The sequence below is a fragment of the Emydura macquarii genome, unplaced genomic scaffold (genome assembly GCF_026122565.2).
Source record: "Emydura macquarii macquarii isolate MOO-44397 ecotype Brisbane River unplaced genomic scaffold, CSIRO-AGI_Emac_v2 contig_499, whole genome shotgun sequence".
Lineage (NCBI taxonomy): Eukaryota > Metazoa > Chordata > Testudines > Chelidae > Emydura > Emydura macquarii.
Genome location: NW_027130636.1, coordinates 15,503,576 through 15,570,335, shown reverse-complemented (window position 1 = coordinate 15,570,335; position 66,760 = coordinate 15,503,576). Strand labels below are relative to the sequence as shown.

Genomic DNA, 66,760 nt, shown 5'->3' with positions numbered 1-66,760 from the left:
GGGTTTCTGCATCTTGCAGCATTGAGGATCCTATTACTTAAATGTGATATTTTGCTTTTATGTTTTTTATTCTGCCATTTAAAGACCCTCAATTAATCTATAAATTTATACTCCATAATCATTTTATATTAAACCAGGAAGCTTCTTATTAGAAGGGCTTAAATAGTTGCTCAGTTGAAGATGTTTTCAATATACTAATTCAATTTCTATCTTCGAGTGATTGCTCATATCCATTCCAATATAGGTGTGTGCGCGCCCAGTGCACAGATTCCCGGAACTTTTTTCCCTAGCAAGCCCTGCAGGGCCAGCTCAGGCGCCCCCTGGAGTGCCGCGCTCATGTCGCGGTATAAAGGGCGCTGCCGGCCCCGTGGGGCCCCAGTTCCTTCTTTCCGCCTGTGACGGTTGCTGGAACTATTGCCTCTTGCTGTGTGCAAGTAGCACTCGTACCCTAGCTGTTACTGACTGTTCTTTAGAGTTTAGTGTTAAGTAGTTGTGATAGTGTTAATAGTTAAGTGATAGAGAGAAGTACCCCTGATGGGGTTCCTTTATTGGAGCCATGCCGAGCTCTTCAGGCTTTAAAAACTGCGACCTTTGTGCTAAAGCCTTCCCGGTCAGCGACCCACACGACTGTTGCCTCCGGTGCCTCGGGGAGCAACATAGACGAGACAAGTGCCGGATCTATAAGTCCTTTAAGCCTCGGACTCAAAAAGAAAGAGATGCGAGGTTGAAGGCGATTTTGATGGAGTCAGCGCTCCAACCAGCGTCCGAGCCTTCTCGGTCACCGTCGGCACCGAGTGTGTCATCGGTGCGGAGCGCCCTCCCACCGGCACCGTCCTCGGCACCGACACAGGTACCGAAGGTGCCAAAGAAGACGGCACGGTCCCTGACCGCACCTAAGGACTCCTCCCTGCTACCACAGCACAGAGCGAGTAAGGAGACACCCTAGCCACGGGCCATGGAGATCACTCCGGCCCCGGTGTCTCCACGCGGGTTGCCTCCCCCGACTCCTGCGGGTGGGGGAGTGCACCTGCAAGGGCCGTCAACGCCGGAGGCGTTTACTGCGGCACGAGCCCTCATTGCCATGCCTACCCCTCCATCCCCCCCTCGGCCGAGGGACAAGGGACCTGCGTCTTGGGGCAAACCCACGCTGGGTGGTCCCGGTGGTTGGAGACGTTCTCAATCTAGGTCTCCATCCAGACAGTCACGGAGGGTGGATACCGTCGGCTCCCCTCCGAGCTCCGACTCTAGGTCGTCGAGCGACTCGGCACCGCAGCACCGTCAGCGGTCCCGAGTCCATCGCCAGAGTCGCCGTCGGTCCAGCTCCGACCCCGGCAAGGGCTGAAGTTCGGGCTCGCGAACTCTGGTACGGAGCCCATCCCAGCACTGATCCTGGTCTCTGTCCGCTACATCAGGGAACAGCAGCCCACGACCAGCGGCACCGGGAACCCGGGATCCTCCTTCCGTGCCGGCCCTGGTCATTACGTCGACGCCGATGGGCCCGGCGCCGCTGACTGGGAGGGCAGAGTCTCCTCAGCATCGCCACCGTCGGCACTGCTCCTGCTCTCGAGGGGGTAAGTGGCACCGCAAATCGTCTCGCCGTAGGGGCAGATCCTCTACGTCATCGTCTTCCCTGGTCTCGTCCTACTGCCGGCACCGCAGACGTCGGCACCGGTCAACCTCATCGTCGTCCAGCCGTTCTCCACATCGGAGGGGCAAGCCACGCATGGGAGGCTCGGGAGACAAACAGGCCATGGGACAGCAGCCGCCCCCTTGCAGGCCCCGGGTTGGAGCCAAGGGCCATGGCAGTGGCCATATTGGGGACCGTGGAATGCTCCTATGGCCCAAGGGTCAGTGTCCATACAATCTGCGGTGGCCCCTCCAGTGCCCCCACTCCCTAAAACACAAGGGCAGGTCTCAAAGGAGGATTCTGAGCCAGAGGAGGGACCCTCCACTGGACCCATACCTCCATCCTCCTCCTCATCACCGGATGATGTGGCGGCCAGGGATCACAGGGTTCCCCTGTTCGATTTCCGCACCCACCAGGACCTCTTGAAAAGGGCAGCTGAGAACTTGGGCATGGAGTTCAAACTCATGTCCGAGGAGGAGGACCCCCTCTTTGGGCCCTCAAGCTCTGTGGGGCCATCAAGGGCGACCCTGCCAGTTCATGACAGGGTCATGAAGATTGCCAGGAACCTCTGGCAGACCCCTTCCTCCCTACCTTCCACTTCCAAAGGGGTAGAGAGAAAATACTATGTCCCCAAGGAACCTTTTGAGTTTTTATACAACCACTCTGTGCCAGGCTCTTTGGTGGTCGATGCGGCCAATCAAAGAGACCGCCAGGGGAACCAGGGGAATACTCCCAAAGACAAGGAGGGCTGGAAGCTGGACTTATTTGGGAGGAAAATCTACTCCACTGCAGCATTGCAGTTTAGAGTAGCGAACCACCAGGCCCTCTTGGGCAAATATAACTTAAACCTCTGGGCCTCTACGCAAAGATTTGCAGCCACGTTACCTCCTGACCAAGCGTCGAATTTTGCCATGGTACTGCAGGAGGGGGAGGCGGTGGCAACCGCGGGCCTGCAGTCTGCCAGCGACGCGGCGGACACTGCTAGCAGGGCGATGGCCTCCGCTGTCGTCATGCGCCACTGTTCTTGGCTTCAGGCGTCCGGCCTGTCCAAGGAGGTTCAACAGGCCATACAAGGCCTGCCTTTCGATGGCTTAGGGCTCTTTTCAGAAAAGACAGATGAAAAACTGCATGCCCTTAAGGACTCTCGGGCTACCCTGAAGTCCCTCGGGCTGTACACCACCCAGGCCTCAAGACGGCAGTCCAGGCCGCAAGCCCAGAGGCAACCGCCACCCCCACCTAGGCAGGCTCCCCGACCCGCCCAGCAGAGGAGAGGTTGCGAGCGCTATCGTGGGCCCAACAGAGGAGGCCGGCACGGGTCCTCTGCTGGGGGCCAGCAAGGGCCTTCTAAAGGAGGTAATGTTAATAAATGTTTTTGACCCTGTGCAGGAGGGTAGTACTCTTCCTTCTCCCCGGGATCTCAACCGACCGTTTGCAGATAGGCTCCGTCCCTTCTTTACGGAATGGGAAGCCATTACTATGGACCGGTGGGTCCTAGAGGTGATCGCCAAGAGTTATACCCTCCAACTCATAGGCTTCCCCCCCCGACGCTCCCCCTAGGATCTCTCCCAGTGGGGACCCCGCCCACATTCAACTCCTGGTGCGGGAGATTGAGTCACTCCTGGCGCTGGGGGCAGTAGAAGAAGTCCCGGTGGCCGAAGAAGGTCGGGGATTTTATTCTAGATATTTTTTGATCCCCAAGGCGAAAGGGGGCCTTAGACCCATCCTGGACCTACGTCGTCTGAATAAGTATATCAGACGTGTTAAATTCCGCATGGTTTCCCTCACCACGATTATTCTGGTCCTAGACCCTGGGGATTGGTACTCTGCCCTGGATTTGAAGGATGCGTACTTCCACATCTCCATATTACCTGCCCATAGGAGGTTCTTACGGTTTATGGTAGCCGAGCGACACTACCAGTTTCGGTCCTTACCCTTTGGGCTCTCCTCAGCACCCAGAGTCTTTACTAAATGCATGGCTGTGGTGGTGGCCCACCTGCATCGCAGTGGGGTTCAGATCTTCCCCTAATTAGATGATTGGCTAATCAGAGGGAAGTCGAGACCTCATGTGAGAAATAGTCTACACCTCACCCGCGAGATATGCACCAGACTTGGGTTGCTTATTAATGAACACAAATCCACGCTTACTCCAGTACAATGTATAGATTTTACTGGAGCTACATTGGATGCGGTACAGGCCAGAGCCTTCCTCCCTCAGACTCGGTTCGAGGCAATGGCGGCCATTATATCCAATCTCCACAGGTCCCCCACGACGACAGCCAGGCAATGTCTGCAGCTGTTGGGACATATGGCAGCCTCCACGTATGTAGTGAGGCTGGCCTGCCTTAGGCTTAGGCCTCTTCAGGAGTGGTTAGCCTCGGTGTATGTGCCAAACAGACATTCTCTAACTAGAGTGGTCATGGTTCCCCCACAGGAGCTGTCATCCCTCAATTGGTGGAGGGACCCAAGAGAAGTGATGATGGGCGTCCCGTTCAGAGACTTAATCCCATCTGTGACGCTCATCACAGACACATCCGATATGGGATGGGGAGCCCACATCTGTTGCAACTGGGGCACCCAAGGGCTTTGGTCACCAGAAGAGAGGGCTCTGCACATCAATGTACGCGAGCTCAGAGCGATCCGGTTGGCCTGCAAGGCTTTCCTTCAGTTCCTGAAGGGCAGGGTGGTCCAGGTCCTCACGGACAATACCGGAGCTATGTTCTACGTGAACAGACGGGGGGAGGGAGGGGGCACGCTCCTCGGCTCTCTGCCAGGAAGCTATTTGGCTGTGGGATTTCGCGGTGAGGCACGATTTTCACTTATCTGCCTCTCACCTCCCTGGGGTCTGGAACGATGAGGCGGACCACCTCAGCAGGTCATTCTCACCCCGCCACGACTGGTCGTTACACCAGGACATAGTGACTTTAATCTTCCAGAGGTGGGGTGTTCCCCATCTAGACCTGTTCGCATCAGCCTGGAACAGGAAATGCCCAAGGTTTTGCTCACTCAGGGGTCGCGAGCCGGGCTCGCTGTCCGATGCATTCCTGATAGACTGGACAGGGGACCTAATGTACACATTCCCCCCATTCCGCTCCTGCCCCAAATCCTTCTCAAGATCAAGAGGGACAGGGCGAACATCATCCTGATCGCCCCAGCGTGGCCGAGACAGCATTGGTACAGCATGCTGCTCGACCTTTCCATCACCGAGCCGATTCCGCTACCCAGACGATGCGACTTGATCTCCCAGGACCAGGGGCGATTGTTGCACCCGGACCTGGACTCCCTCCACCTTACTGCCTGGAGACTCTGTGGCTGATGGAGGGAGAGAGGGCCTGCTCCTTACAAGTTCAGCAGGTTCTCCTGGGTAGCAGGAAACCATCCATGCAAGTTACGTACAGAGCTAAGTGGAGAAGGTTCTCGGGGTGGGCAGAATCGAGAGGTTTACATCCGAGTGTCTCACCCATACAGGCTATCTTAGAGTACCTGCTGCAGCTTAAGCTGCAAGGCCTGGCCCTGGCTTCCCTCAAGGTACACCTGGCAGCCATTTCGGCTTTCCACCAGCCGATGGATGGGCAGTCCCTATTCTCTCACCCCATGTCAGTTAGGTTCCTTAAGGGGGTGGAGAGGACCTTCTCTCAGGTCTGGGACCCGGTGCCGCCCTGGGACCTCAACTTGGTCCTTAACATGCTGATGAGACACCCCTTTGAGCCCATGGCCACATGCTCCCTTCTCCTTTTGTCTTGGAAGGTAGCCTTCCTGGTGGCCATTACCTCGTCCAGGAGGGTCTCCGAACTAAGGGCATTGACCTCGGAGCCCTCCTACACAGTTTTTTATAAGGATAAGGTCCGGCTGAGACCTCACCCGGCATTTATGCCTAAGGTGGTCTCCCAGTTCCACTGTAATCAGGATATTTTCCTTCCTGTGTTCTTTCCAAAACCCCACGGTTCGGAGGAGGAGAGGAGAGGACATTCGCTGGATGTCAGGTGAACCTTGGCCTTCTATATCGAGCGGACCAAGCCCTTCCGGAAGTCGACACAGCTATTCGTGGCTGTGGCGGACAGGATGAAAGGCTCACCTGTCTCCACCCAGCAAATCTCCAACTGGATTACGACCTGCATCAGAACCTGTTACGAGCAGGCAGGGGTGCCCCTTCCAGGTGTGGTGAGAGCACACTCAACTAGGGCCCAGGCCTCCTCCGCGGCCTTCCTGGAACGGGTGCCCCTGCAGGACATCTGCAGGGCAGCGACCTGGTCATCGATCCATACGTTCATGTCGCACTACGCCATCGCGGAGCAGGCAAGGGAAGATGCGGGATTCGGCAGAGCCGTGCTGTCAAGAGCAGGTCACCGATAACTCCTACCCACCTCCAAGGTATGGCTAAGTAATCACCTATATTGGAATGCATATGAGCAATCACTCAAAGATAGAAAACAAGGTTACTTACCAGTAACTGTTGTTCTTCGAGATGTGTTGCTCATATCCATTCCAAACCCACCCCCCGTCCCCACTGTCGGAGTCGGCAGAAAGAAGGGACTGGGACCCACGGGGCTGGCAGCGCCCTTTATACCGCTACATGAGCGCGGCACTCCAGGGGGCGCCTGAGCTGGTCCTGCGGGGCTTGCTAGGGAAAAAAGTTCTGGGAATCTGTGCACTGGGCGCGCACACACCTATATTGGAATGGATATGAGCAACACATCTCGAAGAACAACAGTTACTGGTAAGTAACCTTGTTTTTTGCTACGATCATAAGACTAGAGGTATGAACTTGAACCTTGTATTAAAAAGCAGTAATTAGTCACCAAATATTGTGCTAATATTCTTTAACAACTTAAGCCATTCAGCAACCTTTTAAATGAGGGGAACAACGTCCCAAAGAATCAGACAATGTAGGTTTTATGAGTGGCAAATCCAAAATTATATAGAAGAGATGTTTCCCTTTGCATCACAGAGAGGCTCAAAAGAAAATAAAACTTCCTTAACTAAGCAGTAGGAATCTAAACTAGTCCAGTTAATGGCAAGAAAGTCAATTTAATTCAATCCATTTGGCTGCATTGAATCACTTTAACATGAATTTTCCTTATTTAGGGGCTGATTCTTTTCTCTTCACGTGCATTGGCTTTACGCTGGTGGCACTCCACTGACTTAGTGGAGTTACCCCTGATTTGCTCTGTTGTAAAGAAAATCAGAGTCAGACACATGGGAAGAAGCATGATCTTGTGAAAGGGGCAAATCTCCCCCCATTATTTTCTGCATGGAAAATAAAAATGATGCCTTATCTTCTACTGAAGAGCTATAGGAGTAGACCTGGAACAGCTGAGCAGAGGTTGTCTTCTCTGAGCCATTCTGCCTGTGCAATACGGAATGGCTTGGTGGGGTTTGAGTGAAATTTCAGGAAGGAGAAGAATGCACATTACCCAGTGCCTATGTATGCCATCAGGTGACAGGATTGGGGACCTGACCACACACCCAAGCCAGCTGTCCAGGCTCCCTGCGAGCACTGCTAAGCTTATTAGCTGTTCACATTGGTCCTGGTCTGAAGTCCACTGAAATCAGTAGCTTAGGTGGCCTTTGGATCAGGCCCATTAGCTCCTCAAACCAATGATGAGTCAAGATGGTTCCTGGCTCTTACTGGTGCACTGCCGGGGAAGAGAAAGAGGTTCTTTGCACCTTCCCTCCTGTCAGCACTGATGCATAGATAAGGAAGACTTTGCCATTTGCCACATCCGAGTTACTTGTCAAAGTAGTTTCAGTGTTCCGGGTGTTTAGTCTTAAGGAGAGTTTCTCTGAGTGGCTATGATTGAGTGTCCCAAACTCAGAAGCACTTTCACACAGAACTGAAACTATTTCAAACAGTTTCCACTGGGTGTGATTAGCAAAGCAGACATTTTGTGCTGCTGGCATACATTACCTTTAGCTGCGTTATTTCTGATGCTTTGGCTTAAGCTGCTATAAGCCTTTGGAGATGATACAACACTCAGTCTCTTAGGGCTCTTTGCAAGACAGTAAAAAAAAGACTTTTCCCCACCGGTTCAGTTGGAGGCTTGAATTACAGGCTAACATCCCAAAAGAGATAGGGGAGTCTCTTGCTTTTTGGGGTGAAAGGGTGAGGGAGGGGACAGCTGAGGGGAGGCATTTGTCAGATAAACTTTCGCCAAAGTACACACACTCTTGAACTGGTTGAGGTTCATGATCATTTTGAGACTTGACTCTATGTTGAAAGGTGTTCAGTATTTCTGAAAACTCAGTTCAGCTCCAGGATAATGCCAGCTGGCAGGTAGGGGAGAATGTTACAATGCCTAAAATGCGTGGAAACTTTATAAAAAGAGAACCCATGCAAACAGATATGATCAGTTCTTGGAAACAGCAAAAGTGAAGACAATGAGAAAAAAGCCCTTTTCAGAAACACAATTTCTTCTGGTTTCAGATTGAATCATGGGTGAAATCACATCCACGTCCCAGACTTGCAGCATATCTCCATCCACATATCTCTCTCCACACAATAGACCCTAGATCTTCCGCTTCCCCATGCCTGCATCTCCACTTTCATCTACTGGGATGAATTCCAAGGTCAAGTTACAGTGACTGGATATGGACTCTAGCTTTATGGGTGTGGGTTAGACTAGAATCTCTTCATTCATTATCAGTGCACAGTCTATGGTACTAAAATACCCTAAGGATGGCTATCTTGCCCTACTGTAGGATCTTCAGGAGGCCCCTGTCTAGCCTGCTTTCCAAGGTGCAGTCTTCAAAGGATCCAGCAAAAGTGTACACACTCTTCCCTAAAATGTTCCAGGAAACAGCTTTCAGGGTGGCAGGTCCTCTACCCATCTCACTCCTATTGTTATATGGGAATGGGAAAAAGCAAATGCTGCCACTGTAAAATGCAGTATTTTTAAGAATCCTCAAAAAAATCATTTGCCAGCTTTTGCAACTCAAGAAGTGGCCTCAGACTTGCTGAGTGTAGAGCTTTGAGAATGTAATGAGCCTTGCAGAATTATCTGCAGAATAAGTCTTTAATAAGCTGGCTTGCTGACGCTGAAAGCCCTGAATCAGTTTGTCTGCCATGCACAGGAGTTTTCTGCTTTCCTACACAACCACTCTTGACAAAACTCTACCTTCCAGAAACCTACAGAAATTAGGATTAGCTTTGGTACTTCAGGTCATACATCACAGTCTAAATCATCTTCATCTCTAATTTCTGTGACTTCCATCCACACTGAGTATGCTTATTAGCTGGATCTTTATGCCAAAGTAATCAGCATTAAATAGTTAAGAAGGTTGACATATAAATTATCTATATGAGGCTTCAGAGCCAACAACTCACTGGGTTAAATGAGTGAGGTTCACATCACACTACTTCAGGCTCTGAAAAACAGCAAGGCATTAGGTGACATTCCTAAGTTTTTCTTCACACTCATGAAGAATTACATATATTTTTTAAATTAAATTGTTGCATTGAAAAACTGTTGGGCAATTAGCAGGCTACAAGAAATACCTTGAAGAGTTCCAGAGGGGTAGCCAACAGAGGAAATGGGCTGAAGCCCACGAAAACTTATGCCTGCTGAAATTAAATTTGTTAGTCTTTAAAGTGCTACAGAACTCTCATTGTTTTTACCTTGAAAAGTGCAGATTGTATACCACAAGTGAATGCATCAGTATGTATCATGTATGTGTCACTATATATCATGTATTATGTTGTTCTGAAGAATACACAGATGCTAAAGAGAAGGGTTGAATATATACAAATTCCATAGATATGTCATGAAAAAATGCTGATCTGCACAGAGTTAGAGCTCTTCTTTGTCACATAGATGTTAGTTGGCAACTAACTCTGCTGATCATTTTAATAAAGGGCGAGACCTGGTTATTGAAGTTGCATTTGATCTTGTGCATGCATTTCAAATGAAACTTCAGCTCTGGGAGGAAAGGCTTGCTAGGGGCAGTTTGTATTAGGCTGAGCAAAAAAAACCTAGATATGGGCATGTCCCATGTTTCAAATAGGAAGAGAGATTCACTTTCAAGTCTCTGAAGAGGTGTGATGAATTTCCTTCTTTCAGGAAGATGTCTGTGCCGTCAGCAGTCTGTCTCCTTTGGCTTTGGAGAGAACCCAGCTAGTAAGGGCTGTTAGGCATTGTAGTGAAAGACAAAATTTAGTGGACTGGATATTGATTTCTTCCATAAGTAGCTATTAAGGCACTCTCAACTGTGCTGGAAAGTCTTGCCTGTCAAAGCCTTTCGTTACAGAAATGATGCATTTATTTATGTATGGAAGCATTCTCACAGATGAACATTGTTCAAAGCAAGATGCAGTCTTGTATGACAGATAAGCATCTGCCTTACACTCTGAAGCTAGGTGTGTCTGCTATTGCCATCACACTAGACCTGGGTGAAAATACACCTTGTAAGCAGTGGCACACATCATTCCAAGGTCAAGTTACAGTGACTGGATATGGACTCTAGCTTTATGGGTGTGGGTTAGACTAGAATCTCTTCATTCGTTATCAGTGTGCAGTCTATGGTACTAAAATAACTCTAATTGCACATGCAAGTTGACAGCTATACCCACAGTATGAAATACTGCCACGTGATGGAGCACTGCCTTCAAATCACCTTAACTTATGTATTGATTCTCCAGGTTGAAACATTTGGTGTCCTTCTGACATGGCTCTGGGAATCCAGCCCTTTTAAATAACAATTTCTGTCCCAGAGGATTCCTACAAAGAGTTGTGAATTCAGTCTACCAACATAATAGCTTTCCTCATGCAATAACTATACATTTCCCTGTATTAAAGACTTTGTCTGAGACAGTGTCTGCTATATTTCGTACACCCCCTCCACCCACTTACATTAAAAGAACACTATTAAAGCTATAAAGTCAAGCACTCAAAAGTTAGGAAGCACCAGAATTAAGGTTGACTGTGCAGATGAACATTCCCTCCCATCCCCCTTGTGTGTATGCATTATGATAGGCTTTAATCACATACTGTCCTCCCATTCCAGGCTCCTTGTCTTCCTCCTGACAGCTCATCCAATCTCAGTCTGACCCTACTTTGACTCCATCTCAGCTCCTTCCCTCTCCTCAGCTCTCAGTCACAATCTTCCCTCACTTCCAGGCCCCTTATCCCAATCAAATCCCCCTACCCCCTGTCCAGCACTCCCTTCAACTCAGACTGAATCCTCCTCCTTCACACTGCTTGGGCACCTGCAAGAAGAGCATTGAGAACACAAGAGGGACAGTCTCCCTGCCCTCAGTTTTGGTCCTTGGCACAACAACGATCCCAGGGTGCCTAGAACGGAAATTGCAGCCTTTTGAGCATGCTCAGTGCAAATAGAATCTGCAGAGAATTTAGCTGCAAAGTTTTAACGAGTCTCTACCAAGCATGTGCAAATTGAGATTTTTCAAAGGCTCTACTTGGATAATTTTGTTTTTTCACAGGAACAGCAGATGCACGATACCAATGGGAATGCTTACATCAATAGTGGCTGGTTAAGGCCAACCATACTGGATGTTGTTTGGGGCTAAGCACATTCATTTTCATAGTAACCCCAAGCTTTAGGGATGGGCTAGGGAGAAAGAAGCTAAATCTAGTTATCAAACTAAGGTCCTTCTGATAAGTGCAATGCTGCTGCTATACTTAGATCCTTGGGCACATAGACAATGCTTCCATCTAATAGTTTTCTAAAAGGGCTGTCTTTTTTATTATTTGTATGTAGTAATGCCTAGAGGTCCCAATCATGGATCAGGACTCTACACATAACAAAAAGACTTGTGCTGCCCCAAAGGTTGTAGAGTCTGAGAATCAGACAGAGGCAGGAGGTGGATGCCATAAGCAGATGGGAGGAGAACCAGGTCAGAATGAAACTACTTTGATTACAATTATCTTTAGAATTGTGAGTGCTCCCAGTGAAGATAGTCTTTGGGTCTCACTGGGTAGAGGCAGTGCTACCCACTTTGTCTGTAACAATACAAACTACATAAATGTTATGTATTGGCTTTAAGCATATGATCATGTTTCTTTCAAGTGGCTGGTCCCAGTAAGGACAAAGTCTGCTGCTTGTTCATCTCTAGTGGAGTTGCTCCTTTAGTTCAAGTGATATTGAGTCTTTTCCTTTTTGTTCTGGAGCTTCTGGGTTTGGTCCTTACTAGTGACCATGGTGCCTGCATCTTTGTGGCTGTGGTTTGTCATATAAAACACTCAAGTTCTGTTAAGTACGTTCAAGAAAAAGACCAATTTACAGCACAATTTGGTTTTGTTGGAATAGCAAAGCATCCATATGACCTGTCTAGCCCTTAGAAAAGCAATAGAACAGGCTTGGCAAACCAAACAGCAATAAAAGCTGTTTAGTGATTCCAGTAGCAATGTGAATGTCATTTTTCTAATGATGTCTAGCTTTTAAAATGTACATTCTATCTACAAAACATATTCCTATGTGCCACAGTGACTCCCACCAATAATTTTACTTTCTCTCTCTCTCTCTCTCTCTCTCTCTCTCTCTCTCTCACACACACACACACACACACACACACACACACACACACACACACAGAGAAAACTTATATCATCTATATCTGTGTGTGTGCGCAGGCAGGGATAGTATAAGCTTTCAAGTCATCTCTCTGCCTTTCAGAATAAAAATTTAGTTCCTCCTGGATTTTTAATGAAGCTGTATTGTAAGATTTGTACATTTTCCTCATGCCTTTTCTTTTTTCAAATCTACTTTGTATGAAATTAATACACTTCACTAAAAGCATACAGAACACACCAAATACATTACTGTAGGTTAAATCAAGGGTATTTTTTGTGAGGCTATTAAATCTCATCCAGATGCCAAGACTTTCAAGACTGTATTATTTAGCTATTCACTTTTACTAGAGCGAGGCTTGACTTTGATTGAAAGTGAATAAAACCTTGTGCAATTCAACAGTCTCAGAATCTCTGGATCTGTTCTCAAAGCAGCTCAAAACTAGTTCAAGTTTGAAACACTCTATCTTTTAATTTCAGTGCCTTTTACTTGTTCAATGGTGATTCAATGAAAAACACAGAGCTATGTTTTTCCAGCTGGAACACATGGGTGCATTATATACAAAAGTCAGATTCTGGGTCTGTTAAGGGCATTTTTCATTGACAGTCAGCTTAGCTTGACCGGAGATGGATTCCCTGAACATAGGGGATATGGTTGCCCTAAGAAATTTACAATCTGAGATCTGATTGGCATCTTCTTTAGCCCAGCTGGTAAGGGCTTGTTCTCTTAGCCTTCAACATTATGGGTTCCAGTCTCACTGATAAATATGGTGCCTGTATTCATGGATCCATGGTTTGTTACAGGATTAAATGTTGCCCTTACAGGCAGTTGGAGCTTTGTCAGCTCTGTGCATGGTAGGAAATTCTGGATCAAACAAACTCTAGAAAAAAACTTGTCAAAACCATCAGGTATGTGGTTCCAAATCATGGAAAAATTCTGCATGCTTGGTAGACATCTAGTACATCACAAAGCTTATACCCATTACTTGGTCTAGTTACAGCATATTGGTTAGCATGAGATCAAAAGGCCAGATGTCTTCAGTTGCAGCCAGAGGAAGGTGTTTGCAGAGCTGGTCAACATCCTCTGCCCATTTGAGCTAGCCAATTGCAATATCAGCAATGATACTATAATTAAGTGCTTGTGCTTCCACTTATCCAGCACCTGATCCTCTTGCTGGAAAAATAGAAACATAAATTTGAAACCAAAAGATATAATGTTGCAAGGAAACATCCCTTTTGAGTCCTCTGTTAATTCCAGAATCAGGGGTATTTCTGTGTCAGCAAAATTGCTGGAAATACATCAGCAGATAGACTAAATACCATGAGTCTGCTTCTCCACTGCCTTGGACCTGGTGTAGCCACTCACACCTGTGAGAAGTGTGGGCAAAGTTTCTTCAGCTGGCTTAGAAAAGCCTAAGTCCTGTGGTGGTGAAATAATATGGACAAAGTCATACTTCCCAGTTTACAAAAAATGGGACAGATTCATTCCTCAGGGGCAGGGATCACTTTGCTGAATCAGGGCCTTAGCAGTAATGGGATAGTAAATGATGCTGTTAAGGTATATTGGAGGTAGATCATAGATCCCTTGAGTAGGAAATGGAATTTTGCAAACTCCTACTAATCTGTTGATTTGATGTTGGTGTATATTTTGCAAACGTTAGGAGGGAGCATTAAGGTGAGGTGGGAAGTGTAAGCTCCTTCTCTTCTAACAGCCCAGAACTAGTTGGCCAAGGCACCTGCAGAGCACCTGAAGCAGTCCTTTTGAGAATTCCCCTGCAAGTGACAATCCCAAGATCAGAGAGTGAATCAGCCACAGAGCCTGGAGTAGAACTTAGCCTGATTCCCTGTCATATGACCATGCCACTAGAAAATAAAAATGACATAAGCACAATAGGTTAGCAATAAAGAGAGAAACCCAAGGGACAGCAGCAAGATTAGTGGTGAACCCTGAAATTCTGAGATGGAATACCTACAAATTCAGCTGGGTGTTTAGGATCCTTCCTCCTTTTATTTATTTATTTTTTTAAAATGCTTTAATACATGTCAGAGCATCTCTTGATTATCCTTCTAAATTATTGGCTAGATACACAACACCACATTCTACAAGCCACTACTGTCTGATCCCACGGAGGAATATCAAAAGAAACTACAACATCTACTTAAGAAACTTCCTAAAGAAACACAGTAACAAATCTACACAGACACACCCCCGAGCCCTGACCAGGGTTATTCTATCTGCTACCCAAGATCCACAAACCTGGGAATCCTGGATGCCCCATCATCTCAGGCATTGGCACTCTCACAGGAGAACTGTCAGGCTATATGGACTCTCTCCTCAGGCCCTATGCCACCAGCACTCCTAGCTATTTTTGTGATACCACTGACTTCCTGAGACAACTACAATCTGTTGGTGATCTCCCAGAAAACACCATCCTAGCCACTATGGATGTAGAAGCTCTCTACACCAACATTCCACACAAAGATGGACTACAAGCCATCAGGAACATTTTCCCTGCTGATGATATGGCACACCTGGTAGCTGAACTTTGTGACTTTGTCCTGACCCAAAACTACTTCAGATTTGGAGCCAATCTATACCTTCAAGTCAGTGGCACAACTATTGGCACCCGCATGACCCTACAGTATGCCAACATTTTTATGGCTGACCTAGAACAACGCTTCCTCAACACTCGTCCCCAAGCACCTCTCCTTTACCTACGCTACATTGATGACATTTTCATCATCTGGACCCCGGGAAAGGGTCCCTTGAAGAATTCCACCGGGATTTCAATAATTTCCACCCCACCATCAACCTCAGCCTGGACCAGTCCACACAAGAAATCCACTTCCTGGACACTACAATACAAATAAAGGATGGTCACATTAATACCACCCTATACCGAAAACCAACTGACCACAATACATATGTTCATGCCTCCAGCTTCCACCCTGGATCGATTCCACTATGATCGATTGTCTACAGCCAAGCCTTAAGATACAACCAGATTTGCTCCAATCCCTCAGACAGAGACAAACACCTACAGGATCTCCATAAAACATTCTTAAAACTACAATACCCACCTGTAGAGGTGAAGAAACAAATTGACAGAGCCAGACGGGTACCCAGAAGTCACCTTCTACAGGACGGACCCAACAAAGAAAACAACAGAACACCACTGGCCATCACCTACAGCCCCCAACTAAAATCTCTCCAGCACATCATTAAGGATCTACAACCTATCCTAGAAAATGATCCCTCACTCGCTCAAGCTGTGGGAGGCACACCTACACTTGCTTACAGACAGCCCCCCAAACTGAAGCAAATATTCACCAGCAACTGTACACCCTACAAGAAGAACACTAACCCAGGAACATACCCCTGCAACAAACCCCATTGCCAGCTCTGCCCACACATCGACTCTAGTGACACAATCACAGGTCATAGCCACACCATAAGGAGGTCATTCACCTGCACATCTACTAATGTAATATATCTCATCATGTGCCAGCAATGCTCCTCTGCCATGTACATTGGCCAAACTGGACTGTCACTACGCAAAAGAATAAATGGACACAAATCAGACATAAAAAATGGTAAAATCCATAAGCCAGTCGGAGAGCACTTCAATCTCCCAGGACACTCTGTAGCTAACTTGAAAGTTGTCATACTCCTACAAAAAAACTTCAAAAACAGACTTCAAAGAGAAACTGCAGAACTGGAATGCATATGCAAACTCGACACAATTAAACTGGGTCTAAATAGGGATTTGGAATGGTTATCTCATTACAAGAAGTAATTGTCACTGTTCACACATTCTCACCTCCTAATCAAAGGTTGTGAATAGGCCTCAACTACTCTAACTGAATGGACTTTGCTCATACCTAACTTCCCTATTGTTGTTACTTACTCTTAGATCCTCTCTGATTTCTATTCCTCACATCTGATGAAGTGGGTTACAGACCATGAAAGCTTATGTCTGCAGAAATTAAATTTGTTAGTCTTTAAAGTGCTACAGGACTCTCGTTGTTTTTGCTGTATACAGACTAACATGGCTACCCCTCTGGAACTTTTCATCATGAAATAGAAGGTCCTACTTCCCCTTGCATATACTGTGTGTATTGCTGCTTGTCAGAGATTTGTGAGTTAATTAACACAAATAAGAAATTTATTGGCCTCTTTTATAAAGTAGCATATGCAACAAATCTGCTATTGAGAAAATATCACCATGTGGCTACAGAAACATAATGTTTTCTCTGAGTCCAGCCCAAAGCTCCTTGAATTCAATGGGTATCTTGACATTTGACTTCCATGGCTTTGGACCAGGCTTTCTGAGAATTGCTGCATAATAATGCATCCCTATGAACCAATCCGGTTGCTGCCTCAAGCTGAGTTTTGTATAAAGTGTTGCTTTGAGCAGTTATTGACACCTTCTGGGAGAAAATGAAAAATATTCCACTTAAAATTAATTCTCCTTCTGTCTCCAGCACTTTGCCACACACACCACACTTTGTTTCCACTGGCTTCTGCTAACTTAAGCAGTAGGTTGCATCTGGCCCAAAGATTTTGTTTTCCTTCAAATACTCCCTAGTTATAAAAACTAGAGAAGACGCAGAATTATCTCAAAGCAGAAGGATTTTTAAATGTCTTTATGCATGTTTATGAATATAAATTTAGAGAAAGAAAATGGATATTTCAAAATGTGATTTGAGGTTTTTGCTTTTTATGTCCAGCAGAAAAAACACCTTTAATGACCAGGTAATGAAAGCAGCTCAAAGTGTTGTGTTTCCTTTCTAATGCAAGATTCATGTTTGATCTGTATCTCCTTACATTGTCCATGCTTTGTTCAGGCAAACTTCCTAAAGCAAACAATAAGGGATAGTGAGAGAGTAGTGAAATACGGAATATCCTCTCAGGAATTATTTTAGCTGCTGTTTTTATCACAGCTGTTGGTAATCTGAGTTGGGAGCATTTTGTTTGTTTGTTTTTAAATTCTAAGTGATAACCTCTGAGAAATGAGAGCTTTTCAAATGCTGAAAGCAGAAATAAATAATTCACTAAGTGGCAGTGAATCATTTTGATGCACAGACAAACCCTCCTGTGTGTATCTGAAGTGTTCAATGGCCCTTAGGAAGCAGATGAGGAAAAAGATCTCCAGGGTACCTGATGGAGAAACACCCTTCTCTTAGGGGGACACATACAATCATGGCTTGCGGTAAGTGATGGGGAGAGGGATGCTTGTTTGGATCTTACCTATACATTTTTCTAATAATGCTATTATATGGAAATGCAATTGACTTGTGTAAAAGTAAATGCGAAAATGAAAAGCTCAGTCTTGAAAAATGAAACCCTGAATGAATAAATCATTTGAGCTCTCTGGATACTTTGACAGCTTAATCCAAGCTCTCCTGGTGGTGAAAGATGAAAGAGAGGGAGCCTATTGTTCACATGTATTTAAGTGCAGGATGAGCCCGTCACATTGGATTAATGGTTTCTCCTCTGCACAAGCAGCTCGTGATTTAGCTGCGTGGGGAGTAGCCACGGGGAGAGGGTCATGGAGAGAAACACACGGCTTATACAGGTCATCCGTGAAATGCGCTCCGAGATCAACAAGCTGGAAAGAGAAAATAGGGCCCTTCGGGTGGAACTGAAATTCAGCGGACAGAAGGCAGCTAACCAGGAGGAAGGAGCAAGAGGAGAAGGTGGAAATAGGGATACCAGAAGACTCACTGGTTCAGGGGAAGAGACTGTCAATTCTCCAGTGGCCCTGCATAGGAATGTCTCAGCCGGCTCAGCCCTGGCACTGCAGGAGCAGAAAGGTACTGAAGAGCCATGATTATTATTGATGGTATCACTTTGCACTTAGCTTTCATTCAAAGATCACAAAGTTCTATATGGTTCTGTACCTACAGAGAATGGCAAATAACCATTATTATGAGCCTGGCCAACCAGGGTGAAACCCTCTGGCCTTCATCAAGGACTTGATCTAGCAAAGCACTTAAACCTGGACTTAACTTTGAGTACCTCAATGGGACTACTGAGGAACTCAAAGTCTAGCACTTGGTTAAGTGCTTTGTTGAATCGGGGCCCCAGTAAATACTTCCATTGTCTCTGGGAAGGCTCTGTCTTTGTGGTGTTTCTTAGTCCAGTGTCTAATACAATGATGTCCCGACACCTGACTGGGATTCTTAGGCACAGTAGAATTAATAATATATGTAATTAATCTGACTCTCAACTTTCTCACACTGTGACAAATCAGGAATAGCTCCACTGAGGCCAGCGTAAAAATCAGGGTGAGATTAGAATCATGCCCCGTATATATTATGCTTGGTATATACTGTGTGTGCCTGCGCATGACAGAGCGAGCGAATGACAATAAGAACATTTCATCCTCTCTCTTTTCATCCGAGAAAAGAGCCTAAATACTCCTTCTCTTTATCCATAGTAGTTTGACTGATGTTAATGGGACTACCTATGTGAGTTAATTGAGCAGGATTCACCTCAAAAGATAGTATATTTGTTGACATATAAATGTTTAGAACTGGATAGTGTATGCATTTAGACCCTGATTCTGCAACCACTTGTACAAAAATGTCTAAGACCTATCATCTTTTTACTATACGCTTAGTCCAATGAGGCCCCAAAACATAACTGGGTATAAATAATGCAAATAAATTATCATAATTGTATCACCACATTTTCCACATGTCTTTGACTCCTTCCAGATCCTAATGGGGCAAAGATCCATGCCCATGGTGAAGCAACTCTAGAGATCATAGGTTTAAGTTACATAACATACATAAATTGATGGAAAGGTGTGCTGAAGGCAGTGAGGTCAAAGGGCATTAATATATTTAGGTAAAATTGGTGACTGCATTGAATTTAATAACTTAAGATCTGATCCAAAGTCCATTGGACTTAGTGGAAAGACTCCTATGTATTTCAGAGGGCTTTGGATCAGGCCCTTAAAGGATACAAATAGTTTGGGAATAGTTGGCTGCTCTTTCAGGTGAGTGACTTGATTCCACTCATCCACATTGCTTGGAGGTCGGGGTTGTTTTCAAGGAAGAAAGTGTTTAACCCCCTCTGGCCCCTGAAAATATTTTTAACATTTTAAAATTTTAAATTTTGTTCATCAAATTTAAAAACAATCCGATGGCGTTATTATTCCAAACACAAGGGCTCATGGCCTGCTCCTGTGCATAAAAAGCTGTGTATCCATGGATCTGATTCTGAACACCTTCCTCCTATTGATGACCAGTTAGCCAGACAAGTAGTCATAGAATCATAGAATCATAGAATATTAGAGTTGGAAGGGACCTCAGGAGGTCATCTAGTCCAACCCCCTGCTCAAAGCAGGACTAACCTCTGCTATATCATCCCAACCAGGGCTTTGTCAAGCCGCAGCTTAAAAACCTCTAAGGATGGAGATTCCACCACCTCCCTAGGTAACCCATTCCAGTGCTTCACCACCCTCCTAGTAAAAAACTTTTTCCTAATGTCCAACCTAGACCTCCCTCCCTGCAACTTGAGACCGTTGCTCCTTGTTCTGTCATCTGCCACCACCGAGAACAGCCTAGCCCCATCCTCCCTAGAACCCCCTTTCAGGTAGTTAAAGGCCGCTATCAAATCCCCCCTCACTCTTCTCTTTTGCAGACTAAGTCCTATGGACTCCAGTAGTCCCAGCAATATGAGTAAAGGTTTCACATTCAGGCCCTCTGTAAACATCTTTGAATAGGCTTTTATTAATCATTGGGGTTATGCTCAAAATAAAGAGAGGGATCTTTTCAAAGCACAAATAGCACGTAACTCCCCTGGGTTGCCTGCCTCGCCCAGTCACTTCTGCTTATGAAAATCTTCCTCAGATATAGTTTCTTATGCAGACTTAATAATTTCGCTATTGGTTTTTTAGTTCCCATATAATAAGTCAATGAAGTAGGTGAGTGTTTTTAATTTGTCTTTAACTCTGTGATTGTGTATCTGCTTACACAGGGGATCGTATGATTGTCAGGCGTTATTCCAGCTCTTCTTCTGTGCAATCTTTTTCTGGCAACACACATCACAAAGCTGAGAAAAGACATCCAAGGAACAGAACCTTAGAGGTGCAGGGAACTGTCAAACCACCAGCAGGCTCCTCAGTGATGCAACTAGCCAATGAAGAAGAAAAAGGGTGTGCAAAAATTCCAGCCGATTGCTTCTCCAGCAATAATTCTAGCAAAAGGCGAGCTTTTCAAGAGCATGTTTATAAGTGCAGGTAGGTTACATTTTAAATGTAAATATTGGTCGCTTAGAAGTGTTAATTCAGCTTAATTTGGTAATAAATATAGGTATTTCTTTGGATTCAAAGGTCTTTATTATGAGGATACCTTGTGAAATGTACATGAGGCACAGGGGAAAATGCTGTTATGGATAAGGGGTCTAGTCCTATTCTCAGTGAGGTCAATAGATTTCAAAGCAGGACTGACTGATTAAAAATTACAAAACACAAATTTATCACAAAAAGAGGGTGAAATCCTGGCCCCATTGATTTCAATGGGAGTTTTGTAGATTTGTGTGTTGTTCTGACAAGCTAAGCCAAATTTTTCTATTTGAATAAAAAATATGAGGACACTAAAGAGATTTGGATTAACTTGGAAGTTTGATTAATACATTTCACAGTTTATCTGAGGTTTTTTTACTTCATAATTTTATTCTTTCCTGAAGCATTATATGCAAAATAATGCACCTTGGGAAGAATATCCTGAACCTTTCGTACAGTTTGCTGAGTTCTAAATTAACTATAATTACTCAGAAAAAAGTCCTTGATGTCACTGTACACTGCTCAATGAAAACCTCTCCAATAGATGGCAGCAATAAAAAAATGCACACAAAAGTAGCGAGGATATTGAACAAGTGCAATAGAAAATAATACTGGAAATATTATAATGTAATTATATAAACTGGTGACTTGCATTAAACTAGAAAAACGTGTTCCCTTCTGATCACCCAATGCTAAAAAATATTAACAGTAGAAAGAGACCAGAGATGAGTAACAAAAATGCTTATAGACACAGAAAGCCTTGTGCATGAAAGTCTGAAAAAGATTTGGGATAAAATATTTAAAAGTACCTAAGTCCCAATTTAAAAAGTGACTTAAGTACCGAAAGATGCACATAGGTACCTAGTGGGATTTTCAAGAGGGCCTAAGCATCTACTTCCTACTGATTTCAACCCAAATCTCGCTGAAAGTCAGCTGGGACTTAAGGTGCCTTTCAGTGGGATTTTTAAGTGCTTTTGAACTGTTTACCCCTTGAACTGTTCAGTTTAGAGACGATATGAATAAGTAGGTACATGAAAGAGGTGCACAAAACAATGAATGGCATAGAGAAAATATTTACCCTTTCTCATAATCCAAGAAAAAAGGAACATTTAATGAAAGTGAAATGGCAACAGATCAAAAATATATATTTCCTAACAAATGCTTTGGGATCAATGGGTGAAAATTGCTATATAACTAATTGTTAGTCAAAATAGTAGTATTGACTATTTTTTTACTGCTTTTGAGAACTTAGGAACTGCCATACCAGCTCAGGGCAGTAGTCTATCTAGTACAATATCCTATCTCTGATCAGTAGCTGGTACTGGGTGCTTCAGAAGAAGGTGCAAGAGATGTAAGATGGGAAAAAGGCACAAGTTCACCCAATTTAGGCTTAATAAATTTTTAACTTATAAATTTTTTGACAAAGTCATTGTCATTTATCGTTTCTGATCATACACATATGACAGACAATAAGATAAAATGGAACAGGTAGTTGGCCCAAGTTACTCAGTTCCAGGGTACCATGAGGCTCTCTACTTCATGATGATCAACTCTGTCTCTGGACCATTGTTCACTTGGGTTGTATACATTAATTTGTCCTATGTCATCTATCATTCTACATGCCCAGTTACACATTTACCCAAACTTTCATAGTTCGTTTTTCATTCTCCATTCTGTGTTGTAACAAATCATCAACCCAACTCAATCATCCTTTTACCATTCAACATACATAGTTATGAACTAGTAACATTAAACTAACAAAATGTAGCCTTCATTTTTACCATTCAGCAATTTTACTTCTTTTGGAATCATAGTTCAGTATACGTGTAGCATCCTAAAGTATTCATCAATATAACCTTTTCTTTTATTTGAATAGGAAAGTTATGGGGAGCAACATGCCCTAATGTCAGCATATTCATATTTTTTCCAAACATGGGTTTTTGGGGACTTTTGCTCAAAGTTTAGCACTTTTGCCTGTAAACCATTAGAAAGCCTTGTCAGCAATTTTGCCTGTTGCATTTTGAGATGCTTATTCAGCTAGGGCCTAAGTCTTTAACTATACTCCAACACAGTTATGGAATATCTTAATTTATAAGAAAGTTTCTTCACAACCCTCATCAGTATAATGACTGGCTTATGCCTTGAATCATGAAACTTTGTCACTTTTTTAAAAAAAATGTTTTTACTATGATTGTGGATGTTTCCATTACCCATATAAAGGTCTAATACTTTCTGTAATCCTAGTACATGCTTTCAATGATACTTTGTGGTAATCATAGAAGATTAGAGTTGAAGGGACCTCAGGAGGTCATCTAGTCCAACCCCTGCTTAAAGCAGGACTAACCCCAACTAAATCATTCCAGCCACGGCTTTGTCAAGCCACACCTTCAAAACCTCTAAGGATGGAGATTCCACCACCTCCCTAGGTAACCCATTCCAGTGCTTCACCACCCTCTTAGTGAAAAACATTTTCCTAATATCCAACCTAGACCACCCCCACTTTGCAACTTGAGACCTTTGCTCCTAGTTCTGCCATCTACTACTACAGAAAACAACTTAGTTCCATCCTCTCTGGAACTGCCTTTCAGGTAGTTAAAGGCTGCTATCAAATCCCCCCTCATTCTTCTCTTCTGCAGGCTAAACAAACCTAGTTTCCCCAGCCTCTCCTCATAAGTCATGTGTTCCAGCCCCCTAATCATTTTTGTTGCCCTCTGCTGGACTCTTTCCAATTTGTCTACATCCTTTCTGTACTGGGGGCCCCAAAACTGGACACAGTACTCCAAATGAGGCCTCACCAGTGCCAAATAGAGGGGAATAATCACTTCCCTCGATCTGCTGGCAATGCTCCTACTAATGCAGCCCAATGTGCTATTAGCTTTCTTGGCAATCAGGGCACACTGCTGACTCATATCTAACTTCTTGTCCACTGTAACCCCCATGTCCTTTTCTGCCAAACTCCTGCCTAGCCAGTCGGTCCCCAGTCTGTAGCAGTGCATGGGATGAGTACCACAAGCTAATTGTGTCTTTTTTACAAACTATTTCTTGCATTGTTCACTATAGGGGTTTCTTGCACCTTCTTCTGAAACTATGGTCAGAGACAAGATGCTCGACTAGGGAGGACTGGACTGTATCTTATCTGATGTGGCAGTTTCTTCAAGTAGTAAAAATTAATAATATGGTGACTAAAAATTATAGTTTGCATTTATAGCACTTTTCATCTACAGATCTTAAAGCACATTACAATCAGTACTGAAAAATAAACATTTTACAAAGCAAATATGATAGGTTCCTGTAAGAAAGCAAAAGACTCATTGGTAGATATTTTATTGATTCTCATGGCTCTTGGATTTATAGTAAAACTACAAAGTATACAAAAGGTTGTTTAGAATAATTTGCTCCAAGTGCCACTCTGCATGCACTCTGTGTGCAGATCTTCCACTGATGTGCTGCAAAGTGACACACATGGAGCAAAGTTATAAAAACTGTTTCCTTTGTTCAACTGCAGAAGCAAACCTTTACTTGATGTCCAATCCTATGTGCACATTGCTCCAAAGTGGGCAGAGCAGGAGGAGAAGGCTGAATTATGCTAAAGGATGGTGCAGTCTGCAGATTGCCCTGCACTCCAGATGTGGGGGAGAGATTGTACATCCTGTGACAAACTGTACAATTGTACAAACTGTAAGGTCAAGCAGCATCTGGATCAATGCATCTACACAGCATCCCATTCTCATGACAGTGCCTAAATAGCACAGTCTATAGCTCTTAGCGTTGCTCTTACCATGATATGCATTCTCCATCTGTGTACATGTTACAGGTGGTTAATACACTAGTTGAAAGATCACTCTAGCTTACAAGTCAGTCATGTGCTTTATACTCCCTTAAGTGGTTATTAGCATAATGAAATGTCACTTGTATGATCAAAATTACTCTTTAACTCATAAAACTGACCTGAGTGCAGAAGGTGCACATGAGACCCTTTGCACCACTTAAAGTCATGTAAGCCATTAGGGTAACATTCAGGTCTACGCATAAGGCCCATACAATGACTATGCATCATTTAAGCCCTATTTTGAAGGCTTAAGTAGGACTTAAGTGGTGTGTAGGCCTGGAGCGTAGCCTACTCCATGGAGATGAATTTCACCCATAATGCAAGTCTTTGACTGAATTTAAGTAGAGCAAAGGGAATTGTTCAGGACACCTGCTCTGGGGCATATTTTATCCTACAATAACTACTGGGGGAAAAAACATTTTACAGTTTTAATGTTTTTCTTTTCTCCTGTTGCCTAGAAGGGCTGAGGAAAGGTGGCAGGGGGAGACAGCTTGATCATTTATTCCCCTGATATCTGAACATTTGAAGGGGTATGTTTTTTAATTTCTACCAGGTACTCACTTGAGTGAGCAAAAGTGAGGATGCACATATGTAGTTAGAAGTTGCAACTGTTTGTGTACAGTGAAACGTCTTATACCTGCCTGCACATTTTGAACCTTTCTGCATACAAGTGTAAGACCATTCAAAGAGCATGCAGGTATAGGAGCACCATAGGTCTGAGGAGCACTCACCTGACAGATGCAGCCATTTGTGCACTATGTCCTCATGCTGTTTTTTAGACATGCTAGTGGTACATAGCCTTTGGAAATTTTCCCTTTTCTCACTGGTTTTTGCACACCTTGTACATTCATAGCAACTCATAAATCTTTCTCATTTTCCTCTAGGGGTAAAATAAAGGCTGTTAGGTTCCTCTTACCAATGGACATCTCATCTTATTCTGAAAACCAAGGTTCTTTCAAATGCCCACAAAATCAAGACACAAAACAGTTAAGCACCATTATTGAAAAGGATATGTGAGCTGGTGAATTTTTAAAGGCCCATTGATTCTTGAGATAAACTAGCTTTTAATGATAGCTGCATGTCAGGTTATGTTTCTGCAAAATGCTTTGGCAGGATGCCTTCAGAGAATCACTAAGACTATGTTTCAGGTCACTGGCCTGTTGTTTAGCAAGGAAATGGAAGCCATGACAAAACCTGTCAGAAGCCTCTATGCTGTGTTGAAACCCTCTGGTAACAAATATACCTCCACAAAGTATCATTGTAAGATCTACACACCTCAAGAACTGCTTTAAATAGCATTTGTTGCAATGTTACTGTCACCAAAGGTGAAATCATGCAATGCAATTTTGTGCTTTTTTAGTTGTTTCCATGGCCAGAAAGGTATGTATTGCAAATCACAAAACAGAAACAGCTAAAGAACCTGTGAGTTTTTCTGTGTATGAAGCTGCAAAACCTTATAATAAAAAAATAGCTGGGCTTCTATGTTGAGAAAAATGTTAACATTAATTTGAATTTTTATAGAAATTCACCTTGACTGTCAGTATCCCTTTTCTATTCATTTTCTGTGAACATTGTAGCACACAAAGTATTGATAGGAATGTTCACCAAAACTGTGCATTAAGGGACTATGGAGAGAATAGAAATCCTGACAGTTCTCAGTATGAAAATATGACCAAAAGCCTGATTCTAACTTATGCTCATCTGATCAGAGACCAGAAACGTACCATGTGTCCAGTCAAAACAGCTGGAATTCTGAATATTCAATGCTTGCAGTGAATTGCTTGTGAACAAGCTCCAGATCAAGAATTATTTTCTGAAAATATTCCTCAAATAACTTCAAATTCAAAGAAAAAGTGAGGAAAAGTGAACTATGGACAATCCGAGACAAGGAAAAGAGGAAAAATTCATCAAGTAAATTATTTATTGTGAACTATTCACCCACCTCCAATCATTTGAAGAAATAGACATTGCCAAAATATTATTCAATTTATCTACAAATATTTACAGACTTGAAATATTGCACTTACATTCCTATTTCTCTATAGGCTGTACAGATGCATGAATATCACAAACTCGTAAGCATGAAGAGTAGGTTTTTATACACATGATTAAGATAGTATGTGGCTACAGAAGGCATTTATTCCAATTGACTGCACTTTTAAAATATTCAGATAAGTATATTATTTGAGTAAAGACTGAGAGCTTACTCCAACTTACATTCAGTTAAATGTGTTCTTGCAAAAACGTTTGTCTCCCATTTCTTGTTTTTTAAATTTAAAATGTTTAGTTTTTAGAAAAAAATCTTATATTTTCACTGATGAGATATGAGATTGTGTGATCTCATTGCTAATGTTTTTCATGTTCAGTTTTGATCCAGTATAGCTGCTTTGTAATGTTGCCAGTAGAATTGAGTGACTAGCTCAAAAACTGTTTCCACAGATAGTCGCTTTAGTAAAAAACTGATTTCCTTTAGCTCCATGTGTTCATGATTCACGAATATGCCTGAAAATAAATTTAGTGGCAGGACAGCCTAATGAACAGCTAATTTTAGAACTATTTACAGAAAGTGAATCTTTATATTTGCAACCACAAGTTCTCTCTCACCAGAAACTAGATTCTAAGTGTAAGTTCAGTCAGGCTCAGATTCTGGAAAGATACCCTAATCAGTGAGATTTAAGGACATGCTTACGAGCTTTCCTGAATCAGAGCCACAGGACACTAACAATGGCTCCTGACAAATGGGTTCAACCAAAGCCAACCATCACAGCTTGAATTTTACATTTAATCTTGCATGCTGACAGTGATTTGCATGTGGATGAGCTAATAACTAAATTATTTGTCTAAATTATTTGGCAGATGATTTTGAATAATGAATATATCTGAGAGAACCATGAGCTGCTCAACATCAAATATAAATGGAAAGAGTCTAAATTCATCAAATAAACTATGCACTGTGAATTATTTACTAAGCTTTAGTCACTGGGCCTTTGAAAGGGGCTGTATTTCTGTCCAAGAGTTACATATAACTAGTGAAAATCTTTTGCCTGATTATTTTGAGCAGTTCAGGTTCAACTCCTTTAGACCAATACAGGTTTCTGCTTCTACGATGTTGGGGTTTTTTTTATGATTGATTTGAGTGATCTCTTCTCTTCTATATTTAAATATAAATTAATTGAAAATGTAGGGTGAAGCTTTTCAAAGAACTCCATTAGGCTGGTTGAAAAATGGGAATTATTTTGCACAGATAAATCACAAACAAAATAAAATTTTTGTTTCATTTGAAATGTTTCACTGATATTCTGATTGATTTTTTTTCTAAATTAATTAGAAACATTTTTTTCTTTTAATGTGGAATCTAAATTAAAATGTTTGTGAAAGTCACACTCTATGTTGCTTTTGAATCTGGGATTGAGGAGATGTCTAAACTGGGCATGTAAAATGACCTATATTAGATTGACTTGCAGCTACCGTAATAATTATGTCCTCACCAGGAGTGTTTCCACCGACCTAAGAGGGGCCATGTGTGGGAGGTGAGAGCTGCACAGGCTCCAGATGGGCTGTTTCTCCCTCATTCCCAGTTTCTTACGGAGAAAGCCACCGGGGCTTTTCCCCTCCCAGTCCCCCACTGGGAGCGGGGCAGCCTGGGTGTCTCGGGGTCCTAGTCTTAATCTTTCTGTGCCTTGGTTTCCTATCTGTAAAGTGGCAATAAGATTTCTTTTCTCTCATCCTTTTTCTGACATGTCTATTTAGATTGCAAGGTCACTAGGGCTGAGACTGTCTCCTACTCTGTGCATGTTTCATCCTAGCACAGTGGGGCTCTGATCACAGTTGGTGTTACTGAAATAGAAGTAATAAACAGTATGGCAGCAACCTAGACATTAAATTTCCTTGAACATTTTGCCAATAAAATTTTACTACTTCAATGTTCAGAAGAAGTGGACAGAAAAGTGGGGTAGGGGAAACAGAACCAATGCAAAAGATACTGAAAAATGAAGGATTTGAGAGTTTTGTACTGTTTTCCCCAGCTCTATTTGAAATCATATTGCCTGCTTATAAATCTATGGTATGCCCACATCTTGAATACTGCGTGCAGATCTGGTCACCCCATCTCAAAAAAAGATATATTGGAAAAGGTACAGAAAAGGGCAACTAAAATGATTAGGGGTATGGAAAAGCCTCCATATAAGGAGAGATTAATAAAACTGGGACTTTTCATCTTGGAAAAGAGATGACTAAGAGGGGATATAATAGAGGTCTATAAAATCATGACTAGTGTGGAGAAAGTAAAGAAGGAAGTGTTATTTACTCCTTCTCATAACACAAGAACTAGGGGTCACCAAATGAAATTAATAGGCAGCAGGTTTAAAACGAACAAAAGGAAGTATTTCTTCACACAATTCCCAGTCAACTTGTGGAACTCTTTGCCAGAGGATGGGGTGAAGGCCAAGACTATAACTGGGTTCAAAAAAGAACTAGATAAGTTCATGGAGGATTGGTCCATCAATGGCTGTTAGCCAGCATGGGCAGGGATTCAAAACCATGTTCTGAAGTGTCCCTAGCCTCTGTTTGCCAGAAGCAGGGGATGGATCACTTGATGATTACCTGTTCTGTTCATTCTCTCTAAAGTACTTGGCGTTGACCACTGTCAGTAGACAGGCTATGGGGCTAGATGGACCATTGGTCTGACCCGGTATGGTCATTCTTACATTTCTTTATGTTCTTAAATTATATTGTTAACTATGGGTAAAAATTTCAAAAGTGCCTAACTTCTCTAGCTGCCTTTGAAAATTTTACCCCAGGTTCTTTTTTTTAGCAAGAAGTTTTCATTATTTTGTAAGACACTAGTGGTAGGATTTCCAAAAGCACTTAGTTGATTTTGGAGCACAAACCCACACTGACTTGCAAGAGTGTTTGTAAAAAATCACGAATAGTAAAGTAAAACCCCAAATATTTATTTTTTGTATATAGTCCCCTTTATTTCAACATCTTTAGCGGTATTTGTTGCTTTAAGAACACCTGATGATGTGTAGCCATAATTTATTTTTTAAAACCATGTGCCTGTAGGGGATCTTGGATGGATCTCTAGAGGGGAGACATCAGAAGGACTTTGTATAAGAGAGTACATAATGAAGCCATTGGCCATATACATTTAAAATATATTTATATACACACTACACAGCATGGAAAAAAACTTAACAGAACAAACTACTCAAAAGTGCTCAGAATTGGACTAATTACTGGCATTTAAAATATTTCACATCTTAAATGTTCACAGTGTTTTCAGTGGAAAATGACCTCGTATATATCAATTTTGCTTTCCTGACAGCTGGCCTAGAGGGGTCTTCATGATGTGCTTGTGTGAGCTTCCAAACTGTCCCTCCCTCCCTCCAGAGAAGAAGGAATTACATTATTCATTCAAATGCTAATTTCCTTCCATCATGGGAGCCCAGTACTCTGTCTAGCCCACTTGCTGCTGTGGGATGCATTAAACATTGCATCCTCAGACCTCCTTGCACGGAAATGACTGACAGCTGGTTACCCAGAGAAAAGATTTTAAAAGGGCTTCACACCATGAAGGCATCTCTTTGGTGGAGATCAGCCAGGGCGATCAAGGCAGCCTACTCCCCTAACTTGCATCTTTTTGGGACATCTCTTCCTCCATCCCCATTCTTTCTTCTCTTTCTCAGGCACCTGTGGTGTCTTCCAACTTCCTTTCTCTGATAACTGTGGTGGTTCCCTTTCCCTCTTCCCTGCCAACCCAGTCTCTCTCTTGATCTTCCTGTTAAGCTGCCCACCCCTTTCTCCACTCCGCATTGGAGGATCTGCCCCTTCTCCTGGTGGGATATCTCCCTGTGGGATCACACATTCCTCTCCTATCCCTCTACTGCCTCCTTTCCTTCCCTAGAGAGAACTGAAGCTGGGTCTGATGTTATGGGGTTTGGTGAGAGTGCATCCTCTTCTCTCTCCAGTAAGGCGCTCAGAGCAAGGAGAGCTGTGCAGATAGCTGAGGAACAACAAGAGAGGCAGCTACTGACTGCAGCTGCCTCAAGATCCCTCATTCCTAGTGGCCAGAGTGGAACATTGCAGGCAAAAGGCGTTTCAGGGCCTCTGGGCAAATCTTTGCGAAGATTTGCAAAGCTAGTAAATCTGACAGCTGTCCTGTCCAAATTGGGATAATTGGCAAGAACACTGTTCTACCATGTGTGACTCTTCAAGAAGGGCTAATTGAATCTATTTGTCTTGTAGGGCAGATAAATGCTTTCAGGGCAGATGATCCTCTTACTCCAACAAAACACCACTGATTTCATTGCCTCTCCCTCAGATTAGGGGTAAGCGACAAAAGAATCAGGCCCTTTGTCTCTTTCGATATTTATATACCAGTACAGTTGTCCATGGTCAGCATGTAAAGTAGGGTGCTCCAAGATAGGAGTCGGTAGGGAGAGGGATTATCAAGATGCAGCTTGGAATACAGATGTCACAAATGTAAGGAACAGAATGCCACCAAAACTTGATACTCAGTTTCACAATAACAAAACATGGACATGTGTGTAACCTACAACAGATATGACCATGTCCAACACCATATGCAGTGCTCAGACAGCAGAGATCCCTTGCTTAAAAACTTACCAATAATCAAACTGAGTTGAATTCTCACTGTCCTACAGTGCTCAGGGGTATTGTCTAAAATGTTAACATTCTAGGGCATGTGGCCAGGCAAGGCATATTACTTTAGATTTAACAGGAACGTTTAACCTAGTGAAATAACATTAACTCCATCTGGGTCTTCTGCAGAGGGAAGATTCCTTACAGAAGTCTCAGATTCTTCTTTGGTATTTAAAAAGGATCTGCACATTTGCTGTGGATACACCTGGATACAAAAGTGGAAATCTGATGTCCCAGAACAATGTCAGAACAGTATCTATATTATCTACCCTGGTGAATTCTTGTTCAAAGTGCATCAAACTACATGCACGTTTGGATGCTTATTTAGTTAAGTAAGCCACAGCTGCAGACATTAAATCAATTGGTGGGTGGAGTCTAAAGCCAAACTCCTTCTGAGTGCTGTGTATTACACCCACACTAGGAGGGCTGCAATGCAATCAGAAGACAATTTAACATTCACCAGCTTGTTCACAGTCTTTATGTCTATCATGGCTCCTTTCTATGTCCTAGGTCACAAATCCCTTTTGGCAGCTGAGCCTGTAGTTTCTTCTGCCATTTTTGATCAAATGTGGGCTGTGGATACATTAGAGGGGGGAATCCGGAATATCATTTTCAGCATCAGATAAGTGAAATCAAAGAAACGCTTATCTGGAGCACGTCCTGCCCCTTAGTGGGCCCAGACCTTTATTTTTCTTGTTTAGGTGGGGAGAGATACTCAGAAAAAATAAATTGAAACCCATTTCTATCCCGCTTACACCCTATTTTGAGGACTTAAGTGGTGCATAGACCATGTACTGACCCTCTGCATAGGGGTGAACTGGGCTCAAAATGTTTCTATATTCAGCAGTATGTGTTTCCTTTTAAGTGCAGTGCACACATGCAGGTATAAAATCTGTAAACTGATGCGTGTCCCAGAACTACTACAAAGCAAAAAACATCTTTATTTTGAAATAGAAATACTGACTTTATTAGATCTGAGTCCATCCCTGTTCCCAGGACATGATATATTCCCCTGCAGAGGATATGTCAGTTATTAAACTGGTATCAAAGGTAGGATGTGGGCCAAATTTTGCTCACTTTGCTCAGGCAAATAGTCAGTTCTGTTAGAATTAAGGCAGTTGTCACTTCAGGGCATTTTTCTTTTATTATCAATGCACATTAGAGCAGGGATGCCACTAGTTACATGGTGTCCATCCTTTACTGCCTCAGTGTACCTTGACCACTGGATGGCAACCCAAGCATGTGAACACAATTTGGTACAAGGGAAGGAGAGTAGGAGAAATATGGCACCGGCTGAGGAATACCACCTGTCCAAAGCATCTTGTGTCTCTGCATGCTTATATATTAGAATTAAATTATGTAAATACCATGATCAAAAAACCTGTGTGATTCTCCATAGTTTTGTATTTGTTGCACGCGCTGAAGAAATGTCATTTTTACAAAACCTCTGTACTACTTTCTGTACAAAATCAGTACCCCGATTGCAAAATGCAGTAGATTGTAATGTACTTGCCCTGTTTAACTTTAAAAGTCAGCAGCTTAAAGTAAAATGCAAAAATTGGATCTGGCATTTCTGATCTGTGGCTCTTCAGGTGCTGGTTTAATTCTTTCCTGGTTGCGCAGAGAAGGATCACTGCCTGGCTGCTGGCCACCATGGAGATGTCCATCACTTTCAAAGTCATGTGTTTTGCCTGTAAAGAAATGTTTCTTCTGTGTGAGTTCTTAATAACCATAGATGGATTAGTATGGCAGTAACATGGATGTTATATTACTGGTTACACATGGGTAGAGGTAAAGGGAGATTATATATTTTTAGACAGTTTAAGAGCGATATATTTTTGCTCTGAATGTAGGATTGTAGGATTCATCAAATCTGATATTCTGCTTCCAGTATTGGCCAATACCTGCAACTTCACAGGAATATGAACTGCCCCATAAGGCACCTGATAAACTGTGTAATGCTGTATGTGAGGGAATAAACCCTTCCTAACCACAGGTGATTGGCTTGTGCCTTAAGGCATAAGATTTGATTATTCTTACCACTCATAACCAAGAAAACAGAAATAAGCCAATTTTCAGGGCCTAGGCAATGCAGAATTGATGGAGGCACCTGATTTGCAGATGACTTCCATGTTTGCTAAATGAATCCTGAACGTACATTGGGTTAGCAGAGACTGAGGAGATGGGACCAATGGATAAAGTTACAGGAGGAGGGTAGGGGGGAATTGGAGTGGGACTCAGAGCTTCCCCTCCTCTCTCTGGCTTGGGCTAGCCACTCTCCCTCCTCCTTGTCTGGTGCGGTGAGAACGTCCTTTCCCGCTTCACTTGCATTGGGGCAAACAACTTCATTGGGGTCTTCAAAATCTTAAAGATAATTGTAGTCATAAGAGTCTCATTTTGACCTTGTGCTCCCCTATCCATTTGTTGCTTCCACCTGTTCTCTGTGTCTTATACTTGGGACACACGACTCCTTAGGGGCAGAGCTTTTTTGTTTTGTTTTGTGTTAGTACATGTGCCTAGTGCAGTGGGGTCCTGAACCATGAGTGGGCCTCATAGAAACAGTAGAAAAGGCACCCCTCTTAGAGAACAATCAGATGGGAGCATTGTCTATGGGTCTAACAGAACAGCAGCAGGGCCTGCACTGACCAGAAGGACCTTGGTTTAATAACTATTCTTAGCTTCTTTCTCCCTAGCCCATCCCTAAAGCCTGGGATGACTGTGAAGGTGGATGTGCTCAGCCCCAAACAATGTGCAGGATGGTTAGCTTAAGCAGCCACTGATGTGAATCCCATTGCTATAATGTATCTGTATAATCTGCATGCAAGCAATGACTATTCACATGAGTAATGTGATCAGTTTGCAGGATCAAGTCTCAAATGCTTTCTAACTCCACTATCTAGTAATGTTCAGTAACACAGAAAGTACCTGTCAAGTCCATAATTCTTTCTTGATTTCTTCCTCTGTAACTGCTTTGTGTTTCTGTGGGACCATCAACATAATTCATTGCTATAGTTGGAGGCTGATCCATGTCTGAATAGGGCTGCATAGCTGAGGGAAGATGGGAAAGGATATTTAATTGAATTAGAATTAAGACTGTGAGAAGAATTGGTTTTCTGTTGTGCAAACTCTACCTTGCTGACATGAACTTTGTATCATTTTGATCCTGGATTCATGAAAGGACTGAATAGATTCATGGCCAGAATCTGATTCCTTTATTGGGTTTCCCATTATCTCATTTTCAGTCACAGTCCTGTTTTTAATCAAGAAATATGTATGCATTTTCCCTTTGCCCTTCACTTCAATCTCTCCTCTTTCAGTCATCTCAAAACTTTTGTCCTTTAGGCAGCTAGAACAACAACAACAATTACATTAAAAGGGGTTTTAACAGAGCAAAAACTATTGGATTCAGAACCTTCTCTCAGAATAGCACGTTGTATCTCAGCAATGGGAAATTAAAACAGGAGGGGAGACCAGGGAGATTCATTACAAAGAACTGAGGGGAGGATGTTGCTCAAAAGCTGGTTTTGTAGTCAGAGCAAGGCTTGGTTTGGTTATGTATTTATACACGAAGACATGAAGTGCCTGATCCTGAGCCCACTGAAGTCAATGAGAGTCTTTCCATTGAGTTTAATCAACTTTGTCTCAGACTCTAATGAGACTTGACTTAAGATCAAATTCTCCCTTTATATGTGGGTTCTTACTGTCCATGATGCCATGGTAAAATATACATTGATTAAGGTGGGATTCACCAGCTAATCAGAGCTATATATGATAAGGAAACAGGTATAGGGTGATATGAAATTGTCCATACCAAGAGTTGGACTAATTCTTCTGCACTCATGTACTTTACCTGAGTATTTCTGATGGCAAACTTCACTTATTACATATGAGAAATTATCATTATGCCTCAAACTTGGATAAACATAGTTGAGTCCTTTATTTTTTAAAAATAGAGAGTAAAGACTGGGGAAAAGGGGTCAATTAAGTGATTCTTCGGAAAACAAAAGCTCTGATTTATATAGATAATATGGAGGTGCAATGTAAAGGTTTTATTAGCATTGGGAAGGCCATATCCCTCATGGGTGGAAAAACCACAGTGGTTTATGCAGCTCATGCTAAATAAATCCCAATAAAACCTTTATGCCACAAGTTATCAGGCTCAATATAGGGGTAAATGAATGAAATTCTATGGTTTATTTTACACAGAAGGTCAGACTAGATGATCTAATGATTATTTGTAGTCTTTAAATCACACCATTATGTATTATGTATTTACATAAGATATAGAAAAATATGTTTGAAATATTTTACTCTAAAATTTAGAGTCGGAGTAATCTTTCTTTGTGCAGGGACAGTAAATTTCACCCAAACCTAATTGCCTCAAAATAATTTGGGCAAATAAAACTATTTACAAGAACTGCTTATTGTAATGACAAATTTGTTAAAACTGAGTAAGTTATGGAAGATAGTGATATCTACACGTAAAAACTACATACATCTAATTCAAAATTTTCCAGCAAAACTATAAAGAAGAAGGAGCATTACTGTAGCTACTCACTGATAGGCAGTGGGGCTAAGGTGAACTTTACTTGGAACCCCATGACTCTCCATCCGAGAAGCTATATTCACTGTGTCTCCGAACAAGCAATAACGAGGCATCTTTTCTCCAACTACTCCAGCCAGGACAGGACCTGTGTGGATCCCAACTCTAATCTTTAAAAGACATAAAGAAACCCAGAATATCACCTATTTAATGTACATTTAAAATGTTAACCAGTCATCTATCTATTAATGTTAATGTTAATGTTAAATCAGGCTACTTATCAAAATGTGGCTGTCTGGGACTCGCGCAAAGTCACAAAGGCACAGCTCTCTTGAGTCCCAGCCCAATGTTTATACCACACAACAACTCTTTCACTCGAACAGCACGTGGAAATATGTATATCTCTGAACTACTGACTCACTTGGATAGGATTTCCAGAAACTGGATTCTTCACTTCTTTGGCTGCTATAATTATTCCCAGGGCAAAGTTGGCAACTCGCTCAGCATGAGTAGATACAGGCACGCGGACACCTCCTACCACCATGTAGGCATCTCCTATTGTCTCCACCTTTAATATTTAGGGAAACACAGATGAGTATTCAAAATACATCTAGTTCTGAAGTTTGTTTTTTTTTCAGAGTTGGGGACTCTCCTTGCCTGCAGCTGCCCCATTTTCCCTCTCAAAGGGTGCTCTTCATCACTGAGAGAGCCCAGTGGAGGGAAACCCCAGATTCCCTGATTTCCATGAGGCTGATGTTGGGCATGATGTGTCCCTTGCCTCTGCAGTGAGAAAATTCTTGCCCCAGCTCTGTCCCATCCACCCACCTTGATCCTGGTTCTATGGAGGGCTCTCTTCAAGGCCTGAGGAAGTGGGGAAATGGTGCTGTGAAGGCGTCTCATCTCACCCTCTCACTCAGGGCAGGGAACCCCCATGCACACCCCCCACCCATGGATCACGGGAGCAGCAGCTAGTCTGATAGATTTACAAAATGCTATTAACAGATGGCTGGCTGAGTCACAGATTGGGTTTAAAAAGGATATTTCCTAGAGAAAAATGTAAACGAAGGACTGTTCTTCAATGATAATTTCTATTAAACTATTCAAATGATAGTTTAGAAAAACTATCCAAACGTTAGGAGTATATTAAATTATAGTGTGACGCATGCTGTGTAGTGGTGGTCTGTCAGAACCTTCTTTACAAAAGGACCCGGTTGTCTTCCTGCAACCTGTAAAAGACAGACAGTGGATTTCTCCATAGTCTCTGTTATGGGCAAAGTAGGTAGTCCTTACTCAGGCATAGATCTCATTGTAGAGAGTGGCAGTTGTGCCTAAGAAAGCATTTGGGGATTTGGCCCTATAAACAGATCATGCAGAGCCCATGCCAGGAATAGAGGAGGGTTGTTTGAACCATAGAAATCCAAAGGTATTAAATTCATTGTATGAAGCCATTATGCTGTGAAATTCTCTAAACAACCATTAAGAGGCTTCACTGTTTCATTCATTGTTATTACATGAGTGATTAGCTTAAATTGGATTTACTGGTAGGTTTTTTCCCTGAGCACCAGTAATAGAGCAAGCACCAAATTCCTAATGAGCTGCCCATTAACATAACAACTTACAACAATATAGTGTGCTAGGCGTGAAAACTATGTAGCTATAGATAGCTCCCATCAAGCTAGTCCACTTAATGATAATGCCAGTTATTATTGTCTATAGCAAATTTTTTTTTAATGACAGCATAAGTCATTAATGCAAATAGATATTCAAATTATATTTTTGCTGAGCCAAGAGATTTTGCTTTAATTGTATTTATTCATAACTTCAGACATTTATTAGCTGGGACTAGGCAGGTGCCTTTTATCAGTTTCAATATTTCATTTAGCTCCTGGGAACCTTGAAACTGTAACCTACTCTTCCCTCCTGCTCCCATGGGTTTAAGAGGGAGTTTTGCCTGAATAAGGAATGAGTAAGGACTTCAAGATTTGGCTCTACTTGCATAAATATTTGCAGTCGAAGGGGGAGGGTTATAAATTTCAGGCCAGATGTTGAGACTTCAGAAGTCTATGGAGCTATGCCGATTATGCCATCCAAGATCTGGCTTTTAAAGCAGACTAGGGAGAAAACATCATGGTCCATTCTGATGAAAGTTTCATCAACAAGATATTAATTGGGTATTGCTGATTATATTACTGCCAGAGAAAGAGTATACTTAAAAAGACACTACAGCCCCCCCACAGCCACAGGGACCTCCCCTCCTTCGAGAGTTGGGAAGGAGGGCATCACCCGAGTTGGTGGGCAGGCCAGTGGAGCTCAGCTAAGTGGGTGGCCCCTGGGAACCTGGGGGAGGGTATATAAACCTTGCCCCTCCAGCCTGAGCCTGATCAGCAGCCCCCACTAGGATTAGTGTACAACTGAATTCTTTGGTCTATTGTGGACATTACACCAGTTGCCTTTTGGGGGCTGGGCAGGAATTCTTCTGTCACCACGAAGCTGGCTTGGGTAGGGTGGGATTTTGTGCCTTCCCCACAGCAGCTCCGGGGCCCAGTGGGTAGGTCAGGTGGTAAGGTTCAAGCTGTCACAACTCAACAGGTGGCAGGTAGCCAGTGCAGGTACTCATTCCATTTGGGCCTGAGAAAGCAGAGTTGGAAGTAGACTTAAGGGAAGGCATCCCCTAAAGAAGCTAGGGAACAGCGCTGAGGCTCCTAATGTCTGATACAGCAACAGATACCCCTTTTTCCCAGCCCCTTTACCCTCAGAAGAGGGGAGTGCAGTGAAGTCCCAGCAACAGGTTAGGCCTGGCTGGAGAGGGGGACTTGATGGCAGCCCTCCATCAGGTGGAACCAATTAAGGAAGGCATCATGACCTGCAGTGTATGAGTTACTGCCAGATAGTTCCCAGATGAGTTAAGAATAAACTTGTAGCCTAATTAAGCCACCGCCCTTGCATTTTGTCTTTCTTTTTGCATACCCAGGACAATGATCTAAGCCAGGTTGGACATAAGGTGAACTATCCGAGCTATCCAAAACGGGCAATCCAACTAGATTTACCACTTTGGACTGGTACCAGAAGCTAACATAACAGATGTCCTGTAACCTTGGGTTTATAGGTAGACCTTTTGGGGGGAAAAAGAGATCAACTTTCCTGACCCCAGTGATGGCAAAATAAGGAGTGAGTAACTACTGGAGTATCAGGGCAAGGACAAGAGAGATTAAAATCTGCCACTCTAAACAGCTCTGTAAGGGGAGTGCTAGATTCTGAGTGAGCCAAATGATGTCAAGGAAGCTAGGCTGGCCTAGTGACACTCATGTTTGAATCTTTTTAGCATTTGTAATTACAGTTTCTGCATGTAGGCTTGTTTTCATTACAAAACTATGAAGAAATCACATACACTTGTTTTAATTAAATATAGCAAATTGAAATAGCAGCAACAGGTATTAACCACGTAAACTTAAATTCCTTTAGTTTCCTGACCTCCTTCAAGGCCACCATAAAATCCAATATTACATGCTTTATTGAAATCTTTTGCAATGCACAAAAATCAGTTTAAGGAAAATAGCTGCAGCCTTTATCAAAAAATAAATACCTTGTAGACATCGTGCACTGTTGTTAGTCTGTCAAATTGTAGATACATTGAATTTAACATGAGGACTATCTGAATAGGCTCACACTGGGCACAAATGTTGGTAAAGGTCACAACATCGCTGAACAATATGGTGCATTCTTTAAACTCTCCTATGAACACAAAGGCCAGTGTTAGTACTTCTTCCATTTATAAATAATTCTCATGTGCTAGACCAATCAGTAGCTATGTCGGCTATGCACACAAGAGACTTGTTGGCTGAAATTGCTTTTCTCACCAAATTTTTAGAAAATAAGACTATTCATTTAAGATCCACATTTGTAAGGGAGGATTTGATTTAATAATGTACCAAATGTAAGAACTGCAGCATGTCTTAGACAATGCAGGAAGCTGTCGACAGATACTTAAACACATGGGCCTGATTCAGCACATCCAGCTCTACACAGGGCAGCATTTGAGCACATGCTTAACTTTAAGCTTGTGCTTAAGGCCCAGTTACTTCAGTGGAATTTAAGCATGTACTTAAGTGGTGTCCCGAATAAGAATTAAAATGCTTTCCTAAATCATGGCAAATGCTGGCTTATACATTTTTAGAGGAATGACTGAACAAATTGGCCGTACCTATACAATTCTATCCCCTCCTTTCTACTCCATCTTTTACCTATATTTTTACAGCCACACTCACATATCCCATCTTCTACGTAGGCCCAAAACAAAGCCCATTTTATTGGCACAACTCAAAGCACCAGCACTTTGCTCACTGAATAAGCAGCCACCAGAAAGAAGGTATCATTTAGGCTACCTAGTTTGCACATCCCTGTAGCCAGCTTTGGATAACAGTACAGCTCTCAAATCTAATATCAATTACATGTATCATATTCATTCACCTGCCTCAACTCGTTTCCCCTCTTTTAGCTGGTTGGCCACATGCTTTGGAAGCATGGCATAGAGCAGCACTTCTGTCTTTTTCTTCTCTTCCTCCAGGTGTTTTGAGAGTATCTGCAGTTCTTCTTTCTTCCTTTCCAGCTGGTTGGAGAGCTCCATCTCAGCCAGCCTTTGCTGGTTGAGAAGAATCAAATCCCTGGTAACATCATGAGGCGCTATATCCGCAATGTGCATCTGTCTCTCTTCCAACTCATGCAAAGTGCGCAGTAAAGGTGAGCAGAGATATAGCATGCACTGCAGAGACTCCATCCAGATCATCTGGCCTGTTTAAAACAATTGGAAAAGAAAGTAAGGACTTTCAACAGCCTAGTTTTAATAGTATGGGATTCTTTAGTCCTTAGGACAGTGACTTCTCTTTAGGTGTATGTCACCTTGGTGACTGTCAGGATTTGTCTACAGTGCAATTAAAAACCCATGACTGGCCCATGCCAGCTGATTCTGGCTCTCATGCCTCAGGCTAAGAGGCTGTTTAATTGCAGTGTAGATGTTCAGGCTCAACCCTGGGCTCTAAGACCTTGCAAGGTGGGAGGGTCCTAGAGCTCTGGCTGCAGCTTGAGCCAGAACGTCTCCACTGCACTTAAACAGCCCCTCAGTCTGAGCCCTGTAAGCACACCTGGCACACCAGCTGCAGGTGTCTAACCACAGTGCAGACATATCCTCAGTTTCCTAGGGTTTCAGTCGGACTACTAAAGAGTGCTGTGCCGGGAAAGAAGGAAGGACTCAGGACTCTGGGAAGCAGTGGCTTTTTGCAGTCTCTGGAAGGAACCTAATCCTGATGCACTCTAACTTCTCTATACTAGAAACCACTCTCCTTCAGTCACTGCTTACTACGTTCCTGTCAAAACACCCATTGACTTCAGTGGTGCCTCAATTTCACCCAGAAAGTCTATGGCAAAGTCAGGCATTCAGATTTTCTGAAACTCAGGCTATTGGCATCTGGCCACCTTTCCTATGAGAATTTGTTTCCCTTTGACAGTGTGTTCCATATTCTATACGTTTTTCTTCATCTGTGGGCACAGGAAAGAATCACTGAGTTTTAAGGGTTACTTGCAAGGGGAAAAAATGAGCTTGTGCTTTTATTCTTCTTTATGATATATATATAGAATTCTTGAAGGATAGGTAGACTTTCTTTCATATTTTGCTTTTTTTCCTGTATTAAAAATTCAGGTCTTATCTATCTTGTTTTTCTTGAGAAATTGTATGGACAACTGAAAAACTAATAGGCTTCTGACATAACAGATAGGATTACCACAGAAAATGAAATGTAAATAACTGGGAGGGGATGTAATTTTTACTCTGACTGTTTAGAACTGCTTATGTTGTTAACATCTATTTTACCCAAACTCCCAATACGCTTCTGAATCCTTCTAAAAGATCTCCAAAAAGCCAGGGAAGACCAGATTTGACATTCACGATACTTCTAAGACAAAACATGAGCAAATAAAAGTTGTCAGGCCTTCTTTTTTTATAGCTTAAAGAAACAAAATGAGGACACAAACACATTTTTTCCTTTTAAATATACACTCTTGCAATTAAATTGACCAATCAGAGCCCCACCAAATGCCATTTCCTCTGAAGGAAAACCAGTCAAGTAAAGTGATTGCTTTGACACAATAATTCAATCTATTCCATATTTTTAAGGAAGGAATAAAGGTAGAAATGAGAATCTCAACGTGTAAATGACTATAAACAAAAGAGAAACTGACTAGTCTCTTGTCATTGTTCAAGCTTGGGAGAAATGCAAACAGTGAGCAAACAACATAAATGGCGATAAATTAATTAAGATTTTAACAGTTCGTACTTGTTGCAATAATCTAAGGTGTGACAGCACAGGTGAAGGTATTTGTAGCCCTGTAATTGTAGAATTTTTACATTGTTTCCTTTTAATCACTACAACAATAAGGGCAGAAATGGAAACACTTCCTGGCAGGGGTTGTGTTTTTGTTACATGCTGCTGAAATGCTCACCTTATGTCCTACTTCCTTTATGTACCAGAATCACAATAACAGAATGCTGTTGTGAGAGCTCTGGCTGTCAGTGCTCCCTGTGCTAGCTGGCTGGCAAAACATTGCCCTACATAAACAGTCGCTATTGCTTTATAAAAGACAAGTTTTCCCAAAGTAAGGGATGCTTTTTTAGGTGTGTGTGTGTGGTGGCGGCAGAGTTGGCGGGTAAGACAAAGAGTCAGGTTTACGCACCATTTTCTTTAAATGAAAAATGTCTGGTTATTCCACACTGAGTCAAATTCTGCTTTCAGTGGCACTGGTATAACTCCACAGTTACTCTGTGTTGCTGAGAGCAGAATCTAGCTCTCTGAGCCTGATTTTGCACACCCCAAACTGCCAATAAAGTGGATGGTTTTGGTTGGGTGCTGGAGATATCCGTTGGGACAAGTGGGAGGGGCCATGGAGTGGCAGTGGAACTACTCTGAAGAGATTGCCTCAGCTTAATGGCTGAAATAGCTTCTGTTGTATTCTCCTACCACATACACAACAAAGGAGAAGGACGAGAGGGTTTGCATAAGGAGCTATCGTCTCGTTTTTCCCCCACTCACTGTCTGGCCTTGCCCCCAATAACTCAGGAAGCCCCTGAAAAGGTCAGTTCCATGCCTTTAGGGTGAGCACTTTTGTGCACCCCCAATACCGAGGCCTTCCACAAATGGAATCTCATTGGTTTTCCTGCCAGAGGATGCTCAATACCTGCAGAGGGAGGGCAAAATTTGTCCATAAGTGTATTAAATTATCACTCATCTCCCCTATACTATACAAACAGCTGACCATTTATTTGTGTAATGCAGGGAGGGAGGCAGAATTAGTTAATTCAACTCTATAGTTCTTCCTGATTTAGTAAGAACCTTTTATGTTCATTGAAAAAATTAAGTACCTCTCAGCTCTAGCATTGGACGTTGTTTCCATGACTCTGGCATCATCTCTCTCCTAGTCCGGAAAACAAATTGACTGTTGATAAACTTCTGAACGCTAGAGATGGTGAATGTCACTTCTGGGTGCACGATACTGAAGTAATGATCCAGGCGAATGCCCATAGTCTGAAGGCCAGGGACAATCTTTTGAATGCTCACCCCAGCTTGCTTTACTCTGAGCTTAAAAACAACATGGGCCACAGGTTACATTTCTTGTCCTCTTGGGCTCAGCTACCAGTCATCTGAACCACCACTTGCATTTACATGATCACTTTTTGTAAATGGACTTCACTTTACACAGAGCCAAACACTCAACCGTCTCACTGCTGAAATACATGGCTCACTTCTCTGCATTGCTTCTGTCTTATAACCACATTATAATCATACAAGTATCCTTGATATATTTTGCTAAGATTCCAAACCTTAATCTTCACTGAAACATCAAATATATACAAGTAAGGGGTCTAATCTTTGTCTTGCTTACACCAGTGTAAGTCCTGTGTAACTCAACCAATCCCAAAAAGTGAGAGGAGAATCTAGTCAATTTTCTATCAGAGATATACTGTAGAATATCAGTGATTAGTCATTATAAAGTACTGAGTAATTTTCAGTTCAATTACATAATGTTCTATAAATCATATTTTTTCTAAGACTCATTAAGCAACTTCCTTGTTTCCCCACAATTCCTTGCTCCCTAGGGTATATAGCAATGTCAAGGTGACTTTGGAGAAAAAAAAATTATAAAATTAAAGAGGATTATATTATGTTTGTTTCAACAATCTGTCAAGCTGTGATCTCTTTTCCTTTCCTCATATGGCCATAATTTTACATTGTGGTAGCTACAGCAGTGGCAATGGATTTAAGCTGTTTTCTGTGATTTTCAAAATCATTTGTATGTTTATAAGTTTTGTAAATGACATTCAACATTTGGGGTGGGTGTTTTTAGAACCTTTTAAAAATATATACCACTAAATAGTTAAGTACAAAAACAAATTAACCAATCAGCCTTTGCCAGCAGCTACCACAAAGGCAGATCTGAGAGATATCACACTATTGCCCTATGCTCAGAATAGAACATAACTGTGGTGGCAAATGTGTCGACAAATACTAACTTTGGTAATGAACACCACTGACCCATGGTTACTTTCTTCAGGCTATATCTTGTATCAGTTTTTAAGGGTTTAAGAGTGTCTTTAAAAAAGATGACAATATATTATCCTAATTTTGGCAGGGCCTGAGATTTTCTCTTCAACAAGCAATTCACTTTCCCTGACTATGTTAATTGCACACTAATTGAGGTCTTGATCCTGCTTCCATTGATGGGGACAGGACTTTATTCTGCACAAAGAATTTGGTTGAGATGCTGCCGATCAGATGCCTGGAAAGGCTTCAAAACCCTGATTTTCATTCACCATTTACCACATTATGAAGTGGTCACATCAATGTTTTGAAACCTCTGTATCTATCCTCTTGCCATGTTGCAGGAATTCATTTTCCACAAGTGGCTAATTTATTTGTTTTACTTACCCCCCCACCCCGTTCCTCTCTCTCTCAGCCAATATTCTCTGCAGAGAATGAGAGCAGGAAGTTGATGAGCCTGCCAAGGCCTGAGAAAAGGGAAATTCACAAATTTTGGAGAGATCCTCAGCACATAAGTGCTGCAGTCACTGTGGGGGGAAAAGCTGTTCATACCTGTCCCCTTGTGGCAGTATGTTTGTGAAAAAGAAATGGCTCAGATTCCTGCCAATGGGAGTGAAAAGAAGCTGGGTTCCTCCTTCTGGAGGGTGGGGTTGTGTGCCAGTTGCCTTGCAATGTGTCTGGGTTTTCCTAGAAGAGGAACTCTCTGCTGCATGCATAATCTCAGTAATCTTCCAGATTCCACAGAAATCATGGGGTGAGTAGGGGATTAGGAGCTGGGGGGAAGGGAAGTGGATGCAAAAGAGAAGCCAGATGGGACTGCAGGGAGGGGGAAGGGGTCACTTGCTGGGTGGTCCAGGAGGTGGGGAAGTTCTAGCCTTGTTGGAGAATCCAGGAAACAAATGTGTGTTTGATGATTGAGAGACTAAGAATGATGCACCTTGTTAGCATTTGTGCAGCCACTTCACATACAGAAATCTCAGTGAACTCACTGGCAACGTGGGAGACTCCAGTTCAATTCCCCCCCGCCTGCTGAGAAGACAAGATTTGATCAGGGATCTGCCACTTTTCAGCTGAGAGCTTGGACCTATGGGATAATCTGATATGGGGTCCCCTCAATCTCTCCTATTGAAGTTGTTCCACTTTAGTTAAATAATCAAACATTAAGTGGGTCAGAGGGGGAGTGAGAATCACTCTGTAGCCTAGTGGTTAGAGCACCAGGTAAGTACCCTAACCACTGGGCCAAAGGTTATAAGGAAGATCCTCCTCCCACCCAACTCTCTGGCCATTTTGTGTGGAGCTAGATGGCCTCTGAACACATCTACTGGATGAGGCCACACACATGAGTTAGATGGAGGAACACCTATCTCATGGATCGCAAATAGAGATAGGCACCTATCTCTGAGAGTGGGATGAAGTTTGGGACACACGCTTCTCACTGCTCAGCATCACAACGCCTAAGTCCCTTTGTGGATCTGAGCCTCTATGGCCTGTGTGTGTGTAAACCTTACTTACCAAGTTCTTGCCTTACCTCTTCATCAAAAACAATATGGAAAGGAAGTCCATTGCAAAATGTTTTTGTATCTATCCAGAGGGTCGTAGGATAAGCAGGATCAAATCCTCTCAGAAGTTTACCTGCAGTAAGATCAATCTGAAGCTTTCAATCATATTGTAGCTCATAAAAATAATCAGCAGGATGATGTGAAATAATAAGGTAAACCAACATAACTAATGTGTGAGTATAGATGTGTGCATGTAGATATGTGCAAGTTCTAGGTGTGGTACACTGTAGATAAATATAAAGCTTGAATTTGAGCTGGATGAAAAAGTTTAGCTTTTTAAACCCAGACATATATGACTCCTTATATGTGTGCAATTATGTAGAAAATAGCTGGGCAACAGGAAGAGCTCTGTGGACATTTCAGAAACTATAGCAATTGCCATGCAATATTCACACCAAAATGTATATAAAAAAGGTGTTCAACATAGTCTGCCAGCTGCTCATGGAAACTCAGAGTGGAAAGGTTTAGGGACACAGTTTGCTGTCCCTTATGTGCAGAAATCTCATCCAGGGAATGGAGATCCAAAGGCGTGTGTGTGAACCATTCCTTGAAATTTTCCTCAAAGCAGCCAATTGTCTGTGGGGAGGTAACAGCTTGCAGCCAGAAAGGTGATGTTTTCATGTTCCATGCTGAGCAGAGAGCATGTACATTAAAATGTCACAAGAGCCTACATGACATATGTGCCCAAGTCTTGCTGCTTTTCATAGCTCTTAGGCATCTAAGTCACTTAAGATATGTCTACACTGCAGTTTAAACACCCATGGCTGGCTTATGTCAGCAGACTCGGGCTTGTGGGGCTCGGGTTGAGGGACTGTCTAATTGCAGTGTAGATGTTGAGGATCGGGTATTTAATTACAGTGTAGGTGTACCGTTAGCCACTTTTGACTATTTTACCCATATAACAATAAATGGTCTCTGAGAATGGGGAAATGCATGATTATTACTGCATGGTTTATAACTAAGTGTTCTCCAGTAACCCATAACAATCAGACTGCTGATTATTTCAAGTGATCTCTTTCCAAATGTCTGCCATTAGGAGCAGAGGAGCAAAAGTAAAAAGTTCTCAGATGACTATGGAGAGAAGGGGGCTAGATTAAGAATTCAAGGCCTAATTTTCAAAAAAAAATGAGCTTCTGCAGCTCCAGCTGAAGTTAGTGGGAGCTCAGCATTTTTGAAAATGAGACCCTTGATAATTCCAACAATTGATGATCTGTTACAAGTTAATACAAGGAGTCAATTTCTTTGATTTTTTTAAAAGTGGAATTCTACTTCAAAAAGTGGTCATAAATAAAAGGCCATTTTTTTACTCCGCAGATCTGCTCACTGTGTGTATTTGTTGATGCTAGATCCAGAAATAAGTTTTCACTCCCATTAGCCCTATCGAATCAAAACAGCTATGGGAAAGTGAACTGGATTCTAAATCTTTGTGGATCACCAACAGAATTCAATCAGCTACTCTTGAGCAAACCTACTGATACCTATTGATGCACAGGTGTCACCTCGGTCATTATCAGACAGCATTATACTTGCAGAGGTGTAAGAGAAGGTATAATTTGGCCCACAGCACCAATTACAGTTGATGATGATTGAAAAGGAAATAACTCAGTTTGAATCAGATCTCAGGCTGTGTTTGCAAGGCTGGCAGCTAGAAAACCTTTTTTATTATTGTATGTTGTTGTTTGTAAACTGAGACTATTTGATCTGGAAATCTCTGAGAATCATTAAACATGAAACTTCACAATGCTTCTTTTTACAGAGGCACTTTTAGCACAGAACCACACTTTAAAGATGAGACACTTAAAAGCCTGAGAAACAAATGGCCTGCTCCACTTGAGTATGTATAGTCAGTAAGCATGCTTCTTTGTCTACAACTTTTTAATGGAATACAATATCCTACCAAAAGGATACAGGGAAAATATGAATGGTGATTAGTTAATGGAAGTGAGTTATGTATGGTATTATTGAATACCAAATTGACAATATTAATAGATGATATCAGGTTCCCTTTGAATGGTCTCCCTCTTACCTCTTCCTAGTGTAACGATTCCTCTGATTGTTTTCCAGTGATTTTTCTTGACAGGACAAACAGAAACAAGGCTTGTTCTGTCTCTAATCTTTTTCGTGGTTTTTTCAGTATCCTGTGGAATAAACCCAATCTGAACATTCAACTCTCTTTTCAGTTCTTAAAATTCTAGCTCTGTGGGCCAAATCCTCATCAGCTGTAAATCAATATAGCTCTACTAACTTCAGAGAAGCTATGTCAATTTACACTAGCTGAGGATCTGACCCAAAGAAATGTACTTTAGATGGAGATATATATCTATATGGTTATAGATATTTAAATATATATAGATATAAAATATGACCAAATTCTCAAAATTCCCTGATCCCAGCCTTTGAACTACCAAATTTGTTTGTCCCAGTTTACATACAGTTGTCTGTACTGAACAAGATTTTGCACACCTAGTCACAGTTGCGTACATAAATGTGCAAATCAGATATTTAGACATTTACCTGTTAGCTAGGTGTAAATTCCATATGGGCAATCCAAATTTAGGAACCCAGAAATACATGTTCCAAAATATGGGTACGCACCTGAGGTCACGCAAGCCCAGAGGCACCTTTTGAAAATTTCGTACCTACTTTTATATTTTTATTTCAGACTAAGTAAATAACTGCAAATAAATCATGTCAAACTTCCTAAGTTAGTTCCCAGAGGCTCAGGGCGTGAAGCTTCTTATTGAAAGATTTGATATCCAATGGGAGCGGAAGATGTTCAGTAAATTGGAGATTGGACCTGCAGGACCAAATCCTGCAGCTTATTCTGTGGCATCAATAGAATCTGACTGCGTGAAGTAACTTGCAGGATAGGAGCCTTAAATGGTAACAGCAGATTCATCTAAAATATGGTATTTACTAATAAAAGATATTTATTTCCCTGACATTTATTTAAAGGAGGAACATCAAAATACCTCTTTATTCAGTTGTTTCTCAATTTGCCTTCCAGAATCAGCAAGGTATTGTGGTGAGGAAGAGAATTTATTTCTTTTTTTGTATGAAAATACAGGTTTTTGAGTGACAAGAAAAACTGTATGTTCTTTTTTCCCAGTTCTTTCTTCCTCTTCTGTTTGATTGACTATTTCCATTGAAATTTCAGTGTTGAAAAAATCCAGGGCTGCTGCACCAATGATTCCTGAGGGAGAAGAAAAGACAAAATTCTGTAGCGAGCTAAAACCTTCCATTGTAACAAATATTTGTGCAATGCTGTGTACCTGCTCAAGCATTTATAGCTCTCTTATGCAGTATTGAGAATTTATATATAAAAAAAATCAGAAGTGTAAGATAACATATTGGTGAATCAATAAGACTAGTTACACTAATGTGTACATGTTGGGCCAAATCATCAGCTGGTGTAAATCAGCCTACCCCACAAACTTTATACAGAGCAAAGGCGGTTTATGCCAGCTGTGACGTACACCTTAGGATATTATGAGTCAGATTTAACTACGAACATAGCAAACAATGTTAGTGCAGAAGATCTGTATAAGCTGAAAAATTCTCTAAGGGCTGAAATGAGTCTTTCAACTGAACCATAAGTAAACAGTGGTTTGTAGCTGCACTACCCTGAGCAGGAATTGTGTTTCAGAGACAGAATCCCTCCAGAGCTCCCATCTGATATGGGGAGTGAAGAAGGGAGTGGGGTAGTTTGCATTGTTTGCTACTTTGGCTATTTATCAGATACTGCACTCTGCTGGCTGAGCCATGGAAGGAGCAGAGGAAGTATCATTCCCATGCACTCACCGCAATCAGCCTACCTCATCCTCACCCATCTGGTCTCAGGATAGTAGTATTGGACTAGAAGGCCCTGGTCTCTCACCCCCTTCCACTTCAGGCTTAGATTCAAGATCCAGACAGGTCCTGTATCGTTGGATTGTGGGGTGGTTTGGGGCTTTACTCCTCTAACGTTGTGCAGGTTAGTTTCAATCTAGCCCATTGTCATTCATGTATGAAATGTTTTCCTTTGTAAAACACTGCAGCTATTGTATAATATGTCTATTTAGACAGTTATAGAGTTTTGCTCTGATTCTTTCTTTTTATTTTTGAATAACATTTTTACAGTATGACCTTGATTATGTAGTCAAAGGGAATTTTTTTCTCTTGAAACAAGATATTGCATCAACGTGCATTATCATTGCTTTCATTTGTACTTAGTAATATGTGGTGGTTAAGTACAGTATTATATAGTGACAATGATCTGAAAAATCACTCTGCATTTCTAGAGACCAGTGAAGTCTCAAATTGCTATGCACTGTGAAATATAAAAAGGCAATGGGTATTCATAAAGGGAGAAGCTTTGATTCCATTTGAGATTAGATGTCCCTGTGAAGGGGATCCATCTAATCATCTAGAGGTTAAGAGTGGGAGTCTCTCTGATCATAGCACAAATATAATTGTGATATATAGTGTTTCTCTCAATGTTCACATGGTTGAATTTCTGAATGAAGATACGGATTCCTGCAAATGCAAATGGAGGGCATAGTGCTGAATTGAGTCCAATGGCAGTTTTGCCTGCATATTCATTGCAGGATGTCTCCATGATGTATTTTTAACATCTTTCCTCAGAGGGGATATGAGATATTGAGAACTGGCACACAGTGGACTCCATAATCCACAATAGCAGTTTCAACTTCTTCCACCATAAAAATCGGTATGTTTTAGAAATGCTGTGACAGGACAGACATTAATTAGCCTGACTTTCAGAATTGCTGAGCACCCACAAACCAACTGAAGTCGATGGAAGTTGCCAATGCTCAACATCTCTGGAAGTTAAACCATAACAGTAAAATATTTACAAATCAATCAAAAATCTGCCAGGCTGTCAATTCTTATCCAGAGAACTTGTGAAAACAAAGAAAAAATAGCTGCAAATATATGAGTCTAGAGATGTAATACGTTACTACCTCAACTGCATTATTACCTGGAACAATATGGCACAGACCTCTTCTATCTGAGTAGTAATGTAAACGCATTGACCCATCTTCATTCTTTTCTACCCGAAAAGAAGGTGCATTCATCTTCTGAAAATAATAATAATGTTAAATATCCTCTGTCATAAGGAACACTAGTGCAATAGCAAGCTCTATAAAAACACATTGTATCTTATCAAAATGAATAGTTATACTTCATGAGGTCAATCTAGTTTCATTTGAGATTTATCAGAAATGAAAGATCTTTATTTTTGAAGGAAAATATACCATTTTTTTGATTCAAAGTACTGAATAACTTTACATCTAATATTAAAGATAACTTTGAATAGCCGATTTCTTTCCCCACTAGCACCTCACAATAATTAATTTCAGTGCACAAAGAGAGACAGTATTTTGTTGACATGTGCGTGTATGTAAATCCTGGCAGGGCACATCCATGTCTGCTCAGTAGTTCTTATTTAAACTTGCCTGATAAGAAAGAGACAGGTAGCTGTGTAATGCATCCAAGTTCTCTATGAACTCATAGAGATTTCCACCCAAAGTTCTCAGCATATGGTCATAGCCTGACCGTTTACAAAATTCAAAGAAATACTCTCCAAACTGCTTCAGAACCGTATCAGGGGGAACATCTGGCAAAATAAAGATACATGAATTAACATGAGAGATGTGAGAGTTTTAGCAATGCTGAGAAATGGACTAACAATAAATACAAAGTGCTTGGTAAAAAGGTAGGGAATTTTAAGAAATGTGTGTGTTCAGAACCAGGGCTGCAGAGGTCAGGGGAGGTGGAGGTACAAAGGTGGCACAGAGCTCTCCTTTGTGCTCTCCCTACCCTGGCGTCTTGTGTGCAGGCCCCATTCCTAGCCCTAACTTATAGCATCCTGAGAGCAGCTCTAGCTCATACTAGTTGTTAGCCCAAGGAGCTGAAACCATAAGTGGGGGAATCAGAATAGTATAGGGGCATCCTGTCTTACCCCCTTTCCCTCGGCCATGACTCCACATGTAACAGAGTAAGGGATGGAGTAGGAGCCCTTATGCCACCAAAATATCCTCCTTTCCCGGAGCTGTTCCATCCAGGGCTGAATAGGTTGGTTGTATGGCCAGAATTTGATGGCAGCACTGTGCAAAGCAACCACGCTGCTCCCAAGAATCCCAACCCACAATTCTAACCTGAGCAGTCTTCTGAAAGGTGTTGATCTCCAACGAGCAGCTAACGCCAGGGCTATGTATTAAGCATCTTTAGTGTATATTATTTTTAAAGAAAAATTGCAAAAAAGAAAAATAGTAGATGAATGTTACAAATGGAAAAAAGTGTACATTCTCTATCTGTCTAAAATAAAAAACAAAAAAGCCATCTGAAATTCTAATATTTTCAATATTAATTCTTAATAATGTTCTCTGATGTGATTCTCCCCTGCTGGTGCCTGGAGATGAAAACTGCTCCTCCCTGAGCCCTGGGGCTGCTGTGATCCTGGGAGATTGTTTTGGGAGAAGGGTAGGCAGTGTTTTTACCATTGCCCTCCCTCCAAGAGGTAGATGGGGAGGTATTCTTCAACTGAGTCCAGGGTCCTGTAAGACCCCCACACTAGTAAAGTGTGTCTGGTCAATTGGTCCCATAGATGTCCTGATTAACACTGCCCATTTTGAGAGCTCCAAACACCAGCCTGCTCCAGGCACTTTTAATCATGAGGCTGGTACAGCTGCAACTGCCTTCTGGATAGGCTTCCCAATCCAAGGACCCTGCTCCACTTGTTGCACTGGCACAAGCAGGTATAACCCAAAATCAGCTTACTCCCTGGTTTATAGAAAGCCCAGTTACACTCCTGTTGAACTCATTTGGAAAACTCCAATTGACTTATATGGGAGCACAAGATCTTCAGAGGCTTGTGGCACAGATATTGTCCATTTTTAATGAAATACAAAACACACCTAACATTTTGCAGGCTTTGTCAATTAGCTGCATTGTGATCTCATCTTTGTAAACTTCAAAAGTCAAAAATGTGTCCTGAACTCCTGCCTGGATTCTGTAAAAAAAATGAGATTTGTGTTGCAATATCATTCTAAACAGAACACATTTAAGATCCAATTGGTATCCCTTAGTCAGACAGTTCTCCCATTGATACCCCCCAACAACCCTTCCCTGAATTAATATTAACTGGATAGATGAGTATCTGTTGAGGAGAAAATCTAAACTTGGGGTTTAAACCTGCAACCTTTGCTCACGTGAGAAGTCACATTGAAATCAGTGATACTTAAGTATGTGCTTAAATGCTTGGCTGAATCAGGGTGTATGCACTCCAAGGCTGATCCTATGATTGATTTATTATTGTGGTAGCACCTATGAACCCCAGCCTCGTATTAGAGCCTCATTGTGTTGGGCACCATACAGATGACAATACTGCTTTTTCTTCTGTTTCATTGGTTTACGAGACACTGTGGCACATGCTATTCTTGGTTCCCTGTAGGCCTGAGCCAAAACCTGTTTAAGTCAATGGGTATCTTTCAGTTGGTTCCAATGGAGTTTGGATCAGACCCGGTGTCCTTTGGTATCTATATTTGCTTTATTTTTGTTTCTTTATATTATGTAAAATTCCATAAAGTTTTTCAAGTAAAACAAAACAAAAAATACCAACCAAAAAAACAAAAAAGAGCAAAACTGATGTTTTCTCTTACATGTAATTACCTTTCCCTGTGGTTCCAAGATGAATTTGACTTCAAGATAAGGGTGGTTTCTAGTCAGCATAATTACTTTTCAATAATGGTACAATGATCCAGTGTGTCTATTGCACAGCCACATCCATCAGACAAAATGTCATCCTTCATTATTTGGTATAATAAATGAAGTACTTAGGACAGATTAATGTCCTAGGATAAAATGTTGTGGTGTAAAAGCCTTGACTGTGACTTTGTTATTTTTAATAATTGCTTACCTATAGTAATACTTCAGCATTCATTCATCAGTGAGAGATTGTTGTTCTGTTGTACTATGTTCCTTTTTATACTTTCTCTTAATGTACTAAATTCCTTAGGAATGAGTTACCTTAATTTTTCCCATGTTTCTTCGCCATATTTTTCAACCATCAAAGACTTCAGACATGTGTTTATAAATCCATACTGCAAAAATAAGTATATGAACATAGAAAAAATAATTATTTACAAAAATGCCCTTAAACATGCAAGCCCATAATATTTTATATTCCACTGTTATTTATTATTTTGTACTTACTTGTACTTACTTGTATTACTTAGTGCCTTTCAACCAAGGATATTAAGTTCTTTACAAAGGTGTGTATTATTTATCTGTACTTTTAAAAGATTTTTATAAGGGCAAAAAAAATTCGTAGACCTGTTTTATAGATAAGTAAACAGAGGTAAAAGCAGGCAAAAATCTGCCCTGATACACTGATGTCAATCCAAATTCACACCCGTGAAGTGAATAGAGTTAGTGCAGATTTAGTGCAGTGTAAGAGAAAGCAAGATTGGCTCTGCTTTACCTCAGTTATTGTGTATTTATTTATCTAGGTACTCGTAAAATGAAGGTGATAGTGATTTTAAAAGGTGAGTAAATAGTAGGTTATATTGATAAATAGTAGCGTAACAACAATAATTACCCAAAGTTGGGGGCAGCTTTTCCAAATTGGGATCTAAGTGACTCACCCAAATTCACATGGGCCTGATCCAACACCCACTAGAGTCAACGTTAAGCCCACCTCTGAGAGGCATGGGTTTTGGTGTAGGCCCATGGTGAGTTGATGTGAGAATGGGGACAGGAATCCACAAGTCTCCTGGCTCCCAATCAGTCCTTTAACCCCACTGCCACCATATAAAATTCGAAATCACTATTTTAATATCAGCATTTCTTGAGAAGAAAAGGAAAGTCCTCATTAAGCATTTCTGCCATATTTTTAAATTTCCACAATGTGGGGCTGACCCTGCATTTCTTCACTATTATCATTAAGAAGCAGGCAAAATTTGTACCTAAATCAAGGGGAATTTTGCTTGCTTCCAGGATACAGGCCCTATCTGTGTACTTGACATTTCATTATTCAGTATTTCATTACTGCTGTGGAGTTCAATGGAAACCTCATTTCTGCATTTGATAAAATGCATGATAATCACCAGAATAATCAAAATATGGCTTGCCATAGAAACACAGGTTAACCCAAATATATACATTTAAAAAGTCTTTAAACATATCAGAGGTAGGTTCACATAAATTCAGAACAAGAAAACCTGTACATCCACAAAAGCAATTCTACTGACTGGACACTAACAGTTATGTACCATATCAGTGCTTACTATGCAGCACCCACTAAATCGATCCAGACATTTGTGTCTTGCCTGGTGAATACCTTTCTAATATTAATAAAGTGCCGGTCACACTTTTAGAGGGACCTGTTCTAAATGTCCCTCTACAACAGATAAATCACACCATAAATGCAAGTTTTTGAACGATGGCCGCACAGCGTTGGACATTAATACAAATTCATAACACTTAATAGCCTTATCTCTCCCCCCCCCGCCCCCCACAAGATCTTGAGCACCAAGTTTCAGTCCCCACAGCCCTCCAAAAGTGGAGGGTACTGATGGGAGAGCTCTATCAGAGCCCTGCTCTTGGAAATATTGCAAGGACGGGTTTGTCTTGCTCTTACTCAAGAACGCTTGTTTATCCTGGAATTATGCGCTTGCTCCCAGGCCCTTAAGGCTCCGCTCTAAACCCGTTGTGGTGAATAGAGTTTTTCCTTTGATTTCGCTTGGATCTGGCCCGTAGGTGGAGAGGGAGGTATTCAGCCACGTCCTCCGGCAGGGCTATTCCCCCGTGATGGGATGTAACCGCTAAGCAGCACGGAGGGTGGGAACAGCCCTCACTCAGCCAGCTCAATCACGGGCTCTTTTTTTAACAGGATGGGTGAGGTGCGGCAGGCCAAATGCCATCTGCTCTTCCAGAAATGCCCGCTACGCTTGCCCGAGGCAAACAGGAGCGAGACAGGCGCGGGGCTAGCGGGGCAGCTCCATGGAGCCGGGGGGTGGAAAGGGACCCAAACGCCACTCACCATCCTGGCAGCGAAGGCTCAGCTCCGACGGGGTCCCGCCGCACCGCTGATCTCATCAGACCCGGGTCCCTAGTTTAAAGAGGCAAAATCCCCCCCTGCTTCGCTCCCCGGGACAGAGCCGGCTGCCCTGCCTCCATGGCGCCCCGAGATCCTCCGCAATCCCCCCCTCCCGGACGCAGAAAGCAAGGCTTTAAACCGTGGCACATCGGCAGGCAGCCGAGCCTCAGGAATCCGGTCCAGGGGAGTCAGGCGCCAAGGTCCGGAGTCCCCCTCCTCTTCCCCCCGGGCCCTCAGGAGCCGCTGGCTGCGATCATCTACCCCGCAGCAGCCCTGTTCCGCCGGCGAGCCGGGCCGCAGCTGCGGCGCCTCTTTCCCTCCTCTGCCCAAGCGCAGCCTCCCGGCCCTGGCGCGCCGGTCCTGCAGCCCCTCTGCAGCCGGGGCTGGGTGGGTGGTTGGCGATCGCTCGGCGCGGCGCCGGGGAGCTCTGCGGGTCGCTGTCCAGGGGGCGAGGGTGCTGAACGCGGCAGCCCGGCTCATTGAGCGGCTGCCGGCGCAGAGTCCATCGCGCTGCCCTGCCCGACTCAGCTTGGGGTGGGAAGCCCCGAATCCCCCAGCCCGGAGCCCGCGGCGCTCCCAGGGGCACGTCTCCGCCTCCCGCTGGCCCGCGCTAGTTCGCTTCACTGGGGCGCCCTCGAGCGGAGTGGGCTGGGCCCTCTGGAGCTGGTTTCCAGTGCCCAGGCTGCGCGCAAGCGGAACCCACAGGAAACCCAGGCTCCCGCTTACAAAGCCAGGAGGGAAGCGCGCAGGGCAGGAGGCGGCTGCAGGGATCTTGCCTGCGCCTGGCTCTGTAAAAAGTGCTTTGTGTTTCCTGGCCTGCCGAGCGCGTTGACAGCAGTTACGCCAGCCTTTGCAGGAGTCCCGCGTAAGCCATTAAACCGCGAATGAAGGCGCCGTTAAAATGGGATTTTGCCAGTTGCTTTCCTGGTCCAAGACGCTTTATCGCGAATTCTGGCAAATCCCTGAATTGGGATCCTAACTGATGAGCTAAATCGTACGTGGTTTGATGGAAACAGCCAGGAAAACCGCGGCCTACACTCCTTTTTTAATGACTCACATCTTCAATGTTCTCATTAAGAATCCAGGTATTTCCGCGAACACATTACAGTGACAGGGTGTTTTCCTTCGCAGGAGGCTCAGATTTAGAGGCAGGAGAAAGATAATTAAAGCTTCTGCACTGGATTCAGTGCCGCAGCTCCATGCGTTTAGCACACGCATAAATGGGCAGCCATGATGGGACACCATCACATATTTATTTAAGCCGCGACCTGTAATAGAAGGTTATTAATCAGCGTTAGTAACAGCCGGAACATCTAAACTGAGCTCGACTGCGAGCGGTACAGCGCTGGGCAGAGGCGATCCGGGTTTTGTGCAGAAAGCAATTTTCCAGTCAATTTCATGCCTCGCTTTCCAGGCCTTTACTTCACACTGTAGCTGCCTTAGCTATTGTTCGCTGAGCCATGGATCCTGACACAACAGAACTAACGACTATTCTTATGAGCCTTTTCATCACAAGTCTTATTATAAAGGCAAACATAGCATCTCTGTCCTAAACATTTCCCTTGTATTTTCACTGAGCTTTGAAACAAAAGGTTGGCAATTCCCGTACACCATGGAATTGCTGTAGAACGGAAATTAATACCCTTTGAATGAAAATATTAGGGTCCTGCAATGGCTGACGTGAGATGGGCTCTGTGCATTACAGGGCGCTGGTGTTACCTAGGGAGGTGCTGGAATCTCCATCCTTAGAGGCTTTTAAGGCACTATTTGACAAAAGCCATGTCTGGTTTGGGTTGGTCCTGCTTTGAGCAGGGGGTTGGACTGCATGGCTGCCTGAGGTCCCTTCCAAACCTCATCTTCTATGATACATTGGTCCTACTTCTACTTAGGTGTCATATGTAACAAACAAAAACATGTCAGAATTACAAAGAAGTTAAATTGGACCAGCTGGGTCAAATTCAGCTCTGGTGAAGCTCCAGTGAAATTCAGGTTAGCCACTCTATTGTATTATGTGTATTATCAGGAGCGCTGAGGGTGCCTGTATTCAAAGTAACTAGCCAGCAAAAGGGGAAGATCAGATTTTATAACAGAAGGCAAAGACGAGATTTTACAACAGTAATTTCAATTTATTCAAAGGGGTTTATAAAGCTGCATTCAGCTATGAATAGCTCCATATCAGTGAGGTAGCATCAGCATATATAGTAGCACACTTGAGCATTGCCCTTTTGTAACTTGTCTTAAAAGCACGACTTACTTTTTTCTAACGTTATTTTATTATGTATTCAGTTCAATGGTTGTTCATTTCCAGTTTAGAAAAAAAATCCAACTGAAGTAAAACACGCAGAACTGGTGTTTTACTACACAATCCCAGCCAAGAAAGTCCGTTTCTGTTTACGGTATTGTCAACTTCTTTGTAACGTGACCTCTAGAGGGCGTCCCTTCCCAATTTTAACTGTAGAAGCGAATTACGCACGAGGATTATTAACTGATTCTTGACTACTCGGATGAATGTATATATTTGGGGTGAATAAAGAACAAGAATATATTAAATAAGAATGTTAAGGTTAAAATGGATCCCTTTATATATCTTAGTTCCTGTTATAGGAACATGGCCAAAACGTTCAGACCTGGCTGCCTAAAATTATGCTCCTAAATCCATTCTGGGCCTCTATTTAAAAGTAGTCTGATTTTCAAAAACACTGAGCACCCTGAAATCCCATTAAAGTCAACCGAACAGCAGCTACGCAATACTTTCTGAAAATCAGGACTCTTCTATTCAGCTGCTCAGATAGGAATTTGGACCCAGATCCTCACAGGTACTTAAATGCATAACTCCAATTAATTTAAAGGATAGTTAAACACCTAAATATCTTTTGGAGATGGGGCCTTCATAACTTTCAGTGTGAAAAAAATCAGTCTAGGTCTTTTCTTTTCTTTTTTAAACAAGATGAATGAATATGTTTCCAGCAACTAACTGAATATGTATGTAATATGTAATGACTATGTTACCATCACTAAAACCTTTCAGTAAAGAGCAGTCATTGTGCACTACTATCAATTCTGCTAATATAAGCACAAACCTGGTAGTACATTATTCAAATAAAATACAGCTGCCAACTCATATATCTTAGGTTAAAATGAGTGGGTAAGTTCTTGCTGGGACACTGCCAGTACAGAAAAAGGTAGGTGCTTATGATTTGGGTCAAATACTCAAATCCTGACTCCATTTTTATTCAGTCCTTTCTGACCCACTATCTCCCTCCTGTAGATCTGGCGGAAGAACAACAATTTGTTATAACCTCTGAGGTTTCAAAATTCTTTTTTATTCTGCACTGGAACAAAACCAAAATCTTTTAAATGGTTTCAGAAAATGAAATTGTGTCTAAACATCCATTTTTTATCAGGTTTTTTATTTTGGTCCCTCTCTTTCTCTTGCTTTCTCTGTATCTCTGGAAGTGACTGGGGAGTCCACCCTGGACTGTAGAAAACTTCCCAGTGAAAAGTTCATCAAAACCAATACATGTCCCAAAAATGTTTTGGCTTTGATGGAACAGCATATTTTAATGGGGGAAAATGGTTGGTTGAAAATGTTCCAACCATCTCTCCGTTCCTTGCTAACCATTCCAGTCATGCCATTCCCTCTCCCCTCCCCAACCTGGTCCACACACACACATGCTCTGCTTCACACATCAAGTCCCAGCTTCTTGTCATTGTCTTTAAAATTCTGCATAATTGTGCACTTCCCTTATCTCATTTTGTGTGTCCCCCCAACCTTTGCTAATGATGCTAGCCTTAACTACCCATTTGTCAGTTTATCACATCTCCATGCCTTCTTCCACACCACATCTAAGCTTGAAATGTCTTTCCTAAACTCATTCACAAGGCCTCTATCCTTTCTGCACTTAAGTCCCACACGAAGATCCATGGGGACACCTAGAGGGAAACTAGCTGTCTTACATTGACCAGTTTGAGGAATATTTGAACCTAATGTATTCATTGTTTGGGAAGTGGATGCAAGAACTATGAAAAATGTAACCTTATATGAATAAGATGTGGCTAAGCACCACCTTGACCACTCTCCTAATATTTTCTGACCCTTTCACATACCCTTCTTTGTCTGTTTTTAGGTTGTAAGCTCCTCTGGACACAGACTGTGTCTTCTTTTCGTTTTGGAAAATGTCTTGTACATTGTGGACACTATCAGAAAACTATTTCTATTGCTGTGAAGTCTGCAACTTCACTGAGCAGATCAATGGTGGGCAAGGTGGAAGGATGCCAACATTCCAAAGAAATATCTTATCAAGGGACCAACTGAAAAACCCAGGGGATTTTCACTCCCACAGAAAATATGGTTCACTTTGAATTGCATCCACAGATCACATGGCAGATGCACCTACTTTGTCCATAAATGGAGTCTGAGACACAATCATACTTGTAACTGCAGAAATGGACTTAAAACTGTGAAACATCTCATCAATCAAAGTCCAAAATGAACATATTCCAGTAGTATATTTGCAATCATGTCACCTGAGCTATTAATTGGATTGCCAACCTAGGCTTGGATATCTAACACTGCATTTTTTTAAGCCACACAAAGTAGAACACTATTAGAAAGTAAGAATGAATGTTAATTAATTAATTAATTAAAATAAAATGAACTACATTTAGGATGCCTGATCTGTGAATTCCAGAGTTTTGTATATTTAAATAAGTGCCTCAAAATCTAAAATTCTCCTGCGAAAAAGTTTTGTTTGTCTTATGTCTAATATTAACCATGGTCCCAAAGCAAGAAATCTTTGATCTCAAATTTACAATTCTTTTTTCTCCAATATATCACTTGCCCATAAGCAGAACACTGCCTGAATCTAATGTTTAATGAGTCAGACCCTACCAAAATTATGGCCTTCCTAATTTCCAATTCCCTAACTTCTAGAGAATCCAGAATCAGCAACACTCAAATTATTCTATTATTCCAAGAAATGAGACCACATCAATCCTTCCTCTGCCCTCTCCACCTTCAAGTCCACTAAATTTGTATTGTCCATGTTTCTGGAAATCCCAAAATTAAGTTTTATGTGTACAAACAACAATTCTACACACAATTCATAGAGTCAATTAGCTATTTATCATTTTGCATGCTCCAATACAATTATTTTACACATGAGAAATCTAGCAATGAACACTTCTGTAAACAATTTTGGCCAAAATTGTGCTTATTGTTTTAAAAACTGTGCTGAGGCCCTTTAAATAATGAGGGGTATTTTGTTTCTATTGCTTCAGTGATACTTTGCAGCTGTAAATTGCCTTTCTTTTAGAAATAACTTCCATCTGGAAAAGCTGATTTCAGTTTCCCTAGATTGTAAATATTTCTTTAAGTATCTCTTCTATTTTTTTCAATTTTATTTCTATATTATATATTTTTGTTAAATAGCATCCCAGCAAAAGAATGTTGGCTTGTAGAAACCAACTATCCCACTACTACAATTATTTATAGCATGAGCAGCATTTGTTTGGACAGAATTTACACGCTGTATTTGTTCTTATTTGAAATATTTGTTTTTGTATAGAAGTTCCAATCTGCCTTAAAATGGGAAAGGTTAGATATTATAATTGTTAGTTGCTCTATGGGATGGGCATACAATTTGCATACCAGATTTGATTGCTTAATCACTCCTGCAAAACTACTAAAAATAATCAGGTTATGAGTTCATGAGCCATATGATTCCTGTTTGAGGCTAACACCGAATACATGTATTTCTTAGCAGTAACTCATTATCAGCTATGTCCCTGTTTTCAGTTCCAATTTTACCCACATCAGCCTGCTGTTATTATACAGTATCTTAATGTAAATAATTTATTTTAGAAGTGATGAATCATGAAACCAAAATATGGTTACAAAATATGGTACATGTAAGAAATTAACCCCACATCATTTAAAGATTCACATGCTGCTAATTTAAAATTGTAATGCTGATTTTCAGTCTTCATGACATATTCAAAATGTTCCAGAGAAGTAGCCGTGTTAGTTTCTTTTCAGCAAAACAACAAGAGTTCTGTGGCACCCTAAAGACTAACAAATGTATTTGGGCATAAGCTTCCATGGGTAGAAACCCACTTCATCAGATGCATGAAGTGGAAACTTCAGTTAGACAGATATATATACATACACATGCAAGGATGGGTGAGTTACATCACAGTGAGGAGAGCAAGCGTTAACGAGGTAATTCAATCAGGATGGATGAGTCCCATTCAAAACAATTGATGAGAAGGTGTGAATGCCAAAAGAGGGAACATTACTTTTTGTAGTGGGCTAAACCACTCCCAATCTCTATTCAGACCTAGTCTAATTGTGTCAAGTTTGCAGATGAGTTCCAGCTCTGCAGTTTCGCACTGGAGTTTGTTTTAGAAGTCTTTTTGTTGAAGTATGGCAACTTTCAAGTCTGTTACTGAGTGTCCAGTGTTAGTTATATGGCTCTTGGGACATTGAGAAGTAAGATCATAAGGATTTGGAAAATAAAGTACTTTCCTTTTAGTTTCTTTTGTAGATTTTTCTGCAAGAAATTTAAAGAAATGGTAAAGTGATTTTCAAAGATTTAATCAGTAGTGATGTGAACTTTGGAAAGGTTTGGAGATTCAGTTCATGTAAGCTATCAAAAATTCAAATGCTTATCTGAACATTAACTCATTTCACAAAGACACGCAGGTGAGAGCTGAATATTTTCACTGATTATGAGTTTAGCCCTTTGGTTAGTGAATTATTTGTGAATTGATTCTAATTTTCTTCAGATGTATTTGTTAGTCACATGTATAGTATAGATGAACAATTTTCAGGTCATGATTTGTTTGCAAACTGGTCATTTGATGTTTGTTATTCACTATCCATTATTCGTGATCACCTAGATTGGACTACTAATATTTTTTAAACAGGAGAACGGAGAAAATGTATAGTAAATACAAAACCATGACTAATCAAGCCACTTCTAGTGTGACTTTTCAGACATGGGATCAGTAGTGACAAAATTTATAGAAGTTTGAGGCTCTGCGAATATTTTCGCACATACTTTTCAGTTCAAATACTAAATTTTTATGTGCTTCTACTCCCCATCTGTAAAATTCAGATTACAGTCCTTTTCTCTCACACTTCATCTGTCTTGTCTATGTAGATTGTACTGGCAATTAAGATTGCCTATTTGAGGCAGGCCCGATTTCCCACTATATACATATACAGCACCTAGCACAATGGAATCCTGATTCTGACTGGGGCCTCTAGATGCTACGCTAAATAATAACAATAACCTCATGAATCTTTACATAGTAAACTCAGCACTTTTATTAGTATATATTTTCACAAGTGAGTTTATTTACTATTCATGCAGCTCTGATCCAGGAACATCCTCCCTTCCCCCAGCATGCACTAAATCCCTTTCCATGAGTCCTTAGCATGCTCCCAGCCCTTCAACAAACTTCTCAGCATATGCCCTTGTTCACTTCTACCCCCAACCCTTCTTCCTTTGAATATTCATTAGGCCCAATAGGTCTTGCTCTATTTTATACCCTCTGGGATGTCAAAGGATCACTATGCATCCTGGAGAACAACAAGCAGATAAGAACCCAGAGTGCCAGAAAGTTTGCTGTGAGTGAAAGTTCAGGGTCCAGCAGTTAGGCTGTTAAGCCTACTAGTCACCAGGAATCTTCAAAGGCAGAAAAGAGGAAACAACAGTGGTAGGGAATGGTTTGAGGATTGTGTCAAGAAAAAGGGGAGTGGCCAGCAAGTGAATTGAGGATCATTATGGATGTAACAGGAGCAGAGAAAGGCACTGGGATAGGCAGAAGGGAGCCTGGCTGTATCTAAATCTAAATAAAGGCCTGAATTCAAGGATGGTCAGGGTTCTAGGTTTGGTTCCTTTTTTGTTTGAACCATTTTGTTCATCTTTACTAATTGAGCATTGGGTAAAACCTTGAAAATGTCTGGTTTATTTTATGTCATTCAAGAAGCTGTTGTTGCAAATGTAAAATTAGTTACAGTTTTGCGTACACCATGTTGCATTTTTACAATATTTTACTTCCATGTTATCTTCAGTTTTCTGACCCCGAAGGTCCCTGTAGTTAGTGTGTCATCACTGAAGGGCCAATCCAACTTCCACGCAGTCAGTGAAACTGGTGTGGTTTTTCAGCAGAAGGGAGAGACTGGATCAAGGAGATCTGCACTCCAGGGTGTGATGTACTTTCTCCATTACATTAAGCCTCACTTCAGAGGGTTTCTGGTGTGGCAGCACAAGTGGAGGGGAGGGGGCAGGGAGCAGAGCATGACTGGACCAGAGCAGGGTTTGTGGCTGTGCAGATTTTCAGCTTTTGTCCCAAGAGGTTGGGTTATGTTGGGAAAGCCCAGGAATACTTCAATTGACACAGAATCTGCAGTCCTTAGCAGGGGACTTCGGGTAAGAATGGCTTCCCCTTGTCCCTGAGGCCACCTCAGCTACTTGTGCTAAACAGTGGTCTGAGGCCTTGGCCATAACAGCCTTATCCTTTCTAAGATCCAGCTACATCTCTCCCCTAGGAATTATAATGATTGATACATTGGAAGGGATAACAGCAGCTCCCAGTGCTATACTTCCACGCCTCTAGGATTCTGCCACCCTCCAAAACCTCTGAGAGGCAGATATTTGGTTCTTCTGTCTTGTGATTTAAAATCCATTAAAAAGGGCATTATTTGACTTGAAAGTGGGAAGTTGTAGCCCAAAGTTGTTTATATGCTCCCATCCAAAGGAGTTGTATCAAGAGCCAATTTCTCAGCTCAGTTTGTTATACTGGTACTCTTCTGGAGATGAACAACACCCTGGAGACTCTTTAGATAGCTGGGTCAGAATAATTTTCTGTCTGCAGGAGTTTGTACTCATTTGTCAGTTAAATGAGAAATACAAACACAAAATGTAGCCATTTAGGACTTAATGTTACAACAGTGCATGGAACTAGTGGATACAGAATATGCCTTTCTGTCTGTCTGTGGATATGTCTGTCCATCTATGTGTATATGTATATACTTTTCTTTGGGCATTTCCTCTTTTCTTTCTCCTGTGTAATACTGTAGCAGCAATGAAAAACTATATGTTAGTTGCCATGGTGTAGTGCCACTTCCCAAAACACTCAACTGTCTGAACAGTTCACATTCTAAACATTTCAGTCTGTTTAGCAGTAACAGAATACTTTCTCCAAATGATTTCCAGCCATCGCTCCAGTCAAAGATCCTTAGCATGCTGTCCTTTTTCTGACACATTCTGTTCCCAGCAGAGTTTAACACCAGCATTTCAGACACCACACATTCATATTTCTCCTGAAACTGAATTCACCATAATGTTTCAGGCTACTTCAATAGAAAAATAATTCCTTTCTACCTAAGACAGAGAAATCAAGGAGTAATGTATAAATGTATGTTTGTAGTTTTCTGGTGGGTCTTGCTACCAAATCATCAAGACACTTTATACAGCATCTAGATGATGTGTAAAAATAAGCACAGAAAATGTGCTGTGCTGCACAGTTTAAATAGCTACATTTAATACATATTTTTAAAAAATCCAGCACCTTGACTCCTGCACTTTGTATCCTTTACTAAAGATACTAGGTCAAATTTAGCCATTATGTAAGTAGACCAACTCCACTGTCTTCAATGGAGTGGCACCAGCTAACACCAGGATTGAATGTGGACAAATGCAAGCTTTAAAAAACCCAAACCTTTTCCTTAACTGTTAACATAAGTAGGATTTGGAGGAGCATGTCGACGGTATTTAACTCAGACTTGCAACATCGTCATAAAAATGTACCATCTCATGCCTAAAATCTACTCACAAGGGCCCTTTACCATAATGAATGATGATCCAATAAAAAACCTAATGTTTTGTTCATCCAGCTGGATACTTTTTGGCATCATTCCATTCCTCTTTTCTTTCCTCATGCCTCCATGCACACTGCCTGTGTATTTAATCTCTCTGTGCAAGATTCCTTCTGCACTCCTTGGCCCTGATTCTTCTGGGTGGCAGGGAAGTCAATACAGCTACCCTGATGTAAAACAGGCATAACCAAGTGGATAATCAGACCCTCTGTGTACATTCTTTGTGAAATAGTCTCTGCATAAACCCTGGTGAATACTTCTATGGGCATTTCCTTTATGATTTCTGACTCTTGTTTCTTCACTTACGAAATACATGCCACAGCTGTTCATTCAAAATCCACAATTATTTTAGGTAGGAAATTAATAATTACTTTTATTTTGACCTCTGATTGTCCATTAAATGAAATGTCTCAGTTCTGTCTATAAAAACAGTTTTAACAGGCTATGAAAAATCATAAATACATTTTGACTCATTGGGTCAAATTCATTTCTGGTGTAACTCACAGACTTAGGTGGAGTAATAGCTGGGATAAATTTAATCATTAGAATAATGCAGTACAGAGAAATAAAAACATATTACAAAGCAACAACAAAAAGAACATGAATCTTGTTCTTATATTTTTTTTATCTCAAACCAACAAAGTTTGACAATTTCAGAATAATATTTCTTAATTCCTCTTTATTTCACTGCTATTTACAAAAGGCAACCACAATCTCTAGACCTATTTTATTCATGTCAGATGATAACATAATTGACTATTAGTCCATGTAGGCTGTGCTGCTAAACAGGCTTAGATTTTATGAGCATTTAGAATATTTTTCTTCCCCCCAGATAAGCTTTCCTTAATTTAGGAAAGAGGTACATTTTTAAATCACTGCTGATGGCTCTTCTATTTTTTATTGATGCCATACATAATCTGCTATGGAATTCAAAGAGCTCTCTTGAAATTCCCAGGGGTACTTGCATTTCAAGTACTAAGATCAATTTACAGCATGTCACTAATAATGCAAAATTAATAGTAGTCTCAGCATTTATGGATTACCTTAATATAGCCTGAATATTGATAGAAAATGCTGTTTCACTTGTTAAAATGATAATCCAGTTACCCTATACTGTAGTGTGTTAAGTATCAGTCATCTTTGTTTTTATGA

The 66,760-nt window shown here is 41.9% G+C and overlaps 1 protein-coding gene and 1 pseudogene across 1 annotated transcript; one reads left to right on the top strand and one right to left on the bottom strand.

Annotated features, from left to right (window-relative positions):
* The first annotated feature begins 17,699 nt into the window (after positions 1–17,699).
* On the top strand, positions 17,700–25,290 carry CCDC195 (coiled-coil domain containing 195). The gene is made up of 3 exons (XM_067538677.1): positions 17,700–17,964; positions 20,138–20,399; positions 25,158–25,290. The coding sequence occupies exons 1-3, from the start codon at positions 17,700–17,702 to the stop codon at positions 25,288–25,290; spliced, it is 660 nt and encodes a 219-aa protein (XP_067394778.1).
* A 6,690-nt stretch (positions 25,291–31,980) lies between these two features.
* On the bottom strand, positions 31,981–55,871 carry LOC137147010 (guanylate cyclase soluble subunit beta-2-like; annotated as a pseudogene).
* Between the last annotated feature and the right edge of the window lie 10,889 nt (positions 55,872–66,760).

What these genes read in the sequence shown, in the direction of transcription:
- CCDC195 (XM_067538677.1), top strand. Translation starts at nt 17,700, where the DNA reads ATGGAGAGAAACACACGGCTTATACAGGTCATCCGTGAAATGCGCTCC. An exon ending in GGCACTGCAGGAGCAGAAAG is followed by an intron (nt 17,965 to 20,137) that starts GTACTGAAGAGC and finishes CTGCTTACACAG; the next exon opens with GGGATCGTATGATTGTCAGG. An exon ending in GAGCATGTTTATAAGTGCAG is followed by an intron (nt 20,400 to 25,157) that starts GTAGGTTACATT and finishes ATTTTCCTCTAG; the next exon opens with GGGTAAAATAAAGGCTGTTA.